This window comes from Diuraphis noxia, unplaced genomic scaffold, assembly GCF_037042655.1.
Source record: "Diuraphis noxia isolate RWA-SAM2 unplaced genomic scaffold, SU_Dnox_SAM2 contig0001, whole genome shotgun sequence".
Taxonomy (NCBI): Eukaryota; Metazoa; Arthropoda; class Insecta; order Hemiptera; family Aphididae; genus Diuraphis; species Diuraphis noxia.
Window position 1 is genome coordinate 43,668,485 of NW_028301711.1, and position 66,647 is coordinate 43,735,131.

At 34.0% G+C, this 66,647-nt stretch overlaps 5 protein-coding genes and 2 pseudogenes across 8 annotated transcripts; 4 read left to right on the forward strand and 3 right to left on the reverse strand.

The window, feature by feature from the left end:
• Positions 1-1,094: 1,094 nt before the first annotated feature.
• On the reverse strand, positions 1,095-24,731 carry LOC107165103 (uncharacterized; annotated as a pseudogene). The gene is made up of 5 exons (XR_016189919.1): positions 24,609-24,731; positions 23,316-23,653; positions 21,908-22,018; positions 11,941-12,251; positions 1,095-3,473 (listed from the first exon to the last, which is right to left on the reverse strand). The product of XR_016189919.1 is annotated as an uncharacterized LOC107165103 (transcript).
• LOC149060730 (uncharacterized) lies at positions 14,421-15,053 on the forward strand. The gene has a single exon (XM_089230458.1). The coding sequence runs from the start codon at positions 14,421-14,423 to the stop codon at positions 15,051-15,053; it is 633 nt and encodes a 210-aa protein (XP_089086584.1).
• LOC149060731 (uncharacterized) lies at positions 15,541-16,242 on the forward strand (annotated as a pseudogene). The gene is made up of 2 exons (XR_016189947.1): positions 15,541-15,906; positions 16,076-16,242. The product of XR_016189947.1 is annotated as an uncharacterized LOC149060731 (transcript).
• Positions 24,732-25,438: 707 nt separating the features above from the next.
• On the reverse strand, positions 25,439-32,671 carry LOC107165107 (uncharacterized). Its single transcript, XM_015513189.2, has 3 exons — positions 31,731-32,671; positions 29,663-29,977; positions 25,439-29,043 (listed from the first exon to the last, which is right to left on the reverse strand). The coding sequence occupies exons 2-3, from the start codon at positions 29,925-29,927 to the stop codon at positions 27,239-27,241; spliced, it is 2,070 nt and encodes a 689-aa protein (XP_015368675.1). The 5' UTR covers positions 29,928-29,977; positions 31,731-32,671; the 3' UTR covers positions 25,439-27,238.
• LOC107165108 (solute carrier family 30 member 7) lies at positions 31,326-38,489 on the forward strand. 2 transcript variants are annotated; one of them, XM_089217951.1, is made up of 2 exons: positions 31,326-31,346; positions 36,226-38,489. In XM_089217951.1, exon 2 carries the CDS (start codon positions 36,463-36,465, stop codon positions 37,984-37,986), a length of 1,524 nt encoding a protein of 507 aa, XP_089074077.1. In that variant the 5' UTR covers positions 31,326-31,346; positions 36,226-36,462; the 3' UTR covers positions 37,987-38,489. The 2 variants fall into 2 exon arrangements, with proteins under 2 accessions (XP_089074077.1, XP_015368676.1); XM_015513190.2 differs by lacking the exon at positions 31,326-31,346 and adding an exon at positions 33,151-33,618.
• Positions 38,490-43,374: 4,885 nt separating this feature from the next.
• Positions 43,375-50,465, reverse strand: LOC107165105 (uncharacterized). Its single transcript, XM_015513187.2, has 5 exons — positions 49,936-50,465; positions 48,911-49,705; positions 44,669-46,441; positions 44,401-44,508; positions 43,375-43,787 (listed from the first exon to the last, which is right to left on the reverse strand). Exons 1-5 carry the CDS (start codon positions 49,936-49,938, stop codon positions 43,572-43,574), a joined length of 2,895 nt encoding a protein of 964 aa, XP_015368673.1. The 5' UTR covers positions 49,939-50,465; the 3' UTR covers positions 43,375-43,571.
• A 259-nt stretch (positions 50,466-50,724) lies between these two features.
• On the forward strand, positions 50,725-60,165 carry LOC107165106 (uncharacterized). The gene is made up of 8 exons (XM_015513188.2): positions 50,725-51,078; positions 51,155-51,476; positions 55,668-56,062; positions 57,340-58,127; positions 58,327-58,651; positions 58,889-59,106; positions 59,176-59,584; positions 59,742-60,165. Exons 2-8 carry the CDS (start codon positions 51,374-51,376, stop codon positions 59,892-59,894), a joined length of 2,391 nt encoding a protein of 796 aa, XP_015368674.2. The 5' UTR covers positions 50,725-51,078; positions 51,155-51,373; the 3' UTR covers positions 59,895-60,165.
• Positions 60,166-66,647: the final 6,482 nt, after the last annotated feature.

Genomic DNA, 66,647 nt, shown 5'->3' on the forward strand with positions numbered 1-66,647 from the left:
TGGCTAAGTTTAATTCCAGCTTTCGAAAGATTAATAAACAATTTTGAACCAGTTAAATCGTTATTTTTATCTCAAGAAAATACTTCAAAAATATTGTCTGATTTTTTTAATCATGAACTAGCAGAAGCTTATTTGGGATTTTTAGCGAATATCAGTCATTTATTAAAATCTATTATAATGAAACTTGAATCCAGTGAATCATTAATTGTTGATCTATATAATATAATGGAAAAGTTAAGAAATGATTTAATTAAAAGTTTTATTATGGTGCTACATTTCGTTCTGCAATAATATAGGAGCTAAAAAAAAATAAACACCTTTTAGATGAGGCTGATATGTTTTATGATCAATGTATTTCTTATTTGGATAAGTGGTTTCCTATCGAAAATAATTAATTACAATTATTCAGTTGCTTATCACTAAGTACAAAAAAATTACGAAAATATAAATATACACGAAATTACAAAGGTAGAAGGCACATTTTTAATTAAAATAGAAGACAATTTTTTGTTTGAAGAAATAAGAGAATTGAAGTTATTTTTGGTAAAATATGCATCATATAATACTTTTGAAGCTACCTCGTCTGATAAACATGGGTTCAATTAAAAAAAAAAAACAATGCTCCTAACCTTGAAAAAATTATTAACTATGTATTATCAAAACCACCTTCGAAGCGATGTCGGAACGTATTTTCAGCTTAATGAAAACTGCATAGAATTTTATAATTCACTATATTTTACTTGTTATAACCGATAACTCATAATAACCATACTTATTGTTGTAAACGTATATTTAATATATAAATTATATGAGCTTATGTCAAGACCTAACGTTTTGCTTAATGTAAACAGTATTTTGCTCTAAGCGATGCTGGTTATAAGGATTTCTACTGCATATTATATGTATAAAAAAAAATTAACACGTAATAGTAAACTTATTGCTGGTAGTGGGATTTAATTTGTTCATAACAAGAAACAGTGGGCAAGTAAAACAAAACGTATGTGTAGATATATAAAAAAATATATATAACATAATAGTAACTCATTTTTTATATAAATTATTTTACAACATGACATAAGTCTTAAATTTAAAAAATATTCAATAGTAAGGGGACCAAGAAGGATAGTACTTAATGATAACAATGAAAAATATAATATATTATATTATTATATCTTATATATTAATGATTAAGATACAACAATAATACTTTAATACGCAGAACTGAGAATACAATGGTATAGTTTTAAATCAGTAAACATATCTGGTATAATAATAATATAATACATACAATTATAATTATAATCAGGAATCAGAATGACTGTCTAAACCAAATAATCAAATATGAATAAAAGTTTAAAACATTCAGTTCAGTGCTCATATGTGAATACACACATAAAAAAACAAAAATAACACATAATTTATAAAAATATTACCTAATGTTTTAGGTTTAATTACTTTATGTAGATATAAATATTTTTTACCAATGAAGTAAAAAAAATTATGGATGTGATAATGTTAAAATCATTGATAAAAAAATAAATATTAAGAAAATTGCTAGCTGATGAAAAGTATAAAAAAAATAATCTAGGCAACTATTATATACACAGAAAAGCTGAGAAGGTGGTTGCAATGCAATAAAAAAATGCACAAATTCTTAAAAGATTAGTTTTATGACTTACACTTAGTCCTACCGTCCATTAGCCTGTTCCATAAATCAAACTGCTCGTAATACTTGACCATGTGCAAAGAAATTACTCCTTGATCTTTTTTATTTTTTTCTAAGTTTTTGTCCAGAGCTGTATCACCCCAATACCATTGGAACCAACTAAAACCATTGTTCCCATTAGTACCGACATTATCGCTGGGATTAAGACCATTGCATACAGCTCGATCCAATGCTTGGCCAGTGATTTTAGTGTTTGCAAATTGTTCATCATGGATGCGTCGCACCTTCACAATTATATCTGTTGTTTTCAGCTTTGTATTTTTACCACTATCAAGACGACTATGGTCTCCAACACCTTTAGCATTACTTGATTTTTGATTATGATCACCAGCACTTGAAGAGATTTTTTCTTTTTCCTTGAGCTCTCGGCGTGCCTGTCGCTCTGTTGCTCGGCGCGTTAGCCGCTCAGCCACAACTCCAGTTAAATATACATCCTCCAGTTTCAAGTACGGCATAGTATTTTTGCTTACATATACACTTGATGTTGCTTTATCATTACCAGCATCTAACGTCTGATTACCATCACCACAGTCTTTTCCTAAATATGGTTTTACATCCAAATCTTCTTCATTGTTATTCTTTTTGTTTTCCTGATTACCATCTTCGTCTTCATCATCGACAATGTCAAAATCTTTATCTAGTGCCGCCTCATACAAAGGAATAACTGCTGACCTAGTCATAAGGTAAGCTGGTCCCGTGCAAAAATCTGGAAAAACTTGACCAGCATATTGTGTTTGGGAAACATAATATTTACTATTAAGTTGTCGAATTGGACGCCAACCGTGTGCTAGTCATCCCCATATAGTAGGCGGCAGTTCAATTTCATAACTAGGGGTAGCTGCAGACTCAAACATATCTGTGCCTACGGTGAATAATTTATTTGAGTTATTTATGGGTTCAAGGGGGCGAGAATGATGTCCGCTAGCACTAGAATCTGTAACATTTTCGGTTTCCACTTTGTTGATGAATCGCAGTAGTCTACGTACATCAATGAACATGTCATCATCTGTTTTTAATAGGTACCGAGCCCATGGGCAATATTGACGGGTCCATTCAAGAGCAGCGATAGATTTCAGAGTCAAGTTTGTGTAAGTGTCTCGAGACTGGCACTGTATCAAATCACCATATCGACCATATTCTCGTCCTAATACTCGTTGCACAGCCTGTTCTGCTTCGTTCAGTCCATGCATAGCATGCGCGTCTAAGCCTTCTCCAGGATTTGGTTTTTGGTCTAGCGAAAATTGGTACAACCTAGGATCACCATTCAGAGGTTCTTCTAATTTTTCTTTCTCTTTCGGTTTGATATTATTATCAATATTGTGCTGATTTAGACGGATCTTTAGTGCTTGTTCTTCGTCCTGCAGTACTCGAGCCACTGGGTCTGCCTCAGACATTTGAGGTGTTCCTACTAGGAATGCCATGCTCACACTTGGACCATATCGGTTCATCCATGTCATACGAATAGCTTGTCGGTTTTGAGAATGTGTTGGATCTGCTGCTGAAGTGATCAGCACTAAAAACCTAGTGCTATTGGAACAAAGGCCTGCATTACGTATCCGGAAACCAGGTTCATACATATCAGCGGCTGTCACCACACCTCTAGGTGGTTTTATCTTTAGCTGTTTTCTTTGTGGCTTTTTACCATTGTTACCACCACATTCCTGGTTTGAGTGTGTGTTTCCGGCAGTTATTGTTGCTATGTCCACAGTTGCATTTGACTTCACTCCGATCATCAAATTACTGTTTTCTGAAAACAATGAATTATGAAAAAATAATTGTGAAATTAATAAATAATTAAGAAATAACATAACAATATAAGCAATAAATTGCTTGCGAGAAGTACAGAAGAGACTAACAATACTCTGATTAGATGCAAGCGTAAACTGATATATATTATTGATTATATTGTAATGATACTATTAAATATAATTAGATAATGAATAGCACGCAGTGAATAATTTAATTTTTTGTTATAATGGTAATTACGTATAAAAATGACGTATACGATTCATCCGATCACGTCGAGGTCACCAATATGTTTTGGCCGAGAACGAAACAATAATAGTTCGTGTGCCCGGTACCGAAATACTTCGTACGCAAGAACACTCACACACCGACCGATATGTATTGTGTATGATATGTGTATAGCAGCTCAAGAATAGTGGACGGGATCTGAGTAAGGTTATTGCAGATTTGCATCATAAATAATACTTATGAGTTAACTGTCTCCAAAAGTAAGTTGCGTATGTGTAACATTGGGGGTTTCACTCGATCACTCTATCTTTAAGTTAAATAACTTTCAAATTCATATTTCATGTTAATAGAAGCCTAACCCAAATTCATTGGTTTATGTCAATAAAGTATAATTTAATTTAATACAAATAGATAGAAATAAAACAAATCAAGTACAAAACCGTATCAAGAATGATGTTAGCGCCCGCACTCGCAATCGCCAGCTTCCGACCGATACATACACACGCACACAACATATTATTTGTTTTTACCAGTATTAGGTATATCATTATTAATTATTTTTACTTTGTATAATTGTCAGCGGCGAATTATTATATAATATATAAAAATAATGTAGATTAAAGCTGGTTATCGCGCGCCGCCGGATCGGTTGCGTGAAATTAATTAACACGGCCGCCGTGAAACTATTGTCTTCCTCCGTCCGTAGTCGCGAGAAGGCCGTCGCGTATTTTGCGTAAAGGCAAATATTATATTGTAAGGCACAAATTGTCACATTTTTGTATTATTACAGCTCAAATAGCTAATTATTATCGTATTATCTGGCCATATTAATACAATTCTTAGCGGCTCAAATAGTTTGTTATAAAGTATCATTATATTATTTGCCTATTGGCCATATTATTATTTATTGTGTGTCATTTTATACATATTATTATATCGTATTGTTATCATTAAATTTGTGTTCACATTATTTTAATATTTAACACACCTTCACATACACACCCACTCACCGCACACTAACTAGCACTCAGAGTATTTGCTCGGCGATCCCGTCCACTATTCTTGAGCTGCTATACACATATCATACACAATACATATCGGTCGGTGTGTGAGTGTTCTTGCGTACGAAGTATTTCGGTACCGGGCACACGAACTATTATTGTTTCGTTCTCGGCCAAAACATATTGGTGACCTCGACGTGATCGGATGAATCGTATACGTCATTTTTATACGTAATTACCATTATAACAAAAAATTAAATTATTCACTGCGTGCTATTCATTATCTAATTATATTTAATAGTATCATTACAATATAATCAATAATATATATCAGTTTACGCTTGCATCTAATTCCAATAGGTATTGCTATTTTATTGTCATTTTTATTGTGTATACATATTACATATATTATTCGTGTTATTACGTTGCACTAATCTCGTATAAGAGGGAGTTTTTGAGTTCCGTTTAAATATCAAACAAAATAAAACAAGTCAAAATGACGTTGGAAGATAATCAAAGAGATAAGGTCTCAGAAGGAGGAGAGGAGTAATCAAAGGATCTCTCACTCGAATCAAAACCTTTGTTAAGGACTTTAACACAAACAATCAACCAATGTCATTGCTAGAATTCCGTCAGGATGAACTACCTCAAATCAACAGAAAATTTGATGATGTTCAGTCTCAAATTGAACTATTATCTGATGATACAGCGCAAGAAACGGATGAACGTAATGCCTTTGAAATGGAATACTACAGTATTAGATCCCAAATACAAGAAATTGTCAACACTCAAAAATCCCAAAACACGTCACTAATTAGCAATCAATCTGTCGGAGCAGCGCAAAATTTCAATCGTGCTCGGCTGCCACCCATTACACTTCCAACATTTGATGGCAACATACAAGAGTGGGCTTCGTTTTTCGACTGCTTCAAGGCCATGGTACACAATGAGGATACATACCCTGCTGCTCAGAAGTTTTCATATTTACGTTCTACGTTAACAGGTGCAGCATTGGACGTCGTAAGAGCGATCCCGATGACTGAAGCCAATTATGAAGTAGCTTTGAAAAGATTAAGACAACGTTATGAAAACAAGAGTATGATTATTCAGTCCCATATACGTGCGATATTAGATTGTCCGCAAATGGAAACTGCCACTGCAGGTGAACTTCAATCGTTGCATTCAAGGGTTGTATCTCACACGGCGGCATTAGAGGCAATAGGCCAACCCGTAGAGCAGTGGGACGCGTGGCTTGTTACCGTTATACTCAGAAAGCTCGATCATGCAACAGCCCAGGATTGGCAGCTTCGACGCGAGGATACAGAGCTGCCTACATATAAGCAGCTAGAAGAGTATCTGGCTAGCCGGTGTGTGGCTCTTGAAAGCACAGAAACATTCGCTAACAAGGGCGATCTCAAGAAGAAGTCTACCACTAACTATTCTCTCGGAAAAAGAGTAACTTTGGCTGCAATAGAAACCAAATCCGAGAAATGCGCGTGTTGCTCTCATATGCATAAGATTTATGCATGTAAGAAGTTCAAGGACCTCTCTCAAGGGGAACGTTTTAACGTAGTACGCTCTGCTCGGATGTGTTTCAATTGTTTGAGCCCAAATCATATGGCTACCAAGTGTCAGTCTAATTCCAAATGTCAGCTATGCGGAGGCAAGCACGATACGTTACTGCATTTTGAAAAACCAATGCAAGGTGAACCATCGGAGACAGTAGACAGAAGCACAACACATGAGGTCGAGTCAGCTAGCAGCGAGCATTCTGGTAATGAAGTAACACAAGCTCATTCGTATTTAGCAGCCAGACCTAAGAGTAGCTATGTATTTCTATCAACCGCGGAAGTGTTGGTGACGGATAGTAAAGGATACAAGCGTAAATGCAGAGCTGTCTTGGACAGTGGGTCGATGATAAATTTCGTCTCAAGGAGCTTTTCAAACGCACTACAACTTCAAACAAGAAAAACTGAACTGCCAATCAGAGGCGTAGGATCAAGTCAAGTCCAATCTGTAGCTGTAGTGGACATTCAAGTGGATTCAAGGGTAAGGAAATTCCAAGCAAGACTACCCTTCCATGTTTTACCAACAGTAGTGAGTGAACTTCCCTCATGCCCAATGCCAAGGGGAGGCTGGAATATTCCGCAAAATCTAATATCTGAGCTGGCAGATACTAAGTTTTATGAGGCCGGAGAAGTAGATCTACTTATAGGAGCAGAGTTATTCTACTGGATTTTGGAAAAGGAACGCATTCCATTAAATAACAATAGTCTAATCCTACAAGATAGCAAATTCGGTTGGATTGTGACTGGGAGAGTTGATCAAATATGTCTCATTAATATGGATACAACGCCAGATAGCTATGCTTCATACGGAAAGGCATCAAAGGCAAACCAACGCGCAGTGGAAGAGAACCAAGCTCTGCAACATTTCCTCAACACAGCAACAAGGAACAGTGAAGGGCGGTTTGTGCTACAGTTGCCAGTGAAATCAAAAATTCATAATCTGGGGCAAAGTATCCACATGGCTACTACTCGATTCATGAATATTGAAGCACGATTACAACGGGATTCAAATTTACGAAAGGAATACACAGAATTTATGAAGGAATATTTAGCAATGGGTCACATGCGTTTGGTTCCGGTTGAAACAAGTATTCCGGAACGTTCCTTTTATCTGCCACATCATGCTGTATTTAAGAGTTCGAGCTTGACCACGAAGACAAGAATAGTTTTTGACGCTTCAGCTAAGACAAGTACTGGGCTTTCCCTCAATGACGTTTTAATGAGAGGGCCCACGACACAAGATGACATCTTCTCTATCCTTACTAGATTTCGGAAACATCAGTATGTCATCACAGCGGATATTGAGAAAATATTTCGTCAAATCTCTGTAGCCGAGAAGGATTGGAATTTACAAAGGATTCTTTGGCGCAACGATCCAAGCGAAGCCCTATGCACCTATCAGCTGGTAACTGTAACTTATGGTACTACCCCAGCATCATTCATGAGCACTCAGTGCCTAGTATCGCTAGCACAATGTATGGAAAAACAATTCCCACGTGCTTCTGGAATCATAACGGAGACTTCTACATGGATGACCTCATGACCGGGTGTGAGACGCAGGAGGAATGCGTACAACTTCATAAAGAAATTATTTCAATCTTAGATTCTGCGAAGCTACCACTTCGGAAATGGTGCTCTAATTCTTCTCAGGTTTTGAAACAAATTGGAAGAGACATTACAGAGCCCTTGTTTACACTAGACATAGGAGATGATGAAACAATAAAATCTTTAGGATTAAGTTGGAAGCCATGTGCAGATGAATTCAGTTTCTATGTTACCAAGGTGATGGATTCTGACAAGTTAACCAAGAGAACATTGCTTTCAGATCTCAATAAAGTCTTTGATCCTCTTGGATTTCTGGCCCCAGTATTAATAAAAGGGAAGATATTTCTTCAGCAGCTGTGGCAGCTCAAAATAGATTGGGATACGCCACTGCAAGATGACATAAAACAAAGGTGGAAGCTTTATTACACTCAGATCGAAGATTTAAAGGATTTATCGATACCAAGGAAGGCTAAGCCTGGCACGGCTGATTCGTTTGAACTACATGGATTCTGCGATGCTTCAATTGAGGCTTACGGCGCCTGTGTCTACGCGCGATACATGGATCAAGAAGGTAAATGGCAAGCTAGACTTCTCTGTTCAAAAACAAGAGTAGCGCCGTTAAAAAGTGCCACCATCCCACGTCTAGAGTTAAGTGGGGCATTATTACTTGTTCAATTGTCCGTTAAAATAGCACAGTCTTGGGGAACGGATGCAAGGCATTTTAAACTTTGGTCTGATTCTATGGTGGTACTTAGTTGGTTGAATAGTGAATCAAGTAGGCTCAAAACATATGTGGCCAACAGAGTGGAGCAAATATTGGAATCAACAGATGCACATCAGTGGCAATACATAAACACTAACGATAACCCAGCAGACATAATATCTCGCGGAATAGACGCACGGGAACTGGCAGACAGCGTGATGTGGTGGAATGGTCCATCCTTTCTTGGTGTGCCTGAAAGTCAATGGTCACATCCGACAGCCAAGTTAGCACCGTGCAATGAACTCCCAGAACAACGTACAATCAAGCTGGTATTAGTTGCGATCGAAGAGTCGAGAGACATTATCAATGCATATTCGAACTGGCGATCACTTGTTCGGGCCGTTGCCTGGTTGTCACGGTTCGCAAGCTACGTCAGAGGTAAGAAGTCAACGCAGGTACGAGGATTCCTAACACTGAGTGAGATCAAGGCGGCTGAAGTTATAATTTTAAAAAGAACGCAAAATGATGCATTCCACGATGAATTGAAACAATTGAAGCTCGGAAGAGATATTGCACGAAACAGCACGCTGAAGACACTTCATCCATTCTTAAAGGATGGTTTAATCTTAGTTGGAGGGCGCTTACAATATTCAAATCTGAAAATTGAACAAAAACATCCAGTGGTGCTCCCTTACAATCATAAGGTCACTAGGTTAATGTTCCAATCTTACCATCAGAAAATGCTCCACTGTGGACCACAACTTCTTCTTTCCGAGATCCGCAATCTGTATTGGCCGCTTAAGGGTAGATTAGTAGCCCGTTCAACAATACTACATTGTGTCCAATGCACCAAGGCCAACCCAAGGTTTCAAATTCCCTTAATGGCCCCACTCCCGCAGCAAAGAGTACAGTGCTCTCGTCCATTTACCATAACTGGAGTAGATTTTGCCGGACCACTAACAATAAGAAGTGGTGTTCGCGGAAGGGCGAACATGAAGGCTTGGATAGCAATTTTCATATGTTTCGTCACCAAGGCTATACATATTGAAGTAGTAGAGGATCTAACGAGCAACTCATTCATCGCAACATTAAGAAGGTTCATGGCTCGTAGAGGAAAACCAGCTGAAATATGGAGTGATAACGGGACAAATTTCGTCAGTGCTCAAAGAGAGCTAGCAGCTTATCTCAAAAATATTGAAGGCAGTGCAGTTGATGAAGGACTTACATGGCGCTTCAACCCACCTTCGGCGCCCCATTTTGGAGGCCTTTGGGAAAGCGCTGTAAAGAGTGCCAAATATCATTTAACACGGGTACTGAAGGAAACCAAACTAACACTCATTGAGCTACAGACTTTATTATGCCAAATTGAGGCATGCCTCAATTCACGGCCACTTACACCTATGAGCAATGATCCGAATGACCTGCAGCCACTCACACCTGCACACTTTCTCATAGGCGGGCCCATGCTCAGATATCCGGAACCAGATTTATCTCAAGAGCATCCAAATGGACTACGACGATGGAGGTTCGTGCAATTGCTTATGCAAGATTTTTGGCGAAGATGGCATAATGAATATCTTCCACAGTTACAGACTAGAGGGAAGTGGACATCAGGCACTAAGCCATTAAAGGTAAACGATATCGTCATCGTCAAGGAAGAAAATACTCCACCAATGAAATGGAAGTTAGCTCGCATAGTACAGGTGCATCCGGGAAGAGACGGAAGAACTAGGGTAGCAACCATACGCACGGCAAATGGTGTAGATACGCGACGCCCTGTTGCAAAACTTTGCAGACTTCCTGTAGATTCAGAAGAGTTTGTTGAAAAATAGGTTTTCAACGAGGGGGAGAATGTTAGCGCCCGCACTCGCAATCGCCAGCTTCCGACCGATACATACACACGCACACAACATATTATTTGTTTTTACCAGTATTAGGTATATCATTATTAATTATTTTTACTTTGTATAATTGTCAGCGGCGAATTATTATATAATATATAAAAATAATGTAGATTAAAGCTGGTTATCGCGCGCCGCCGGATCGGTTGCGTGAAATTAATTAACACGGCCGCCGTGAAACTATTGTCTTCCTCGGTCCGTAGTCGCGAGAAGGCCGTCGCGTATTTTGCGTAAAGGCAAATATTATATTGTAAGACACAAATTGTCACATTTTTATTATTATTGTAAGGCACAAATTGCCCACGTTTTTTATTATTATTGTAAGGCACAAATTGTCACATTTTTATTATTATTGTAAGGCACAAATTGCCCACATTTTTTATTATTATTGCAAGGCACAAATTGCCCACGTTCTTATTATAATACGTATCAATATAGTGTGTGTAGTGTGTTATTATTATTATCCATACCTATATAGGACAGGTAGCAGCTGGCCAGCCGAGCACCGTCATAACTGTGAGTTGTTTTTTATACTATTATTTATTTATTATTATTATATTTTGTTATGCCATAAGGACTGTATAGTTATTATTTATTCTGTTTGGTCATAAGGACCACATACTATTTTTATATTTACAGTTAATTATTGCAACTTGCACAATATTATATTTTTCTTATATTTGGCGGTCATAAGCGCCAAGCTGGCAAGTTAATTAATTATATATTTAGTTGTCAGGCCAAAAGGGTCGTATACTTATTATTTATAATTTGTTGAGCCAAAGGGTCCTTGATTTATTAATACCACTGTTGCTGTGATTTTTTATATACTTGTGCCATTATTATTATTTTTGTATTATTACAGCTCAAATAGCTAATTATTATCGTATTATCTGGCCATATTAATACAATTCTTAGCGGCTCAAATAGTTTGTTATAAAGTATCATTATATTATTTGCCTATTGGCCATATTATTATTTATTGTGTGTCATTTTATACATATTATTATATCGTATTATTATCATTAAATTTGTGTTCACATTATTTTAATATTTAACACACCTTCACATACACACCCACTCACCGCACACTAACTAGCACTCAGAGTATTTGCTCGGCGATCCCGTCCACTATTCTTGAGCTGCTATACACATATCATACACAATACATATCGGTCGGTGTGTGAGTGTTCTTGCGTACGAAGTATTTCGGTACCGGGCACACGAACTATTATTGTTTCGTTCTCGGCCAAAACAAATGGCATATTAAAATTGTTATAATATTGAGAAAAATATGTATGTTTTATGTAATACAGTTCATATTAATCATTAATTTTTAAAACTAATAATTATTATATATTTTTTATTTTATTATAGATTAAAATATCATTATTTTAACTCTCAGAATTTATATTAATTTTAGAAAAACTATTTTAATTGACCTTCAAAGTTCAAACTGAATTCATAAAATGTTAAAAATTTCATCTTGCATACTAATTTATTATAGAATATTTATTGTAATTACCTAATGACTGTTGGCTGTATGCAACAGGTGTCACGATGCCACCTGTACTTCCACTAGTACCATATAGACAGTATAGAGCACCCATGATGAATAGAAGAGCTGTAGTGACAACAGCTTTAAAGCAACCACCGCTACCATTGGCCGTATGAGTTAGCTTCCTAATACAACAACCAGTAACTATATTGGGGTTGTATCTATTACAACCACAAAGTGACACACCATCAGACAGGGCGTTAGAGACGCTACGCCGTTCCGCCGTAAACATAACAATGTTGATGATTAATTTTGTTCACAACCAAAATTTTTTATCACTGAAACAAATAGATTTAATAAAATTTATTCTAAATTTTTAATTGTATTTTATTGATCACAATTAAAAAAAAAAAAAAAATAGTTATATTACCAACATTTAATTGAATGTATAGATATTAATTAAAATATTGATTAACAATGAAAAAAGTAAACAAATGAAATATTTGAATATAAGCGCCAAACTAAATATTTATTGGTAGTTTTATCAATGTTTAAATATTATCAAAGTCCATATATTATTATTTGGGCCAGATCAATTTATAATAACTAGTGTTCGGGACTTTTTACACTTAAAATTATCGAAATTTGCAGTAAAAATCATCAAAATGTGCTTTAAAATATGCAGCTAATTTTAATTTTTTTTTTTTAAACATTTAAAGTATATTATTATTTATTTATTACTATTATAAAAATAAAAATCTAAAAATTAGGTAGGTACTTAATGTAATAAAAAATAATTTTTACACGGGTTACTCATCTGTTTCGTCTTCATGTTCATATCATCAAAAATAATGCAAGCGTGATGATGATATAATTAACGAACGAACACGTCATACTACTTTTCATTTCATCGTACAATTCATATCCAGCTAATAACAGATTACTTGGGAGAGTTTGAATTTATATTTGTTTCATGATAAATCTGTAGGTAAGAGTGTAGGATTACCACAACTATACAATAGTTGTCAATATTGTTGATAAACAGGTTGATTATTAGGCGATTAAGAGACCATCATCGTAAACAGACGTACGTGTTAGATATTACAGACTACGTCCATCCAATTATGATTTTTCCCGACAATACGTTTATAAAAAAATAAAAATGTTAAATATGCCCAAATATACTAAAAATTGCTGAAATATGCGCTTTTCTTAAAATATGACGAAATATGCAAAAATATGCGAATTCAAACTTAGTATTTAATTTCATCATTTCATAAAATAAATTTATAACTCACTTAGAATAGACTATTATGATCAGTATGATCACTACAAAAAGACATGCAAATGCAAGAAGTCCCGAACGCTAAGAATAACAAGTCTATACCTCATTTTGAAATAATATTCAACTAATATTTAGTACATTTTATCACAATGTTTATTATATAAACATAGAATTTAATCAACTGCTGATTCAATATTGAATTATGCTCACATTTAGTGTCTATTGAACCTCTAATATAGTTCATCACTATATTTAGGCCAGGGTGTCAGTGATTCCTATCCTAACCATTTTTATTTAACAGCGCACTTGATCATTTGAAAATATTTCATGGCACACTTAAATCAATAATAATGAATATAGATAATGCTATATTATATGATATATTGTTATAATTATATAAATTTAATGTGATGTTCGAGACTCCATCTGCGTACACACTGCAGCAATAATTCCACGACAATCAAAATTTTTCAACTAAATTATTAACTAATTCAAATATTGTACAGGCTGGGTACGATAACAATAATAGTACGCGACGCCCGGTCAACGAAATACTTCGCGCGTTACAGGTACACGATACACCGCTGCTCACTAACCGACCTATGTGTGTGTGATGTATAGCGACTCAAAAGGAAGTGGATGGGGTCGCCGAGCAAGACCAGAGAGTACTAGTGTGTAGTGAATGTTTGAGGGTGTATAATATGTAAGGGTGTGTCGTGTGTATGTGTGTGCTTACAAATAAATAATAATAAAATGGTAACACGTTTCTGGTAAATAATTAATTGCTGTATAATACACCATATCAATAATAAATTAACAAATATATAAAAATCACAGCAACACACTAAGTATCGCTGTCCAGAAATCGGAAGCTCTGATGCTGACTTCCCGGAAGAGCTACACGCGCCCATTGTTAAAGCTAGGGGACCAGGTTAGGTTAGGTCCCATTGAGATGCAGCGATTCATTAAGTACCTCGGTGTGCTAATGGACTCGTTCCTAACTTTTATCGACCATGCAAAGTTAGCGGGTTCAAAGTCAATGAAAACAACTAATGCATTGTCGAGAATACTTCCTGCAACATCGGTGGCCTTTCGCCCAAGAAAAGAAAACTACTGGCCGGAATAGTACGTAGCGCCAACATGGGCCTCGACAGTAGTCAAACGCGCGCATTACCTAAAACACTTTAGGGCAACCTACAAGAGTGCTGCTCTTAGAGTGACGATGGCATATCGCACAACGTCGTACGAGGCAGCTATCGTGTTAAGCTTCATGACCCCCATCGAACTTTTGGACACGAAAAGGGAGAAAATTAGAAACTGCACCAGCCCAGAGGAACGAGCAGAGGTCAGACAACAAACCATCAGTGACTGGCTATCAATATGGGACTCTTTTCCGAACGGGAGATGGATATACCGGTTACTGCTCGACATCAGAAGTTGGAAATTTAGGAAACACGGGAATCTGAGTCACTATATTCCACAAGCGCTATCAGGCCATGGTTGCTTCGGCGACTACTTACATAAATATAAGATCGTGGGCACGCCGAAATGCATCATATGTGATCACCCAGATGACAACCCGGAGCACACCATTGTCTACCGCGATGCCTGGTCTGCTAAGAGAATAAGGCCCTATCCCAAGTTGGGTGAGAGTTTAACATCTGAGAGGATTAGCAGTAAGATGATGAAGGATAAGAAGTCGTGGGATCTAATCGCGAACTTCCTGGAGTACAATACGGTCACCAAACTCAATGAGGAGAGGACTCAGCAGCAACGCCAGCAACAGCTACTAATAAGTAATAACACAGTAGTTAAGTTCAAATCTGTAGGCCGAAGTCCAAATCAGGAGGGTTAGAGGCCCTCTATCAAATGTAAACCGCAAGTCGGTTAGTTAAGAAGTCTCTGTAAATTGGTTATACTTATTCTTGAATAAACGATGCTCTGCGGAGAAACAGTAATGTGAGACCGTTGTACTTGCAGTAAAAATAAAGGTAGATACTAGGTAAATGATTATGAGTGGATAATCATGAAATTAAATTCCCAATAAAACTTAATCACAAGAATTTTGTAAGCAACGATTTTATCGATTGACTATTTTTCAATATTATTTCTACTTTTTAGTATATTATTGACTAGTGCGATAGTCCTAATGATATTTTAATGACGTAGCAAAATTATTATAGTGTATTGTAATAATATTATACTGTTGTAAAAACGTGTGTAAAGGTGGTTTCACACTATGCGTTTTGGACGCAAGCGAACGCGCGATTTAAAAACGTTCCGTTTTGAACGCATGCGTTTATTAGTTGCACACTAGACGCACGCGACCGGATGATCAGCGTGTATTTACGCGCCAAATTACAAAAATTGTATTGTAAAATATGTGATGTGATTACAGCTGAGATAAAATATTCTCACTTTTAAGTTTTGACTAGGTACGCAGTACGCATCGTGTTACAATTTATTACAGTTAGAATGGATTCTAATATATTATCAACATTAAAAGATGCTGAAATTGTTGCCATTTTGTATCAATTAAACAAAAAAAAACAAAAAAAAGCTATAACATCAAGGCGTTATTGGGTACATCCTCTTAATATGAAAAGACCTCAAGAAGGTCAGTTTCAGGTTAATTTTTTGACTCTGAGGGCATACCAGAAGAATTTTTTAAATACTACCGCATGAGAATTACAACATTTGATGAACTGGTAAGCTACTTTTAATTAAATATATGTATGTACAAAACACATTTTTTTTGTGAGTTGATCTAAACAACTATTTACTCTATTTTGATCTAGTAGTATCTATACATTTATCTATAATTATATGAGGTAGGAATAATTATTTTATGTTAAAAAACTGTAATTTTTCAATTAGCTAACACTTATCGGACCATACTTAAAGAAAGAAGACACTATTTTGCGTTCAGCCATTCAACCTGAAGAGAGGCTATCTGTTACACTAAGGTATACACTTTTATTCTAACATATTCTAGTTACAAATATTAATTTTATAAAAATAACAAAAACAAGTCACTTTAATTATTATATATGTCATATTTTATCATTATATTAAAATAAATACATATAAATGTTGATTACACTAATACACTCATAGGCTTACAATGCTCCCGGGGGTCGTCATCAAACGACCACAGGACTACAGGGGTGGACAGCCAGGCCCCTGTCAGTCTCAAGGCTACTAGTGCTGGTGCCGCAGGGCAACAAGTGATGCCCCCGGACAAACAGACGAACGAGTCGGCAGCTTCACAATCCACGCGAAAGGTCAACAGTCCGAAGCTCCAAGACAAGCTGACGGCGTCGAGCACCCGACATGAGGAGCCAAACCTCCAGGCGGTAATGACAAACCTAAAGAACGTTATAAAAAAGCAGTTTAAAGCCCTCAACAGCTTACTTACACACATTGAGCATCTGGAATTGACAAGAGAAAAAACCAAGTCCCCGACGGTCGCGAACGCTATCGACGAGGTGTTGAACTCGACCGAAGCCTTGAAGTCGACCACAAATAGCGTCCACAGCGCCTTCTACGAGGCTGAGAAGGCAGCAGCAAGAGCACAAAAACAACCTGAAAACCAAGCGGACCTAGCTAACCACGAGGCCATCCTCAAAGTCTGCGAGGACATCAAGGCACGCGTAAACAAACAGCAAGAGGACATCAACGAAATTAAAAGCACAAAGGCATCTGCGACTACCTACGCCTCAAAGACAGCAGGACCTCAAGACAGAGAGAACTTCCCTCAGCTGAGAACGGACACCCCAGATGGAGAAACCTGGGAGGGGCAACCTACACAGCCATGGAAGAAGGTAAACAGAAGAAAAACGAAAAACAATGCCACGAAGAAACTGCCCCCAGAGAAAACGAAGAAATTCAAACGACCTCTCCCGGATTCCATATCAGTTAAGCCTGAAAACGGTGAAACATACTCCGGAATCCTAAAGGCGATCAAAGAAAAAGTGGACATCACCGCCATCGGATCTCAAGTGTCGTCCATTACGGAGAGCCGTAATGGCGAAATTATTATCAAACTTAATCACGAAGACAAGAAAAAAGAGGATCTTATAAACGCGCTCAAAACGAATCTGGGCGATAGAGCAGTCATAAGAGGACGAGTTCACCAACACGATGTAGACATCCAAGACCTCGACAGTGTTACGTCTGAAGCAGAGGTAGAGGGTTACATCAGATCCGCATTAGGACTACCAGCAGATGATACGTCAATCACGGTTAAAAATATCCGGCCGGCCTACGCGAACACACAAAGAGCCACGGTCAGATTAAAGAGCGCAGACGCAATACGCCTTGCAAAGGTGGGCCGCATTAAAATCGGATGGATAAACGCGAGGGTGAAACTAAAAGCCACTGCCACCAGATGCTACAAATGCCTTGGTTACGGACACACCACCCACTCGTGCAGTGGCCCGGACCGCGCGAAGCTCTGCAGCCTATGCTGCAGTGAAAATCACAGGGCCTCAGCCTGCACCTCCCCTCCGAAATGTGCAGCCTGCATGGACATGAACGAGCAAACAAACCACTATCCTGGCAGCAGCAAGTGTAATGCACACCGCATTGCACTGTCCAGAAAGAAAACGCCAAACACAGAGCAAAGGGAGTCAGACACAGAGCCTGACATCCAAAGCACAATCCAAAATGCCTAGATATCTGCAGATAAACCTGAACTGCTGTAAAGCAGCTCAGGCTCTGTTGCATCAAGTAGCAGCAGAATACGCCGTGGACATAGTACTGGCAAGTGAGTTTCACAGGGAAGAAGGACCCAACTGGCACGCCGACACAACGGGAAAGGCAGCCATAGTAAACGCAAACAAAACGAGATTGAACAACGAGGGTACAGGAGAGTCAGGCTTCAGGTGGGTGTCCGTCCATGGGCTGAGACTGTTCTCGTGCTACTGGTCACCCAACTCCACGTACCAGGAATTTACAGACTTCATAAGCAGACTCGAAAACATGATAAGGAGCGAGCCAGGCGAGGTCCTCCTTGCGGGCGACTTTAACGCCAAACATGTTGACTGGGGATGTCCGAAAAACGACAAGAGAGGCGAAGCCCTCATGGACATGATCAACGCCACGGGAATAGTCATATGCAACAAGGGTAAATCTAGCACGCATAACAAAGGATCCATCATCGACCTGACCCTAGCGACTCCCAAAACGGCTAGCAAAATGACAAGGTGGGAAGTCCTTGACAAGGAATCCCTAAGTGACCACTACTACATACTGTTCGAGATCGATCTCGGACCCCCAAGCAGCCAAACACAGAGAAGGTTGAAAATGGACTACAAAAAACTAGAAACACTCCTCGCATCCGACCGACTGATAGCAACGCTCAGCGGCCTAGATGCAAATCAAAGCGCACTCACCCTGACGGACTCTATCAAAGCATGCTGCACGACCCCTCGAAGCGGACAAAAGGCCAGAAAGTCGGTGCACTGGTGGAGTGCAGAAATAAGCACACTACGACAGACAGCAAACCATCTACGGAGAGTATTCCAGAGGAAAAGGAAGAGACACGGCTCCGCTGCAAGCACAGACGAAGAATCAAGATGTAAGACGGCAAAAAGAGACTTAGCGCAAGCGATAAAAAGAGCGAAGGAGTCGGCGTGGAGGAAACTGTGCGACCTTGTACAGAATGATACGTGGGGACTCCCGTACAAGCTGGTGACGGACAAACTGATCAGGCCACCCCCAATACCGGAACTGGACACTCCGGGCAGGCTACGGCACATAGTAGACGGGCTCTTCCCACAACACCCCAAAAGAGAAATAATCGATTGGCCCCTGGACCCGGCGGACCGCCTTGACTGGACAATTCAAGAGTCCGAACTCAAGACTGCTGCCAGAGGACTTAAAACAAAAATCGCCCCTGGGCCAGATGGGATCACGAACGAAGTCGTCAAGACCATAGTGGCACTGAATCCAGGCGCGCTCACCAAGGTCTATAACACCTGCCTAGCGAGTGGAGTCTTCCCCAAGACCTGGAAGAACGCCAGATTAGTCCTCATCCGAAAAGGCGACAAGCCGCTAGACCAGCCGTCATCCTATAGACCACTATGCCTCCTAGACTGCCTCGGCAAGCTCTTGGAAAAGGTTTTGGATAACAGATTAAGGAGCTTTCTGGACAATAGCGATGGCCTGCATGACCGACAATTTGGTTTTAGGAAGGGGCGCTCCACTATTGATGCCCTGAACACCCTGCGAGAAACGATCACGCCGAACAAAAAGATAGGCATACTCACACTAGATATCAGTAACGCCTTTAATTCCGCCCCATGGTCAGCGATCTCGAAAGCCCTGCACGAGAAGGACGTACCGGTATACCTAAGGCACATCATAGACAGCTACCTTGACGATCGCACCTTGAGCATCGACCAAGAAACACCGGGCTTGAGCATTGATGTCACGTGTGGAGTGCCACAAGGGTCAGTGATTGGACCGACACTGTGGAACATATTATACGACGGTCTCCTGCAAACGCGCCTGCCACCCGGAGTCGAATACCTGGCCTTCGCCGACGACGTCGCCATAGTCGCCAGAGCAAGGGACTCCATAGAACTTGAACAACTCCTCTCCACGTCAGCGCAGATAGTGAACGGCTGGCTGGCGAAAACAGGTCTAGCGTTAGCCGAGCAAAAATGCGAGGCAATGGTAATCACGAAAACCAGATCAAACAACGACATCAGCATCAGGATAAATGAGCACGTGGTAACCTCCACCAAGTGCATCAAATACCTGGGCGTGCTTATCGATAGCGGATGGAGGTTTACGGAGCACGCCAAGACGGTTGCAGCAAAAGCTGGCAGAGTAGTTCAAAGGCTCTCACGCATAATGCCGAACATAAGTGCAGCAAGGCCAACCAAACGAAAACTGCTGAGTAATGTGGCCCACTCAATATTATTATATGGCTCGCCGGTATGGGCGGACGACATGAGTGCGGCAGGGTGGGAAGCTCTACACAAGGTGCAGAGGCGCATCTGCCTGAGGGTAGCGTCAGCATACTGCACAACCTCAAGAGACGCAATCGGGGTCATCACTGGGATTGCCCCCCTGGATCTTCTCGCCAGAGAGAGGAAAATGATGTATGACTGGAGAAGAAACCCGGACCTCGCGCTACCAGCCGAAAATCTCCTGGAAACCTGGCAGAAGAGATGGGACATCAGCGAGAAAGGCAGATGGACGCATGTCCTCATCCCGGAAATCAGCCCCTGGATAAGTCGTCGACACGGAGAGACCAACTTCCACCTGACCCAAGTCCTGAGCGGCCATGGATGTTTTGCCGCGGACCTAAAGAGGTTCAGAAAGCTGGATAGCTCAGAGTGCTGGTTCTGCGGGGACCCTGTAGACGACGCAGCACACACAGTATTTTACTGTGACGCATGGCACACCAGAAGGAGGTACGCAGAGATCACGATGGGAATCGAACTGAATCCTAGAAACCTGATCCCTACGATGCTCATTTCAAGAGAAAATTGGAATACGGTGTCTACCCTGATCCAGGAAATTATGAAGAAAAAGGAAACAGAAGAAAGAAGAAGGCAAGGCCAGTAAGGAAATTAAGCTACTAACTAAGTCTTATATTGTGCGCCGAAGGCGGAATTTGAGAGGATAGAGCCTCTCCCCAGCTGTAACATTACTGTAAGACCACAAGCAAGGGGACTGTCCTTGTACGTGGCCAATGTTTTTGCCGATGTAATTATTTGATAAATAAACGATGGCACATGGGGGTGAAATAACCGGTTGGTACCACCCCATGCGTCGATTAACATGTAAAAAAAAAAAAAAAAAAAGGCTTACAATGGTGGGGGTGACCCCTTTTTGAAAAAACTCAATTTCCAAACACAGTTGCTGCAGTCGATGGTAAACACATACGGTTGCAATGTCCTAAAAAAACTGGAAGTCTTTATTATAACTACAAACACTTCTTTTCATTAATTCTGCTTGGATTGTGTGATGCAAACTATTGCTTCAGAATTATTGATGTGGGATCGTATGGCAAAGAGAGTGACTGTAATATATTCAAACAGTCACGGTTCGGGAAAAATCTTTATGCTGACAAAGTTAACTTCCCCCCCGATGCTCCTTTGCCTGGTGATGAAGATGTGAAGATGGTGTGCCTCAACCATTTATTGTGGTCGGTGACGAAGCTTTTGCTTTAAATAAACATTTGTTGAGACCATTTTCAGGGAAAAGCTTGACCAATGAGAGGAGGATTTTTAATTACCGACTGTCCAGGGCTAGACGTTACATTGAATGTACATTTGGGATTCTTTCAAACAAATGGAGAGTATTCCATACACCAATTTTGACTTCTCCAGATTTTGCAGTTCAAATTACTAAAGCAGCATGTATATTACATAACTTTGTTCGGCGCAGAGATGGATACGACAAACAAGATTTAGAAAACTGCAACATTGGAGAAATAGAAGAGAGAAGAGGCGTTGGAAATGCTCCTTCAAATGCTAAGGATGTTAGGGAATATTTTGTTAAATATGTGAATAGCCCACAAAATGCACTAAGCTGGCAAAATAAAGTGATTCCTTAATTCAAACTATTTATTACTATTACCTACTTATTATGTAGTACCTATAGTTGAAATAAATATAACATTTTTAATTTAAGAGTAGCTTGTAAAGTAATAAGTGAACAAATATAAATTATGAAATATTATTTCCATACTTTTAATGCTTTTGGTTTTGTCATCCATTTCATTGAATTGATCAACGCAGGCTATAGCAACTTTACACCAGCTGACGTGTAAGCTGTCTTTGTTGTGGTGTTGTGGTATTTCTATAAAAATATATAATACAACTTATAAAATATAGGTGATAGGTACTTACATGTTACCTACTATGAACCTAATACCAATCAGAAAGGTACCTAATCCTAAATTATATTACATTATATAGATAAATATTTATTTAATTGTTCAATCATGAACATCCGATTACAATTTTTGGCCACATGTTAAAAAAAATGTATTTACTAAGAAGTATTTAGGTATAGATAAGTACTTAAATATACCTAATTATTTATTAATGAGTACCAAGTTCAATTCCTATTCACTCATATAATTTCCAAAATCATAAGTTTAGAATTAAGTATACCTTCAAAATATTGTTGCCTAGTAATATATTTAATGTACATATATTTATTTATAATTATTAAAATTTATATTACAATTATTATTGGCTATTTTGGCATGGGGTAGATTTTAATCTTCATTAATGGGGTAAGTATATAGGGTGTAATATAGGTTCCTGCTTCTTGAAATGTCTATCATATGGCTGAAATAGATTGTTTACTGGATTTATGTCACAACATTATGTAAATTTATCTATAAAAAAACACAAAAAATCTAGCTTTCACAAAAAAAAAAAAGTTGACAAGAAACATCAAAACTTAATTGTAAAAAATTGTTATTATATTATATTGAGTTAATTATTTATTACTAAAATAAAGAAAAAGTTGAATTTAATTTAATATTTATTTATGTTCAGCATTCAAATGTGGCCCTTTAACTGTATAAGACACATATTCAAATCTACCCCCTGCGCGTTCAAAGTTAACCTAACCTAACCCCAAGTATGGGCCATGGGGTACTTTTGAGTAAAAATATACTTAACCTTATAGTTATAAATTAAATTGGTTATTTAATATATAAGGTTGTTATGAGTCAAATAATATTCACAACCATCTAGATTCTAGACTACAGATTGTAATTATCGAATATAAAATTTGTCAAAAAATTTAAAAAATTTAATGTAAATTTCATTCAAATCTGCCCCACTCTTCCCTACCTACTTTCGATGAAACATTTTTTTGATATAAACGTTATAATATGTTATTCTAAGAATGTATTACAATACAAAATACGCTTGATACTTACCATACTTGTGTAATCATAGCAATATCATGGGCAGAGTTTGAACGCAGGGGGGGAGTACCATATAAAAAGAGCCCATTTTAACTAACTTCTAAGTAGGTAATATAGGATTTATCGAGTTTCATATTATTATATTTGTCATGATATAGTACTTAACCAGATACGTATACAAGTAATTATATTAAAAATAACATTACTTACCTTTATTCCAGATCGCCTCTTCTGCTTGAACTTCAAAAATGAATTTCTCCATGTCAAACATGGTCAAAATTTAAATATTTAAATATATATGACTAGAGAAACGCATGCATTTAATCGCATAGTGTGAATGATGTCGGTTTAAAGTATTATTCAATTTTAGATTGCGGGTGCGTTCGAACGCACAAAATTAAACCAGTCCGATCGTATGCGATCGACCGCACGTTTTTCCCCGTAGTGTGAAAGCATTAATTCATTCGCAGCAATCTATTTTTGTGCTGCGTTCATGCGATTTAAAAACGCGCGTTCGCTTGCGTCCAAAACGCATAGTGTGAAACCACCTTAAGACATAAGTGTCTGAATATAATATTTTTAATATTATTGGTTTTTTCTTATGAAAATCTGAATAGGCCCGGGCCTACCAGGCCTACCTACTGGCTATGCCTCTAAGAGTGACTTAGCATTCACATAAAATATGAAAATTCTTTGAAGAAAAAGTTAAAAGGAATAAAGTTACGAATGCCTTGCTAAAAAAAGATAGGAAAATACTTAAAGATACCGATCAGAAAGTAAAACGTTGGAAAGAATGTTTGGAAGAATTATACAATGGAAATCTAAATGAATACTTACTATAACAGAAAGAAATGTTTAAAAAAAAAACAAAGGTGAATGTATTCTTCAGTCAGAATTCGACGCAGCGTTGGAAAATGCTAAGCACATTAAAGCAAGCGGAATTGATGAATTACCAGTAGAGTTAATCAAAAATGGAGGGCAGGCTACTATAACCACAGAATAGAATAATGATAACTAAGTTATATGAGATATTATTTAATGATATTATATATCAAAGAAGAGTGATGATAAATAACTTTAAACACGGATTAGTCATAAGATTTTATGTAGAATCATAAAGACATGAATAGCGAATATAATAGGCTCAAACTTAGAATAAGATAATTTTGGACCTAGGTCCAAACTCTATTTCATTGATATCAATTATAATATCCAATATGTAACATTCAAAACACAAAACGATTAAATTATTTAAATTTACCTGTGAACTGCTTATTTTGAATTTGTTTTTCATATAATTATTAATACAGGTTATAAATAACTCGTTATAATTTAAAGTATCAAGAACTATCATTGGGAATTTATATACTTTTTGCCTTTTGTCTATTTAAATTACTGTTGTATCATAGGTTATTTTTTTAGTATGTAACAGAAACATTTTATATTGTTAGTGGCAAATTGATTAAAGTACATAATTAAATCAAATAATAAAATTATATTTACCTATTTTATAACTCAGTAGTTAAGTAATTAAAAAGAAAAAGCTCCAGTTCTATATATTTGACAAAAATTATTACAAAGATGTCAAAAAAAAGGCTTAAGTGATACCAGTGTATAGGTAATAACTGAAGCTGAAATATTTTTGAGTCTATAAAATTATAACCAAAATATAAAATATACATAAATCATGATGTATTATTATGAATGTTATGTATTTAGTTTTCAAAAAATAAAATAAAAATATCTTTTTCCTACAAATATTACAACCTAATTCGTTAGAAGCACAAAATACAAAATACATAAATATATAATTTACACATTAGTATAGATTCAACAAATTAATATAACATAAATATAAATTTGTATTTTTTTTTTTTTTAAATCTTAAATATTTATCATAGTTATATAAAATATAGTTTGATTATCGCGACCATTTTTATATTATTTATTATATTTTCAAATTATACATTTCAGTAATTAATGTCATGTGTATAATATCCATATTTACTCTATAAAATAAATATTGTTACAATTGTTACCTATGTAAATATAAATATGTAATACAGTAGAAATCAGTTATGATGAGTTTCAACAGCCAGCTAGTTTTTTTTCATTTTAATTGGTTGTTTGTTACATATAAACATGGTTAGAAAAAGCGTTCATTGTTACCAGTTAGAAGCAGGAAATACATACAACAAAAAACTAGACAATTTATATACTATTTAATAATAATGTACTGTAAAGTCTTATTAATCCAAACTCATGATAATCTGCAGGATGCATAAATCCGGATGGGCTTGGAAATTGTCAAATGATATACATATGTGTATGTGTATCATAATATAATACAATTTTCCGATTTTCTGTTTCAGAAACTACAAAAGCATTGAAAACAGCTATTCAATAAGCTGAATAAACTACGATAATTGCAAAGAACTGATGTAGCTTAGAAGGTTGTGAGACAAGACATTTAATCAGCTATAGGAACTACTGTACAAAAAGATATTAATACAGTATGTACCTATAGATAAAAATTTCAAAATTGAAATTGCAAGAAAATTGATTTTTTTAAGTCAAAGGTAATATGAAAAAATCAGTTATCCGAACAATCTTTTTATCCAATCTCATTTGCTTTAACGAAACCCTACTGTACATACTAAAATTAATAATTAGATAATTAAATACTTAGTGTAGAAATGCAGTATAGCGATCAGGTTGATAAACCTAAATAATGGGATAAGTACATAATAGGAAAAAGATAACGACCGACTCGTTAAAACCGAATATTTATTTTATAATTCAATGTATTTACTTGTTATAACCGATAACTCATAATAACCATACTTATTGTTGTAAATGTATATTTAATATAGAAATCATATAAGCTTATGTCGAGACCTAACGTTTTGCTTAATGTAAACAGTATTTTGCTCTAAGCGATGCTGGTTATAATGATTTCTACTGTATATTATATATATAAAAAAAAAATTAACACGTAATAGTCATCATATTGCTGGTAATGGGATTTAATTTGTTCATAACAAGAAACAGTGGGCAAGTACAACAAATAGTATGTGTAGATATATAAAAAAAATATGTAACATAATAGTAACTCATTTTTTATATAAATTATTTTACAACATGGCATAAGTCTTAAATTAAAAAAATATTTATTAGTAAGGGGACCATGAAAGATAGTACTTAATGATAACAATGAAAGATATAATATATTATATTATTATATCTTATATATTAATGATTAAGATACAACAATAATACTTTAAGTGCCGGATCACACTATGCGTTTTGTCGGTTGCCGATAAAATGTATCCCGATTAACCGCAAGCGAGAAGACCGACCACACTACGCGTTTTATCGGTTGCCGATTTTAATTAAACTTTAAAAAAATTATAATTTATATTAAAAAACCGCAACCGATGATCCGCATGTGTGGTCGGCTCAATATTAACTAGTGTTTTGGGGTATTTTCCGAAACGCATCGGCAAAGTCAACCGCAACATGTTGCGGCCGGTTCCTGACGATTTTAAATCAGTTCGCCGAATCGGTCAGTCTGGTCCTGATAATGCGGTTTAATGTTAATTATGGATGTCGCAGTCGTTTACCGATCGGTTGCATTTTATCGGCAACCGACAAAACGCATAGTGTGATCCGGCATTAATACGCAGAACTGAGAATACAATGGTATAGTTTTAAATCAGTAAACATATCTGGTATGATAATAATATAATACATACAATTATAATTATAATCAGGAATCAGAATGACTGTCTAAACCAAATAATCAAATATGAATAAAAGTTTAAAACATTCAGTTCAGTGCTCATATGTGAATACACACATAAAAAAACAAAAATAACTAATTTATAAAAATATTACCTAATGGTTTAGGTTTAATTACTTTATGTAGATATAAATATTTTTTACCAATGAAGTAAAAAAATTTATGGATGTGATTATGTTAAAATCATTGATAAAAAAATAAATATTAAGAAAATTGCTAGCTGATAAAAAGTATAAAAATAATGATCTAGGCAACTATAATATACACAGAAAAGCTGAGTAGGTGGTTGCAATGCAATAAAAAAATTTCACAAATTCTTAAAAGATGAGTTTTATGACTTACACTTAGTCCTACCGTCCATTAGCCTGTTCCATAAATCAAACTGCTCGTAATACTTGACCATGTGCAAAGAAATTACTCCTTGATCTTTTTTCTTTTTTTTTAAGTTTTTGTCCAGAGCTGTATCACCCCAATACCATCGGAACCAACTAAAACCATTGTTCCCCTTAGTACCGACATTATCGCTGGGACTAAGACCATTGCATACAGCTCGATCCAATGCTCGGCCAGTGATTTTCTTGTTTGCAAATTGTTCATCATGGATGCGTCGCACCTTCACAATTATATCTGTTGTTTTCAGCCTTGTATTTTTACCACTATCAAGACGACCATGGTCTCCCACACCTTTAGCATTACTTGATTTTTGATTATGATCACCAGCACTTGAAGAGATTTTTTCTTTTTCCTTGAGCTCCCGGCGTGCCTGTCGTTCTGTTGCTCGGCGTGTTAGCCGCTCAGCCACAACTCCAGTTAAATATACATCCTCCAGTTTCAAGTACGGCACAGTATTTTTGCTTACATATACATTTGATGTTGCTTTATCATCACCAGCATCTAACGTCTGATTACCATCACCACAGTCTTTTCCTAAATATGGTTTTACATCCAAATCTTCTTCATTGTTATTCTTTTTGTTTTCCTGATTACTATCTTCGTCTTCATCATCGACAACGTCAAAATCTTTACCCAGTGCCGCCTCATACAGAGGACTAACTGCTGACCGAGTCATAAGGTAAGCTGGTCCTGTGCAGAAATCAGGATAAACTCGACTAGCATATTGTGTTCGGGAAACATAATATTTACTATTAAGTTGTCGAATTGGACGCCAACCGTGTGCTAGTCGTCCCCATATAGTAGGCGGCAGTTCAATTTCAAAACTAGGGGTGTTTTCAGACTCAAACATATCTGTGCCTACGGTGAATAATTCATTTGAGTTATTTATGGGTTCAAGGGGGCGAGTATGACGTCCGTTAACACTAGAATCTGTAACATTTTCTGTTTCCACTTTGTTGATGAATCGCAGTAGTCTACGTACATCAATGAACATGTCATCATCTGTTTTTAATAGGTACCGAGCCCATGGGCAATATTGACGGGTCCATTCAAGAGCAGCGATAGATTTCAGAGTCAAGTTGGTGTAAGTGTCTCGAGACTGGCACTGTATCAAATCACCATATCGACCATATTCTCGTCCTAATACTCGTTGCACAGCCTGTTCTGCTTCGTTCAGTCCATGCATAGCATGCGCGTCTAAGCCTTCTCCAGGATTTGGTTTTTGGTCTAGCGAAAATTGGTACAACCTAGGATCACCATTCAAAGGTTCTACTAATTTCTCTTTCTCTTTTGGTTTGATATTATTATCAATATTGTGCTGATTTAGACGGATCTTTAATGCTTGTTCTTCGTCCTGCAGTACTCGAGCCACTGGGTCTGTCTTAGACATTTGAGGTGTTCCTACTAGGAATGCCATGCTCACACTTGGACCATATCGGTTCATCCATGTCATACGAATAGCTTGTCGGTTTTGAGAATGTGTTGGAGCTGCTGCTGAAGTGATCAGCACTAATAACCTAGTGCTAGTGGAACAAAGGCCTGCATTTTGGATCCGGAATCCAGGTTCATACATATCAGCGGCTGTCACCACACCTCTAGGTGGTTTTATCTTAAGCTGTTTTCTTTGTGGCTTCTTACCATTGTTACCACCACATTCCAGGTTTGAGTGTGTGTTTCCGGCAGTTATTGTTGCTATGTCCACAGTTGCATTTGACTTCACTCCGATCATCAAATTACTGTTTTCTGAAAACAATGAATTATGAAATAATAATTGTGAAATTAATGAATAATTAAGAAATAACATAACAATATGAGCAATAAATTGCTTGCGAGAAGTACAGAAGAGACTAACAATACTCTGAGTAAGGTTATTGCAGATTTGCATCATAAATAATGGTTATGAGTTAACTGTCTCCAAAAGTAAGTTGCATATGTGTAACATTGGAGGTTTCACTCGATCACTCTATCTTTAAGTTAAATAAGTTTCAAATTCATATTTCATGTTAATAGAAGCCTAACCCAAATTCATTGGATTATGTCAATAAAGTATAATTCAATTTAATACAAATAGATAGAAATAAAACAAATCAAGTACAAAAACGTATCAAGAATGACATATTAAATTTGTTATAATATTGAGAAAAATATGTATGTTTTATGTAATACAGTTCATATTAATCATTAATTTTTATAACTAATAAGTATTATAAATTTTTCATTTTATTATAGATTAAAATATCATTATTTTAACTCTCAAGTAAAAACTATTTCAATTGACCTTTCAAATTTCAAACTGAATTCATAAAATGTTTAAAAATTCATCTTGCATACTAATTTATTATAGAATATTTATTGTAGTTACCTAATGACTGTTGGCTGTATGCAACAGGTGTCACTATGCCACCTGTACTTCCACTAGTACCATATAGACAGTATAGAGCACCCATGATGAATAGAAGAGCTGTAGTGACAATAGCTTTAAAGCCACCACCACCGCTACCATTGGCCGTTCGAGTTAGCTTCCTAATGTAACAACCAGCAACTATATTGGGGTTATATCTATTACAACCACAAAGTGACACACCAGACAGGGCGTTAGAGACGCTACGTCGCACCGCCGTAAACATAACAATGTTGATGATTAATTTGGTTCACAACCAAATGTAGTTTTTTATCACTGAAACAAATAGATTTTATAAAATTTATTCTAAATTTTTAATTGTATTATATTGATCACAATTTAAAAAAAAAAAAAATAGTTATATTACCTATATTTAATTGAATGTTAGATATTTATTAACAAAAAAAAAAATAAACACCATTTAATGGAATATTTGAATTTAAGCACTAAATTAAATATATATTGGTAGTTTTATCAATGTTATCAAAGACAATCTATTATTAATTGGGCCAGTTCAATTTTTAATAACAAGTCAATACCTCATTTTGAAATAATATTAAACTAATATTTAGTACACTTTATGTTATCACAATGTTTATTATATAAACAGAGAATTTAATCAACTGCAGATTCAATATTGAATTTAGAATTACACTCACATTTAGTGTCTTTTAAACCTCTTATATAGTTCATCACTATATTTAGACCAGGGTGTCAGTGATTCCTAACCATTTTTATTTAACAGCGCACTTGATCATTTTAAAAGATTTCATGGTACACTTAAATAAATAATAATGAATATAGATAATGCTCTATTATATGATATATTGTTATAATTATATAAATTTAATGTGATATTCGAGACTCCATCTGTGTACACACTGCAGCAATAATTCCACGACAATCGACATTTTCCTTGGGGATAGACGTTTCAGTTAATAATATTACTGATTGTGTAAGTTGATTGGTATGGATAAGTATTGATATGTGATGAGTCAGTATAATTAGAAATTTGAAGTACCCAAATGTATGTTTTAGATTATTATGAATATCTTTTTTGTATTTCCTACTCTAAAAAATTAGTCATAAGTAGGTAATATTATATAAATAAATATAACTTAGGATATTGATTAGGTAGCAGTTGTTAGTAAGAATTTAGATTCCAATTAATGTATGTAATTAAATTAACAGTATAATATTAAGATATTAAATATATTTAATTGGTTTTGAGAGTACTGAACAAGCATCCATGTAATTTTAAACAATAATTTTAGTTTTTCAATGATAAGGCCAAGTTATTGACTTTTAATTAATTGCTTAAGGAGTTAAATATTAAAACTAAAGCTTGAATTTATGTATAAGTAAATACATATTTTTATCTAATTAAAGATCCATTTATGACTGTGTGTAGTGACTGATTATTAGAGTGCATGAGTTCCCTGAATGCTTAATGTAATATAAACATTATAAACTACAGATATGATTCTTAGAAATCTGTTAAGTAGGTACATAGTCGCAAGTACCAAATTAATTTTTTTTTATTTCAAAATTCATTTTTACTTAAATTTTGTTTAAAAATAAAATCATTTCCGACAAACACAGACAAGAAATATACAAATTCAAAATTCAAAATGGACTTCTAGAAGTAAATATGTTTTTCAATTATTATCTTATCTAAATACACTAACATCGACCCGCTTTCATCAGCCTTAAGGTTCTATAAATCAGATTGCAAACATTAGACTAGGTAATAAGATATACATTATATTCATTCCGAATGAATACGAAAAGATTCAACTCAATTAAAGATGATTATCATAATGAACATACATCATAAAAAAAAACATTATTTAGGTAGGTTCTTACTTGATGATGATGATTACAAAATAGTTAGGACAAGAGTATTAGTAGTGAAAAAACTATTAAAGGAAACAGGTTAATGTTAATTAAATAATCACTATAACAAATTTTAATAAACTGTTATGTAGGTGCACAGACCTTATTTAATACACCTGGACAATAATGTTACCTTCTCAAGTGTAGTAATATTCAGAGTATAATTGACTGTTCATCTACGGTCGACGTTCAACAGATGGAATTGCACGGCATTAAACACTACAGGTGTTCAGGGCAGTAAAACTAGAGGGAAAAATGGTTGGTCCGCGTAATATCACGAAGCCGATGTCGACGTCAAAGCCGACACCGCCGCCGCGCAGCACAACTCTTGGGTCTATTAGTCGTTATGGTCGCGTCTTGGTCCACTCTAGCCAGTCACCACCGAATGAGATGTTCTACGACCACCAACTCAAGCAATCGCGACCATCGTCTATATGACAGTAGCGGAATACGCAGAGAACGAGCGTGTCACTTCAAACGACTTATTGGCCATCTAAAAATCTACATGAAGAATTGAAGACTAGACCTGTTCGCCTTGAACCAGCGATGACGACGACGACGACGACGACGACGTGCGACTGTGACCTCTTCCGCCGCCGTTATTTCATTCGACACTCGATAACGGAACGACCGTGCCATGAACGCGCGCGGTGACGGTTGTAACGAAAACTAACGAAAGATCCTCAAAAAATATCACAGCGATAATAATATAATTATTGTCGTCGAGGGCTGCTGTTTTTGTTGTACTCTTTGCATAATATTGTTACTAACGATGCACTCAGCACAGTATTTCCGTCTACCGATTAGCTTCCACTGACGACTCTCCGTTATCATTAGACATCGTTGATGAACGCACTAATGCAGCACTGCCAGCACTAAGTATCATCTACTAACGAACAACGATACGTTGGGCTGACGGCCCGATTGTGTGGCAATGCAATGGTGTGTTGTCGTTGTATGTGTGACCGTGAAGTCCGGAAAGCGAACTGCGCGTGCGCTCGTCGCTTCAACTTGAACGTGATAATATTATGGTAGTACGAGTGTCGGAGACCGGACTACCGGAGTATACTTTATAGTTGTATAATACAGTATAGTATATATGTATAATATATACATTATATATAGTTTATAGTATATAGTATTGTTTTATGGTTGTAGTAGGGCTCTTGTAGTACTACAATAATTCAATTATTACAATAATAGTAACGGGCCAACTGGCAACTACTAGTTGGCAACTAGTGAATAGTGATGATAACGGCCGTCGGTGGCGGCGGTGTCGTTCTCAATCACGAACTGTATAACCGGATTGAAGCCCAAAACAAGATAATATTATATTGTAGTCCATTGATCTATCTCTGCGACTCTGTGGTCGACACTCAAGCTATGCCCAAAGCACGGTTTAAGATTTTAAACCGTGGCCCAAAGCGATGTTTCCCGGCTCACTTGGCCGCCGCGAAATTCCTACCACCTACAAGTTACAACCAATCGCGCCCCTCATCGCTCAGTTATCACTACACTTGCCGCTGATAACAGACGTGGTGATAAGCGAACAATCACACCGCTTATCGCTAATGCTCGACTGCCGCTTGCGCCGAGTCCACGTATACACACGGCGCGCGTGGGGCTACAATATTCGCGACGTTCTTGTCTTCTATTCACAACAACGCAAGATAAGTAAGCCGCCATCACTTGAAGTGGTGACGTTTAGTTTCTCGTGTTTTGTTTTTTATTGGATCGGGTGCGGGGAGTACTAACTCGCCGGCCGGCTGTCACTGTTTATACGCCCTCGTTTTCGTCGACCGCCTTCTCTCCGTCTTATTCTCTTCTCTAATGCACATTTTCGTTTTACATTTTGCACTCCTGACCGCCCTGCCAAAGTCTGAGCACCAGCAGCAGTGATGAGTACCTTGAAGGTCTTCGCTGGAACCACAATGATCACACCAATCGTCACTACAGCGACAACCGTCAAATAGTCGCAACTGTACTTCATATTCTACCACATTACCTCTACTTATGTGCAGGTCTGTAGTTCTATCGTGAATTTACCTAAATATCACTGTATATTATGCAGTAGCGGCTCGTGAGATTCACATAAGGTGGAGCACAAAAAATGTATTAGATACTTGGTGTAAGATGGTAAAAAATATTAATTTGAAATTTTGGAACAATATGATTGTAATACGTTTTTATATTATATTAGTTATTAGTTGATTTGAGAGGATACTAGCATCGATTATTGGTTAATGTACATTTGTACTGTGGAGCGTTATTATTTTGACGAATGACACAATATCGAGGCACAATAAAAATGGGTTCAGTGCACACATTAAATGTGCTCCAAACTACCATATATTATTAACTGACATGCAAGACACGTAGCTAATATTTACTCGGCCACCCAGAGCACAAATAATTTATGCTCCACGAAATATTTAATCGTTTATTTGATGGTGTTAAAACAGTTTAGAAAATGTAAACCGTTTTAAAAGTTATAACAGTGGTTTAAACCCTCGCACTATGTAGTTTAAGAATTTAAAATGGATTTAATTTCAAACCATTTTAATGTCATCATTTAAACATAGAATAGAAATACTTCTCAATATAAAAAGCTACAAACCCTTTTTTTTTATTAATCTATATACTTTTTTATCACAGACTTTATGCATAACAATCAATTATGTGTTACTATAGGAATCCAATAATTTTTATGCAATTCTTTTAGATGATTAATGTGCTCCTGTAGACCATACAACGAGCCACCACTGATATTATGAATAACTATATATTAATTGTGCATATCCATTTATATAGTTGTATGTAAGTAGATACCTACTTATTTTTAAGATCGAGTATACAAAAACTAAATAAGTAATTATAACTTCCTTTGTATAGTAATATGTAGAATAGTAATTATTAAGTTAAATTAAATTAAATTCTGAAATAGTATCTTAAAAATATTAATTACTATTATTACTACTTGAATTTTTCTCTACTAGTCTTATATAATACATCAAGTAAAAGCTTATATGAAAAAAAAATGTTGAATTTAAACTGTATTGTAGTTTTCTGTGTTCATTCAGATATTGCAACCTATCAGAAGACAGACACTAGTACACTACACAGAGAGATATTTTGAGTGTCCTAGTATCCCATAAAAAAACATAATCATGTTTATTTATAAAAAAAATATAATTTTCAATGAGTAAGTTGGTATCTAACTGATTTTCAAAAACACCTCCCAAAGCTTTTTTTTCATACGTCACTGAAACCAAGCATGCACTGCTTTAATAAATTGTATAATTCATTGGCTGTAACAGATTTTATTGCAACCGAATTCTGTAATACATTTCACTAGTTTGTGAGCCCATAATTTTAACATATACCTACTTGATACTTGATAGAAAATTAAAAAAAAAATCATCGATTACTTCCAAAATATATACTAGTAGCACTTACTTCCAAACAATTTTAATAGCTTAGTAAAACAGTAACTTTTAATTATTGTCAGAGCCTTAGCTAGAAATATTGAATAGGGGACATACACGATAAAATGCATACCTAGATACATTTAAAATATATTAACATTTTATTTTGTCCTTGGATATGCCATTATTTATTATTTCATTTTCATTTATAAAATACTCTTCATTAATTTTACGAAATTTTCTTGTCATAAAAAATATGCAATTAATTACTATTATAATTTTATTTGCTTTTACAGTTTACCTAGATGAAACTAAATTAATTATATTAAAACTAACAAAAAAAAAATGTTTAATAAATTATCATAGGTAATACTATGATAATCAGATAGGTAAAATAAGTAGAAAGAAATGATTGATCAACAAAAATGTATGTGTAGATCAGTTTTTACTAGGGATCATAAATAGGTTACTAAACAAAAAAAAATCGAAAACAAAAAATAACTGTAAAAAGATATCGGAAATCTAATAAAAATAAGATTAAAATAAAACAACTGTATGAAAAATTTGTAATCCTGATAATTAATTGTCAAGTGAATGCATTAGAATAACTTTTGATTCCTAGATGTATTTTATAACATTTTATGTTAAACTTTCGAATTCAGGATTATTTATCTTTTATTCTAGAACTAGTGCTTCACTTCATTAAAATACACTTAAACATTTTAAGGCATTTTTGCAACAAAATTATTAAAAGTTTTTTGTGTGATAAATTATGTTATTAAAAACTTTAGAAAACGTAAAACAAAAAAAAATTTTTTAAATCGATAATCTAAAAATTTAAAACATTTTCTCTCTTTGGACATTTTATTATTTTAATTTAATAACGTGTGTTGTCTTTTTATTTTTGATATAAATATTACCTATATTATTACCTTAATATAAATATTTTGTATATATAATTAACGATATACTACATTTTTATAGTGATGTTCAAATAAAACAAAATAAATGAAAATCTATTATTAAAGGATAACAAAAGAAAAAACGATTTTTTTAGTAGGCATAGCTTTATTTATTTATTTTAAAAATTATATCGGTTTAGCTTCAGTCAATAAATAAATTAATAATTACATTTTTTAATTGTTCTATAATGTAGATACAATATATTCTAAAATAATCGTACTCTTGTTCTTTTGTTTTTAGATTGTAAAGAAATTTGGAAACTTCACTTCATTTATCGTGGATAACTTCTTTTGGAACAACAATACTCCATAGTTGGGATTTTAACACTACATCACTGCTTCTTCTATTGTTAAAATCTCAATCCAATATTATTATTGCACACTGTCAATAGTCAATACAAAAGCATCAAAAGACATAACTCGACCACCAATATCGTGACTACCTACATCAAAATATAAAGATTATAGCTTGTATATAATGATTCCACTATCATCTTCCACATCGCAGAGGAAATCAAGCGTGGCAGCTAAAATGACAAGTGGCAGCTCCGCGGGTATGCCTTCACCAACCAACCTCTTGACGAAGCTCAAAGGAGCTGTGCGTTCAGTTGTATCGGACTCGAATGCCCGAAACTTGATGGGCTTCCTGGTTCTAAACTTTGTGTTTGCTTTCGTGGAACTCGCATATGGCATGTGGACAAATAGTTTGGGCCTGATATCAGACTCGTTTCACATGTTCTTTGATTGTACCGGCCTAATAGCCGGGCTGGCTGCTCAAGTTGTCAGTCGGTGGCCAGCTGATGATTCGTTCGCCTATGGTTATAAACGCGCTGAAGTCCTGGCCGGATTCGTCAACGCACTGTTCTTGTTGTTCATAGCATTTTTCATACTGACGGAAGCTGTGGAACGGGCCATTGAACCACCCGAGGTGCACCACGACCGCCTTTTCGTTGTCAGCGTTCTAGGACTGCTCGTCAACCTGGTCGGTATATATGTGTTCCAGCACGGTGGTAGCCACGGGCACAGCCATGGTGGTCACGGTCATAGTCATGGTGGTGGTCATGGGCACAGTCATGAAGACGGCCACGGACACAGCCACGATGGCGGTAATCACACGCACGAAGACGACCTCTACAACCAGCACAACCAAGTGTCCATATCGATGGGTGGCAGTGGCGGTCACCAACAGAACAATGTGTCAGTGCCAACAGTCAGTACCGGTCAGAACCATCTAATGAAAGGTGTGCTACTACATATCTTGGCTGACACGCTGGGCAGCGTAGGGGTGGTGATCTCAGCGCTATTAATGCGAGCTTTCGGGTGGATGCGCGCAGACCCCGTTTGCTCAATATTTATAGCCGTGCTCGTGGCAGCTTCTGTGTGGGGCCTACTTCGCGACTCAGCCCGCGTCCTTATGATGCGCACGCCCGTCGAGCTAGATGATGAGCGACGCGTGCTGGATGCATGCTACTCCCGACTTCATCGGTACCATCCTGCCGTCATGGGCATCCAGGAACCGCGGTTTTGGACGTTGTGCGCAGACACCTATGCAGGCAGCATCAAGATCGAAGTGCGGTCTGGACTCACCGGGGTCGGAGGTGGTAATTCTGGCAACAATGATTACGCCGCGTCCTTGTCGCCAATACAATTGGCTAGCCAATCTAGCCTCCAGCCCGCGGACGCTGCCCGACTATTGCACGACCGCGACCAATTCGCCAACAGTCTGGTTCGATATGCGCAACAGGTGTTTGGCGCTGTCGGTGTCCGAAACTTGTATGTGCAGATCGACTACGCGGGTGATGATTCGATGCACAATCATCCACATCACCACGTCAACGATGTGCAGCGGCAAAACAACTATGCAGCAGTCGGCAGCTTGCTTGATCAACCGCAACAGCAATTCCAGACATACAATCAAACTGTCTATCAACAACAACAGCCACAGCAGCAGCAGCAGCAACAGCAACAGCAACAGTACACCAATCCACTACTAATGATGTAATATGATAAACGGTAGCACCTCATATTGCCACCATCCGCACGAATCCAAAAGATTATGGCTACCTCCAATCTCCGAAAACTATGCTGGTAGTTTCAATGGCAACGTTAACAAATAAAAATCCTTTCCATTTTAATTATACTACTATTTTTACTTTATTTATGATTCCCATTTTATATCATTCATATAAACGTGTGACATAAATTATTGTATCAAAAATAAACAAGTTATTTTATTTGTACATTATACATAAGAATTTGTATTTGTATATTGATTATTATTGCATTGTTACATATTTTGTTGTTTCTACACAATTATGAAGTAAACAATTAGGAAAACTGTCAACTTTGCAATGAAACAAGAAAACAGTTTAACAGTGCGAAGACTACTATTTTAAATAATACATATTATATTAATATATTTAAAAATGTTTGATATTGTCATTATATTCTCGTTTTTATTGGTATAAATGTTGTTAATGTCAATTAAAAATTGTATCAATTGAATGATTTTTTTTGTGTGCTAGGAAATAAGTCTAAATTTGGTTTGTTAATAACAGTACCTATTACCTTTTACCTATATAAAATATTTATTTGAAAAACTATTATTTATAAATTATAATTGTGGATTGGAACTTAATCCTTTAAAAAGTACCAATTACTTAATATGCATGCTTAAAAAAATACATATACCTTTGCATTTTTTAAATAGTTAAGAATTAAAGCTTTAAGTTAATATTATTAGGCCAATTAAATTAATTTGGTGGACTTATATACTTATGTCATATAAGTGGCGTATTTAGGGGAGTTAGGAGTTCAAACCCTCCCTCCCTCCGAAACGTATGGTTGTTTGGGGCATAAGTTATGCCGCATAACTATTGATTAGAATTTAAGAGGGAGTGTTGAAATGTTTATTTTTTTGTATCCCCCCCTCCCAAAACAAAAAAAAAAAAATTCTAAATTCACTATTGGGTACAATAAGTGCATAAATGAAAAAAAATTGATGCCAAAAGTTGTAAATTTTTAAACCTTAATCAACATTTCCTAAAATGACTAGTTAATAATAAATGAATAACTTTTTGCATTTTCATTGAATATTATTCTTTTTAAATTGATATCAATTTTTTTTCATTCAGCAGCATATCTGCAAGCAAATAAAAGATAGACGAATTTAAATTTAATAAAACTGCTATGTATCTAATCAAAAATAATTTTAATTACCTATTTTGTGAAATACTGAAATGTATTGTGTAAATACGACCAAATTTTGCTGCGACTGCACCTGTTTAGTAAAAAACGATAATGTTTTGAAAAATCATAAAATAATCAATGTAATTAACTGACAAAATTTATTTTAAAACCATTCTCTTAGCTTGGTGACAATATTAATGACAAATTTTATTCGTTGTTTTCTGTTCTCTAACGACAATTTTTATTATTACCGTTTTCTAATTGATAATTTTATTTATTACTCATTTCGATTTGTTATATTGAGTTAGTTTTTTTATACAAAAGTAGATATATTATAGAATGCTGACTATTATATTATGTCCGATATTACCTGGACATAAAATTTGTATTTGTATTAATAAATATATATTTTGTAAAAAAATGTTTTTGTCATATTTTTTCTATTTTCAAATTTTAATACTAATATGACCTATGGCAAAACTAATCCTGTATCGTTACTGTTAATAATAGAGTGAATTCAAGTAATTCACCTATTATCGAACATTAAACTAAAATCATTACCTGTATCCACTTTTGTTGGCTTTTTTAGATTTAGATGTTTTAATTTCTTCACAATTTATAAGTAGTGGATTTGTAGGTAAAAACTTCCATACAGTTTAAAATATTTTTAAAATAGCCAACGTAGGGACACAGATAATATTCTAACTTACAGTTTGATAACAGGTGAATTCACACTTTGGTATGTTAAAAATAATAATACATGGTTGGTTCTGTACTTCTGTTAAACATAAATTAAATTACACTTGGATCAGAGAGAGAAAAAAAAATAGGTAGTTCACTGATATCTTCTAGTTTTTGAGTATTTATGCTATAAACATACATTGAACTCTCCTATTTGTTTTAAGATATCATTTCTTTCTTCTTTTTCTTTCAAACAACTTATGGCAAAAAATGGAAATTTCTCCTATTATTACTATTATAATCTGTAAGCTGTACCCAAAAGCTACAATTTACAAACAAAAATCTCCATCATAAATTTAAAAAAATTTTCTTACATTAATTGGAAATCAAAAATTATTGAGATACCTAACAACTCTATCCTATCTTTTAAGTTGGACCAAGCAAAAGACACTTATATGAGCATATGCTCATATGTCAGTGTAATTATTTGTTTTCTCTCTCTCAGATCCACTCACAACATAAATTATATGATTAATAAAATACTCTTTTACCAAATATTCAAAGTATTAGTTATGCCCCTTAGTCTTTACATTCTAAAAATATGAAATTTTACTAACAAGTACTTGCAATTGATGATTATGAAAAATAGTGTTTATTGGTATTGGCATTAAATATCCAAGTAAAAAAAATTTAAAAATAGAACAATAACAAAAATTATATTATTTTTTAATGAGATATTTTTAGAATTATATTAATAAATGGGAAAATACAATTTCAGTAGCAAAGATGATTCATTATTATCTAATGACTAATAGGTAGTACTTTATTTGAACTCTTTTCAAACAGTGTGTCCTATACAATCACTCATGTTTTGAAGAAAAATAATTATTAATAACAAATATTATATAATATAACCAATACATGTCACTACAATTTAGTGTAACACTAACTAATGATACTCTGTATGCAACATAATATGATTATTAGTATTATTTAATTGTTATATTATCAAATGAGATTTAAAAATGAACATTGTATCTGATTTAAAAAATAATATTATAATCTTTATTTCTTTCAAACAGGCTTTTAAATTATTATTTTTACTTGCATGGTTTGTATATACTATATAGGTTATTTTGTTACCTATGTGCTATGATAATTTAGTACAGAATATTGTTTCCTAGTTCCTAGATTCATAATAGTATTATAATATGAAATATTGTTTTTATTCAACTCATAAAAAGTATCCTTATCATAAATAATGAATATAATTTTGCACAATATTGAATAAAGATGATAATTTTTTTACATTTAATAAAATAATAACATAAAGAGTTTTACATAATATGCATAACTTTTATGGATTGAATAGAAACATTTAAAAAAAATGTATTTACATAATAATTAATTAATAGAATCATTTTGCATTTCTTCTCTAAATATATAACAATATTTCAGTTACTTAACAACAATCCTAATATTGATCACTGGTGCATCATGGTTTGTAACTTTTATTAGGTTAATTATTTTTTAATCAATTCATATTATGAATTTCAAAAAAAAAACATTACTCAGAGATATTAGCTAATATTATAACTTAACAATTCAAAATTTAACTATATAATTAGTAAATAATAATACCAATGATTTTATAATAGACAAAATAGCATGTGCTAGGAGTATAATTTGACTGATTTAAGCCATAAGGAGCTAAGTAACAGTATGCATGATTGGATAGTAGGAATGAGTCCTATTTAGTGGAGAAAGTTTTATTATTTATGATATTTATGATACTATATGTGAAAAAATATGGATTTGCTTCTCCTGAACACTTAAAAAAAGTCACTTAGCCTCTTTTGCCTTAAGCCTGTTGAATTATTATAATATCTAATATCTATGGCAATACTATTATGAATGTGTTAAAGTTAAAAAATACAATCTATATTCAACGATGTATAAGTATATATTTTTTATTATAAAATATTATCAAATGACAATTATTAACGAATATAATTATAATTAATACAATTAAAAAAGTAATATTCTTACAACACATTAAGTTTAATGTATTCCAAATAATACTGAAGAGTGAATAAAGTATAAACAGTATATTACACTGCTAGGATAATTCAATATTTTTATTTATATTCATCAATACCACTTATATGATTTATTTATATTTAAAAATGTATTATATTGCTTATTAATAAATGCAGATATACATTTTAATTAAATACTTTTGATGAATTTACCAAAAGATAAAATGTATGTGATTTTCAAATATTTATTTTAATCTCATTTTATAACATTGAGTAGCATTATTAAACTTAACATAAACAATTATCTAGTATAGTGCATTGTTTTTACAGTTATTTTAAACACTATATTAAATAATTTAATATGTTTAAAGTTGGATTATTAAAGAATGTCATATGCTCATTCAGTTTAGACAACATTAAACAATATGATAAAATTGAAATCAACATACGGTATGAAAATAACATATCAATTTTAGTAAAATATAAACATAATATCATATTCCATATAAAAATTTATATATTTCTGATGAATATTAAAAATAATATATTATTAATATTTTAATGAGTAATGTCAAAAATAATACACATTACTGCGAGTATATCAGTTAATATATTAAATTTAACAATGTTACATTTATTTGTATTGTGATTGATGACATAAATCAATAAATCATCACATGAAATTTGTATTTCTTTGATATCATTATTTAATAAATATTACAATAATGATTTTGTACATGAAGAATAATTGGAGGAAATAAAAAACAATTCTTAAACTACACTATGACAACATAAAAAAAATTAAGTGCATTGCGCGTTTTTCAATAAAAATAGATATTTTACCCATAGTAGAAATATATTAAACAATAATAGTATAATAAATAATAATTAATAAAAAAAAAGTAATTGAAAAATTGCAAATACCAAAGGTAATGGTATACATATAAATAATACAAATAAAAACTAATAAGTAAACAAAAATACATATTGTTTTCAGAAATAAATAATACTAATAAGTAATAAGTTAATAATTAAGTATGTGAATGATACATGGATATAAAATTACCGCACAATGTAAGTAATTTATAAGACGATAATGATTAACATATTGTTACTACTTGTACATAATAATGGTATAGCAGTTAATTTAATAATATAAACAGGTACACGCACGAATATAACCAAATCAGTGGCCGTAAAACACAACAGTTGACTTGGGAGTTGTAACTTGTACCTAATACAATTATATAATAATAATAAAAAATAAGTTAAAACAAATTAATTTATAGATAATAGGCAATAACTACTACCACTAGTGCACGGAGGATAAATACGTTAACTCACAAAGTGGTAGTGGTTAGCAATTTAAGAAAAAAAAAAAATTATGTACAATATTGAACTAGCAAATTATTGCACATAATATTATGGATGGTAAATAATATTATTGTATAATAAATTATTTTTATTAAATAATAACTATATTATTATCATTTACAATTTTTTTTTTAAATTATGATATATGCGACCTACGCATGAGCGTGGTTTATTGTCTTTTTACAATTATTATTATTAAATTGTCCCAGTCTGAAGTTCAGTTGCGGGCGATAAAATCAAAAATAATTATACATAAAAGTTAATAATATTTAATCGCTATCGCAGCTGCAATTAGAATATATAATCATTTTGGTGTCGCTACCACAACTCCACTTTCTTCCTTGGAGTCAACGTCTTCACCTCCACTGATGTTTTGACTCTTTTGTCTACTCCTTTGTAGATGGCTTACATTTAACTGATCTAGCGCTTCGTCCAACTGTTGCTGCAGGTCTTCTGCATAAGACGACCACCTTGCCTCTTCACTTTCCACGTGACTATGCAACCGGTTCAGCATTTGTTCCTATACAATTTTAAGAAATGTTTTAATGAGTATAAATTTTGAAATTAAACTATGTGAATATCTTCTATTAATCAGAAGAAATTCATTTATAAATTGTATTGTATTGAAATTTGTTTGTAATTAAGAGGATGCGATACCCGAAAATGTTGTCTCTGTCTTACAACTGCGTAACATACAAAATTTTACGCTCAGCAGATCACGTTTAGCTCCGTTAGTCTAAAAATTAGAGTAAATTGACCTCTTATAAAATTTAAAGGTACGAATATTATTTAGACGACCACATGAAAATTGCACTATATATTAATTTTGAAGCGAGTAATAAGTATTTTAAGATGTGAAAAAAATATTCAATTTTAAAATACTCATAACTCATTTCAAAATATAGTAAAAATCCCATGAGGTCGTCTAAATAATATTCGTACTTTTAAATTTTATAAGAGGTCAATTTACTCTAATTTTTAGACTAACAGAGCTAAATGTGATCTGCTGAGCGTAAAATTTGGTATGTTACGCAGTTGTAAGACAAAGACAACATTTGCGGGTATCACTCCTCTTAGTAAGGCCTAATATTACTAATATTTCTCGAAGTATAATGTATACTGTTCAAACATACCGTATCAGTAATGATCTGCTTGTAATGAATTACTTTGCTTCCTAGAATAGTGTTTTGTGACTTTAAGTTTTCTATTACATTGTCGTGACTGTTGGTTGTCTGCGGCCGCTGAAAAAAAACGGGAAAATTCAAAATTTTTTATTTGAAATATTACAAATATAAGAGGTAAATATTACAAATATAAGAGGTAAATATTACATATTATATTTAAACCTCCTAGTACCGAGTACAAAATCTATATTCAAATATTATAATATCAGGTATTTACCGCTGCTTTGGTAATACGCTGTTTCTCCTCCTCAGATAACTGAAGCTTGAGTCTCTCAATTTCAGTTCGATGTTGTTTACGCAATTCCTCAACCACTGCGTCATGTTGAGTGAGACGATTTGATATATTCGCCGCAGCCTCACACTCATCCCGTAACACTTTTATCGCGATTTCGTGTTCATCTCTTAAGCTTTTCATTGCGGTCTCGTGTTCAGCTCGCAAACTTTTCGTCATGGTCTCAAGCTCCATGCGTAGATCTTCATTTTGCTTACACAAATCCTTTTTTTTCTCTTGCAGTTCTCGAATCATTGTCTCGTGTTTGGTATGTAAATGTTCTATTTCCTTATTTAGACCTAGGATTGTGTTTTCATGTTCTTTTACAATATTTTCATATTTTACACGCATACCACGGACTTCATTTTGGTGCTCAGTACGCATATGATCTTTAAGCTCACGCATGCTTTGCATTGTAGTTTCTTGACGTTTACGTAGTGCATCATTTTCATTGCGTAATTTTTGGACCAAAGTTTCGTGCTCAGTTTGTAAAGCTCCAATCCTCGCCTCGTGATCTGCTCGTAAGCTTTGCATAGCAGATCGCTGAACAGTTTCATTTTCTGCACGTACACCTTCGATTACAGTCTCATGCTCAGTCCAGAGATTCTTCATTGAAATCTCGTGTTTCGTGCGCAGGTTTTCGTTTTCTTCGCGAAGACCTCGAACTATAACCTCGTGGTCCTTGCGAAGATTTTCATTTTCTTCACGTAGGACCCGAATCACCGCCTCCTGCTCCTTTTGAAGTTTGTCGTTTTTCTCACGAATATCCTGAAATGCGATGGCCTCGTTTTCTGAACGCTTTAGATTTTCGTTGTCCTTGACAGAATTTTGGATTGCCGACAAATCCTCAATGTGGGTCTCTTCCACAACAGTCTTGTGAGCCACTTGCGAACTCTGAGACGTAGACTGCTTCAGGTTCTCAAGTTCCATGCGCAATGCATTCATCATTGTATCATGCTTGGCTTGCAATGCTGCCAGCTGGACTTCACGTTCCGCGTTCAATGCTTTCACTGCTGCATCATGCTCCACTCGCAATCGCTTCGTTGCCGCTGTTTCGCGTTCTGCGGTACGCAAACGTTCGGCTACAGAGATATTTTTGGCTCGTAAATTCTCGTTTTCCACACGCAGGCGTTTGGTCGTCGTTTCATGTTCTGCACGCAAAACCTTAGACTCTTTATCATGTTCAGCTCGCAACGATTTCACTGAAGCGTCATACTCGGCACGCAACCGTTTTTCTGTTCCGTCGATCTCAGCTTTGTAATCGATATCTCGGCGGCTTTGCTGCCATGGTGGTTGTTTATCTGTCACAATCGCGGCTTTTGACGATGCAGTTGACGAAGCGCCAATGTCATTGATAGCAGGTGAAGCGACTTGGAGCTGCGATGACTTATCACGTCGCCGTTGTTGCGATTGTTGTTGTGGCACCTGCTTATCATGCCGCTGTTGTTGTTTTTCTTTTTGCGGTTGCTTCTCTAGTTGATGCTTCTTTTCATGATTTTGTTGCTTCTCTTGTCGTTGTTGTTTTTCTTGTCGCTGAATTTCTTCTTGTTGTTTTTCATGTCGCAATTCTTTATCATGTTGAAGCCGTCGACGTTCAAGTTTAGTTGAAACGGATATGACTACGTTATCTTCCCGCCGTTGATTCTGTTTTTTCTTATTTAAATCACTGCTACTATTGTTAATGACATTGACAGAATTGGCACCACTACTTCCGCTCGTCTACAATAAACAACAATACATTTTACTATATTATTAGTGTTGATATTTATATATTTAATTTAAATAAAATTTAAATTTTTTTGACATTTCATGCTACAATCTCGCTTTAACCCTTTAATCGCTGAACTTGCTTCCAACTCGCTTCCTAGCAATCCCCTACGACATCTAAAGAGAAAATGGTGTCGTGACTTATTAAACGATTGGCGGTTATTAAATCATTTAATTTAATTTGATTTAATTTAAATTAATAATTAATAATAAAAAAAATTAACGTTGGGGGGTTCTATCACTGGATGACCTCCCCGTACATGTGTTCAGGTTGTAAAATTGTATTAATTGTTAAGTTCAAATTTACTTATTATGCCTGTAACATATATTGCAAATATTCTTTTTAAATAAAAAAATAAAAAATTGTTTTTACATACATTTTTCAATTAATAATTAATGAATAATCTACTTGTATACAAATCAATCAATTTTACACTATACATTACATACATAAATTTTGAAAAAAAGTAATTTATAAATTTAATTGCACTAGTATTACCTAAAAAAGATTCATTTATTCTGTTTTTGAATAATTGATAAAAATTAAAAAGTTATTTAAAAAAAGAGAAACTTGAATTTCTTGATATTATTATTTGTGTTAGACCTACTATTCAATTTTATTTAATATTTTTTTATTGTACTTTGAGATTTCGAATCCATACTTATTTTTGGACAGAGTAGTCAAAATAACAATGAACAATGGTTTATAGAAAATTAATTCCAAAAACCCAATTTTTACAAACAATATAACAAAATATCCACCAGTCATAAAAAATAAATATCAATTCGAATATTATTTCTCTAATAAAAAATTTAACTGTATTAATTAAGAATTTTTTCATCAGAAATGTGCTTAAATGAGTTATTTTAATGTATTATTAATACTCGTATTATCCGTATAATAAAATGTATTCTCTCAAAAATAATGAAGATAAAAAAACCGTGAAATTAAATCGATTAATTAAATATTTATTTAGTCGGTTGGAAGAAATGAATAAAGATTTGGTCGAAAATTAAATCATATTTAACCTACCAACAAATTACGCAACAAACAATTCATATGTTATAAAATATTGTTCAACCTTTTAAAATATCTGCAATCTAAAAACACAATGCCGTAAGCAACATATTAGTGTCTACCAAAATTATGAAAATAAATAGTTCTTTGAATAAAAAAAACTCGTAGGTAGATATTTTTAAAAATTATGGAGCGACTGAAACTAAGTACTGAAAACATTTAACTCTAAATATAAACATACCTATAAAAAACGTCGAGGATGTATCAATTACTTAAACATTAACCTAATTGGGAGAAACAATGTATAAAATATTTGGCTGAAATTATAATCAAATTAATAACAGCTTAATAAAAACTTAGGAATTTGGATTTACGAAAATATTTTAGAACCTTTTTGTAATTACTAGGTGTCAGTAAAATTTATATAGTGTCTACCAAATATCGATAAATTCCTTGAATCAAATAAATAATTAAAATCTATTAAAATACATTATTTAAATTAAAAAAAAAAACGTAAGTACTATCAAAATGATCACTATCATGTTTTTATTTTTATTTTTAGTTTCTATATATTTTTTTTTCATGTTGTTTAAAAAGGCTTGAGCCCGCTGATTATTATAAATAAATAAATGATTGTGTGGTTGGAAACTCCTGATTACTGATTGTTTAAAAAGGATCATAAAGGTATTGTAATACCCCTATCGGCTATCACCCGTATGATTTAATGACGTACCGCGAGCAAAATTAAAAATGTCAAAACAGGTAACAACTATAAAAATATAAGTTTAATTATCAAGTAAAACAAGTGACCTTACTAGAAAATAACTAAAGGTTATTATTTTCTGACAAAAATGGGAAAAGTATAATTTATTAATAATATGTATTATCATTTTATTTAATAATAAAATCGAAATTTATTCATTATCTATTAGTCATTACCCATTACGGACAGATCGTATTAATTTATATCCGCGTAGTCACTATATTTTATACAAAATTTTAAATAAGACGTATTTGTTTAAAACCACACCGGACACGTCATACCATAATAATAATATCGTAAAACATTTATGTACCCATACATATACAATAAATTAAGTATTAGGTACTCATTACTCATTAGTTACTAGGAATAGTAATTCTAATAAGTCACGTATTACCATATTATACAAAATATATACGATATTAATTGTAAGTAGACGACTGACTTATCGACTGTGCCACATGTCATATAATATAAATGTGAGTAACACGTTAACACCATCGTAAAAACTGATTTCACGAACTATTGGAAACGTATTTAAATTCTATAACTATACAGTCCCAAATGTACATAATAAAATTGTATTGTTTGCATGTACATATTATGAAATTAAATTAATGCACATACGAATATACGTTACCATTGTGATCCATTCGCCCTGATCCTCGTCGTCATCGTACGTGGCTGCAGGGTCGTCCAAGACCAAGTGATCCTCGTCGGCGTGCAGGCTGTGCGATGACCAAGATGATGAGCGGCGACGATGGTCGTCGCTTTCAGCGGCGTCTGCTGTCCCTGGCGCCAAGTTGTAATCGCCACTATTGGTAGAACTCTCGCCGCCACTAGGAGACTGCTCCTGTTGCTGCCGTTGGCGACGAGCCCGGCGGTTCCGCTCGCTGGAACGATCTGCAACGGTCGCGTGACCGTTGCCAGCGACCACCGCCGCAGTTTCTGACGCCTTGTTTGCTCCACGATGACCGGTATACGTTGTCGACGCGTTTTCAGTGGCGTCACCGTCATCCTTTTTCTTCTTCTTGTCGCCGTTTTTACTGTTCGTGGGATGGCCGGAACCGTTCCAACCAGTAGAGCTGGTAGCACCCACGACCGCGGTGTTGGTGCTGGCAGACGCCTGCTGACGAACAGCGACATTTCTGCTGCCGTTGTTTTTCTTCTTTGGTTGGACCGTGGCCGACGTTGACTTCTTTTGCCTGGATGCCGGCGTAAAACCATCGCCATCATTTCCGCGTTGGTGACGGGTCGGCCTCCGTTGCCGGTCGGTAGACGACGAAGACGCAGCCCAACGCATCATGCAAAAAAATGCGCAGCTGAACGCCACCGTGACGAGCAGCGCCAGGACTATTGCCCGCAGGCCAGCTGCTTCAGTGGCAGCAGCCGCAGTCTCGACGAAATTGTTCATATTGTATCTAAACGTGCCTAACTAGTAGGATGAAAAAATAAAAAACAAAATTATTATAAGTCGTACAACATGGTAATATTGTGGTGGCGGATCTTCGCCGTAGTCGCCAGTTCGCAACCGTCGGTACCCCTGCCGAAGTGCCGAACCACAAAATGCACGGCACGAGTGGTAACAGCAGCAGTGGCGTCGACCGTCACGACCATGAAGACGACGACGATTGTAAATTGTTGAAATATTGGTAGGTAGGTTACCATAAATGTAACAATGGACGCGGTCCCGACGACGATAATCTAACGATTTATGCCCCGTCTGCTGCAGTGTCCGCCGTGACGATATTGTTGTACAGGTAGGCGCAGGTGGGTAACTGCTGCTGCCGCCCCAAAACTCGACGCAATAAATTCCTGACGTGCTCTCTGGTAAAAGGTGCAGTAGAGTACCGGTCGACGTCCCGGCCGTGGAATACTGAAACGACGACGACGATCAACAACGCGTCGCGACACTACCGCTCGGTCGAACCATACGACGATACATCATTGTCATCAGGCCTACCTATGAGCAGTAAGCGCGTACCGAACACGACGACGACGATACGGCTCCAGAGTGCGTATGGTATGTGCGACGTCCGTCGTACCGGTAGTGGCGGCCGGTCGCTGTAAGTACGCCACAGGATTCTTACCGTCGACACCGTCGGTGCGCTGCCGCGATGGTGACGTGGACACTGCCGTCTGCCGGTACTCGGTAGTGGTGGTCTCGGTCGACGAAATCGTGGTGGTGTCGGCGGCGGCGCTGTTGTCGTCGGCCTATCTGATATCTTGTATTCTTGTGAGATAGTGGCGGACGTCCACTCCGTGCTCCACCGCGCATGCGCGCGCGTGGTTGCGCGTCGTCGCACCGACCGAAACATGGTCACGGACGGACACTGGTTCGCAGCAGCATTGTGGTTGTGCGGGTGAGGGACGTGGCGATAACTCCGATCATCCACTACGTCCACCGCGCAGCCTCCGCCGCCGCCGCATTCCTCGACGGCGCCCGCCACAAACCACCCCACTATTGTCGTAGTGTGCCGTACTGCCGACGCGTTGTTAGTTGTGACCATAGAACAAACAATAGTTTTTGTCGCTCGTGACAATATTAACTTTTCTTGCGTGCAAATATTACGACGGCGGCATAATAATAATAATAATTGCAATTATTATACAGTATTATTTTATATCACTCGCACACGCGCATGTACAGTATTCAATATTCAGTACAGGCAGTACACTAATCGGCGCTAAACGTTGAATACTTTAGCACCCGCTTCAAGTATCGTGACAAAAACATCGACTTTACGGGTGAGCAGATAGTATTGCTGGATGGTTTGGACCGTATTCGTATCTCATCCGACACTAAAAGTGCGTATTCGATCGTTGTGTTAAGTGCATAATTGTAACATCGTTTTATTTCATTATGTTTATGTTGATAAAACAGTTAATGGAGATGGCTCTCGCATTGAGCGTCCTATTTCGTGGACAACTGCTTACAAAGTGGCAATGACTGATGATGCTGACAACTAAATGCTACTGTGATGTTACTTTAGCTACTGAATGCTAAATCTACATCGACGACCGCAAGGTCTTTTACAACCAATATGACGATACAAACTGCATTAAGAGCTGTTAACCATAATTGCGAGGGATACATGCAATAATGATTGCTTCATTAAAGTTTATCCGCACAGAAATTGTTGCAATGGCCGTTATGTTAGTGCTGATGCTGCTAGTCACCACTGCAGCTGCATCTGTATTACCAAGTAATAAAATATATAAACATATTTTTTTGTTTTTTGGAAATTGGCGCACAGATGTTAATTGTTTTATTTTTTTATCTTTTAAGCAGAAGATACCAGTCTTGTAAAGTATTCGTATAACTGTATTCAAATATTTCAAATAAAAGTATTCTAATACATAGGTATTCCGAATAACTTTTTTAGTCATTAAAAAGTACTTTTTTAACTAAAAAAAAAAGGAAAATCGTTGTATGCTATCTACATAAAAAATGTATCTACCATAATTGCTTGTTAGCATTGTATGTTATCTACAATTTTATACCTGAAATTTGTAGATTGTAGCTTAGGTGTTGTTTGGGCATCTAGGCATTATTACATTAAAGACATTTTTTTCATATCTTCAAAAAACTGGTCAAAAAGGTTCTCTTGGTTGCATTGTGTCAACGCCACCACGGTAGAGTACCATCAACTGCCGTTTCTAAGTTGGTGGCACCTTGTGTTTTTATGCTAATTTTAATTTGACACGTCTCCACGTAGACTCTATAGATTGGGTATTGGCCCTTGTTTCTGGATCAATGAATTGTAGCTGGTGGCTTACAGTTTTATGCATATAGCCGTGGTCACTTAAATTACTGTAAGCCCTCCATTTGTACGAGTAAACTGTTGATTCAACTTCTACTTCACGTTGAATAATTGGAAATAATGTAACTCTATCTCTCTTTTCAACTATAAAAAATATACAGTCAGTAACATCATCATCTCATTTACAGTACAGTCCGAAAACCCATGAACCCTATACTTGTGACCCATAATTTTTGTAAACAGGTTCACAATCATCAAAACCATCAGATGAGACGTGTGAAGTATGAGTTCTTATGGTAGCCGGCGTACAATCGCCTATATACAGACGTCCTAGGCGATACTTACGCTTCCCTTGGAATAACAACTCGTCAATTTGAAATATTACACCGGTTTCTCCCATTTTTGAACAAAGTTCAAATTGATCAACACAAACGTCTCACCATAACTTAAATTAATCAGTAACAGGTGTCTTGCTCTGCCGGTCCATTTTGCAGTATTTGTTACGTTCACTTCATTTCACCAATACCAAACTAACCCACTATGTGACACAAACTTGGACCACTGTTGTTTTTTTCATTTACGTCAACATAAATAAAGAATTTATTTTGTTTTCTGATGGACTGAAATGTTTGGCATCCTTTCTTCTGACAACATAAATACTTTTCTTTAATAACTTTACCTTCTCCATCACGTTGTCGAGTATTCTTCATATATATTCCTTAAGGGCCCCTCCACATACTTCATTATTTAAATTAACTTTTTTGCATACTTTAGCAGTGGGAAAAACACCACATTCTTTTTAAAAAAAATGGTGCAAGTTTCGTCATTGTAAATAACATGTTTATAAAAGTCAATAAAATGTTCCATTTTGATTTAACAAAAAAATAAATAAAAATAATTCACTTATAAAAAAATTATTTAAGCATACACCACTTTTACGAGTCTTAACCAAACCAAAACTCATAAGACATATTATGTCTACTAGCTATGATATGTGAAAAGTGTAGGCTGTAGAGTGTATTATACGGTTATACCTGCAATATCAGTTTCCGTATAAAGTAGATATCACCCGAAAGGTAGACAACATATAACGCGATCAAAGTACAGGTAGATAACATACGACGCAAGTTCCATAAAAAGTTATTTGTGACAAAACAAATTTTTCTAATAAAAATAAGACATATTTTAAGTTATGAACAATGGTTTTTCTCTTTGAATGAAATATGATTGACTAACGTTAATCTCCAACCATTCCTCAAAACTAACAAATTTTTTGCAGAAATAAAATATTATAATTTAAATACTTTTTCTAACATTTGAATATGTATTCAGAATATAATTGCTTAAATCTATTTAAAATACTTTGTGCTCCTTTATTTTAATACAAAATAAAAGTACTCTTTACAAGATTGGAAGGTATTTTCTATTTTTTACATTCAAATCATTGATTATTTTTATATTTCCCCTGAGTTATTAAACCAACTTGATGGAATAAAATAAGTTATACCTAATTATATTTAGATCGCAGAAGAATGCAAAAGCAGTGCCCGCGGTGTTGTCGGTTTAAAACAGAAAAAAAATGTATCTGTTTGTTGACATGAGTATAGCCTATTTTGAACAAATTCCATTAACATCATATTATAATAAGATACTTGCTTATGAATATTTTTTCAAATTTAGATATCAGTCCTTAATAACATTAAAAACTGAGTAAAATATAGAGGATTTATTTTTCTTCTGAGATAACATAAATTATATATTTTTTTATTCTAATTTGTAATATAGTGTGTGATGGGTCTAAGAAACAGTCATAGATATTAATCTTATCATAATATTATATGGACTTACTTTGATCACACACAATGATTTCAAAATATTTAATCCTGTACTAAATTAATGTTAGTTTATCTGAGAAATTAGAATTATTTAATTAAGCATAAGTCAGTAATGTACCTAATACATAATCAGTTAATTCACTTGAAAGGCATTCATGATAATATTTCTATGTGTTTTAAATTCTGATTTATATAGATACTTCCTACTTCAGTTAGCATATATTTAATACCTAAACTACCTTGTACTTATAGTTGATATTATCTCTGCTACAGTTATTAAAAGTATTGTCATTGAAATCTTAAATACCTAATTAATTATTTACTAACTTTAATGGCCTAAATATATTTTAATATTGGCATTTATTTCTATAAATATTTATATCTTGAACTTAAAAATCTGGACCAACAAGAGAAAAAACTTTACCTTTTCTTTTATATGTAATTAACTTAATTGCTTACTTGTTATGTCAGAGGCATTATTAAAGTATTTGGCATATTGTCATTCATTGCATTTATATGACGGAGCCAAAGGTTAGGTACTTGTAAACTTAATAACTGAAATTATCAAAAAGAAATAAGTATCCTTAGATTTCCAACCCTTTTAGCCCATCATATAAATGTACCAATTGTTTGTGCCTAAATTATGTATTCGTTACAATAGTGAGTATAATATTCAATTTAAACTCATATATATTATGAATTTATGAATATATTAAAAAATATATTTTGTCAAATGTTATTCTATGCATTAGTCTATTAACGGCAGGGTAGTCATACATAACACACATATGTATATAATACATATATTCTTATTTGCCACTAAGTTTTAATAATAAATTTGTCTAATTTATTATGAACCTATACCTACTAAGATTTTTGCTTAGATATTATGATGATATTGAATATTTAGGGGGAAACTCCACAGTGTAGTCAAGCGACTAACCTGACTCCCCATGTGGACACATGATTCTATGTCTATTAAAATTAAGCACTCACCAGTCTTCTACAAATTATTTTTATGATTACTATAGTACACAGTTAAACTCTTTTTAACACTAGTTTTGAGTTAGACATGAGGTTTGGTAAAACATTTTTTAGTACTTACCTAAAGAAGCAAATAATCTATTAATTGTTTTTTTTTTTTTAATTTTTAAGTTACCATTAAATGGTAAAAACCATAGAAATGAATAAGTGTTAAACTAACATAAAGTTTGAGGTTTACTTATTGTTTAGACTATAGACAACAAAAATTAATGATTAGAATTTTGATATAACATTATTATTTTATTTTTGTTGTTATAATATTTCTATATTTAAAAAAAAATAATATTTATAATTCATTATTATTGTTTCAGAAATATTTTAATACAAAATTGTTGTACCTACTCAGTATAAGTCATAATTCATATTATGTCAAAACTACATGTAGTTCCATTCTTACAACCATTCTAACTATGACGTTTGGTATGGAATTATTTTGTAAAAGCTGTTTATGTATGTTACAACATTTTACAAATTGAAATTAGCTTAGAATAGGTTTTAAAAATGTATGATCTATTCTAAATAATTAAATAACGAGATTTTGAAATATTTATAATAATTTAATATTATACACCATCTTGAGATAAGTTCTCTAATACGGACTGAACAATGACTTAAAAACTATTAAAAATGATAATTGTTGGTATACCTGCATTAATGAAAAACTGATGATGACCATGCTTGCATTTATTATGTGTTGATTTCTATTTTTGGATGCCTTGGTGATGTTTATCTGACATTCTGTCTTGTTACACAGTTGAACCAGTGGCCACCGCAGAAAAAGGGCCTGACGGACAGCAGAAAAAACCAGGAGGGAATGGCATATCGTCTATAGATCTATACCACTCGATGGAGATGGGCGAACAGGAAAAGCTTGAAAGCCTCGGTAGCAATGACGACGAGGACGATAGCGATAAAGAAAACGGTGACTCGCTGCTGTCCATGACGAGCGGTGGTGACGACGACAGTGACATTGATCAGGAAAATCTGGCGGAGTTGCTGACTTGCATGTCGTGTTCCGGCAAGTTGCCTGCGCAGTGGGATGCTGACATAGACGAGCAGTCATACTGTTTGTATGACGGTGGCCAGCCACTGACTCAAAACAACGGTAACGTGGATGAAGAATTATATGTGTGTTCGGGGGCTGTGCGCGTGAGTATTTAATTTATTGCGATATTAATAATATAATATGTAGAAAGCTGTCCTCCAATTCATTTGTTCTCTCAGGCTGACATAACCCAGCCTAGCCGTATGTTATTGTGGCTTAGTGATTTAATGGACATCTTATTATGTCGGCTATTCAGGTACAATTACCCAGCCTCTCCACCATAGGTCCACTGTTTTTTTGTTCTCAATAGAATCTTTGTTTTGACCTATTTATTACTAAATTTGAAATATGTGTTTAATCGTATTGGATTCTATTTGTGATATAAAATATAATTGTATTATAACATATTATGTATCACATATAAATAAATCATTTAAATTTTTTTTCATACCTAGGGACGAAGTCAGTGGTTTGATAATAACTTAAACACCTTTTTATTACAGAAATAGTGTCATATCCTATACATCAATAAGAATATAAACACTATTAGTACTTTAAAAAGGCTGTTTTTATTATCTCCGTACTAAGTATGACAGTAATGCTATTTTATTCACACTTGATATTTATATTGAAAAATATCAAAAAAACATAATCATAAATTATTATTCTTAAAATCGAGTTTTAGACAGTGTTGGGTAAGTTACTTTTTAAAAGTAACTAAGTTATGTTACAAGTTACAAAATAAAATAGGTAACTAGATTACTTGTTAGTTACTAAGTACAAAAGTAATGTGTAACATTACACTTTTTTTTTCAAAAGTAACTAGTTACAATGACGTTACTTTTATGTTATGTAAGTTTTAAATTTAAAAATGTCTATTTTAAATCAATCTATTTTTATATTTATTTTATACAAATAATGCTAATTTATAATCAGTTAAATTGAAAATAATATTTACTCAAAATCGTTTATTTATATAATTATATTAGATTATTATACTGGGAAAATGTTGTAATTATATAAATATCTACTTAAATAGTTTAAATAAAATTACAATATCCGATCCGGATACGAGGGCAAGAACTGCTCCGTGAAGTTGAATCACGACCCCCCCCCCCCCCCAAAAAAAAAAAAAAATAAAATAAAATTTAATTTATAATCTAATGCGTTCTTGTGACAAGTTACTTCTAAATAATTAACGTAGTTACACTTGCGTTACAGTAAGGAGTAACGCACGTTACATTACTACCCAACACTGGTTTTAGAATAGCATGTAAATTAAAATTACCAAGATTTTGTCTTCATTTTTGATAATTTAGTTGTTACGTTTATTGTTATTATAATTTTATCACACTTATTTTCCCATTAACATTTTATATAGTGTTGGAAAACAAAAGTGCGTGAAGAGGATGGCTTTGTGCGTATCAGTCGTGGCTGTATGGGCGGTGGACATGGTGGTGGCCACCGACATTCAAGCCAAACCAACGCGGAACTGCATCCTTGTATGGGTGCTATTAGTAATGATTTGACAACAAAAAATAATGATAGCTCAAAGCAACCTCGGATCTGGACGTCTTCGCATACTTTTTCATCCGCGTCCGCCGGCCAGCAACTGCCACCTACCTATGCGATCGAATGTTGCAATGGCCGTGATCGCTGCAACGATGGTCCGTTTCCATCATTACCGGGTGGTGATTTATCAGCGATCGACGACAACGGTTCTCTGCTAGCAGCTGTGACCGGGTGGTGGTGGTTATCCATCTTCGTGGCAGCGTTACTATTCGCCGTTGTTATTGTGGCTACATTCACTTTGAAAAATAGGAAACGGCGAAAAAGAAGTAAAAGTAGCAACAGTAGAAGGAGCAAACGGCGTAATCGAAGTTCTACGGTTGATGATGATTTTTTGCCCCCACCTTACCAACGATGGAATGACAACCATCAAAAAGATCACCAAGAAAATGACTGGACCAGTGGCAGTGGGTATGGCATGCCCCTACTGATTCAACGTACTTTGGCCAAGCAGATACAACTCCGGCAACTCGTTGGCAAGGGTCGTTATGGTGAGGTGTGGCGAGCCACTTACTGGAACGGCGGTCACGAGCAAGTGGCGGTCAAAATATTCTTATCAAAGGACGAACCGTCATGGAAACGAGAGACGGAAATCTACAGGTATATTTGATCTGTTCATTTTCATATGAATTAGAAATTCGATCGCTCAAACTGGTGTGTAAATTACTATGGTCATTGATATGGTTCATTATCCCGATGCTGGATAATTTTACACCGCTGTTGACCGACGAATTTCTAACTGATGTACAGTACTGACTATAATATTAATATTGATTGTTTGATTCTTACTGAATTACAGCACAGTTCTGATGAGACACGACAATATATTAGGCTTTATTGGTTCCGACATCATGACTTCACGCAACTCGTATACTACGCAGTTACTGCTCATTACTCACTATCATCAGCATGGATCATTGTATGATTTTCTGCAGACTCCTGCTGCCTTGGCCGCTGGTACTATGTGCAATGGATATGGTGTCGACGCTATTGATACTGCGGGAGGTCGAATTCAGCAAATCGACCGAGACAGACCGCCGCTCACTGTGCGCCAAATGTTAAATGTGCTGTACACTGTGGCCAGCGGGCTGTGTCACCTGCACACTGAAATCAACGGCACGCAGGTAATATTTATGGTAGTTTTCTCATTAATATAAATTAGAAAATTATCTGTGTTATACTCATGTATTATAACCTACTCATTATACATCACGGCACCCCATTTATACCGTGTTTATTGACATATGACTACCCCTAAACTCTTTAACTGACAATGGGGACATGTTATCTTATCTGGGTATCAATGTAATATAATTTGTATAAATATATATATGTATATATATATATTACTTTATGAATAGGGTAACGTAAAACCAGTTATCGCACACCGGGACATTAAGAGTAAAAATGTGCTGGTAAAATGCGCAAAAACGGGTGCGTGTTGTGTAGCAGATTTTGGAATGGCCGTGACTAGCCGGGATACGACGCTCCCAATTCAAACAACAACAGCCGCGGGTGCTAACCAAAATACGAGAGTGGGTACAAAGCGGTACATGGCACCAGAAGTTTTAGATGACAGGTGAGATAGTGTTATATTCTGTTTTATTGTGACTAAATCACTTATCTGCATGTATTTTGTTTGTTTTAGTATTACCACTGCGGCCGCATTGGCATTAGCTTCTGCGTCCACTACAGCGACTACAGTGGCATCCTCTTCAAACTTCTCCACCGACACCAACGATACACCAAAGTGTAGGTGCTGCAAAAAGTATTGCCATGCTGACATGTACTCTTACGCACTCGTCATGTGGGAAGTCTTGTCCAGGACTCTCATCACACCTGACATTGACGACGTTGGACAAACTATACAACGACCAAATGACAATCAACAACAATTCGGCACAGATAACAGATACAACCCTTACGTGTACCGAGCACCATACCAAGACCGTGGTGTTGGCTGGGACCCAGGGTTTGATGACATGCGCCGTGTTGTATGCTCTTCTGATCCTGAACAGAATCGTCCTGGTGTGGCGGCTGAGTGGTGTGCAAACCCGGTAGGTTTTGTTTTGTTTTCTTAACAATTGCAATATCTATTATTTTTGATTAAAATGTATTCCCAGCTGAGACTTGCCTATAAATGAATAAATAATTAAATTTATAAATGACTTAGTATAAAGATTGACTTTTTTTACTGTTTTTTGTTTTATATAGATAACAAATGCTGTAGTGATGGTAATGCAACAATGCTGGTTTGGCAGACCTAGCTCCCGTCTGGATTCGATGCGTGTTAAAAAGACTCTAGCTAAGCTCATAGAAAAATATTCCACCATAGAGACTGAACAGCAGGGCCATATTAGCCAATAGGCACTATATATATATATATATATATATACTAGCACAGCTTATATACTTATATGTGAACTATGATTACTATTGACTTGAAGTAATAAATAACAGTGGCTGTGGTGAAAACTTAACTATAATAAAGAAAATGTATTACATTTCTCTACTCCCTCCTCCACTTGTTCATTCTTACAATGTTAGTCATCTAAATTTTTTAACTACTACATGATGTTATATATATATATTATGTACAATACTATTTTTTAACAATAATAATTTTAAGACTACTTAAGTATTTTTTTTTTTTTTTTTATAAACAACTTCATCCTCCAATGACAAGTTATTTGATTTTAAGGAAATTAAACACTTTTTCATAAATAATATGTATTAACAATTATTTAAAACATTTATTTAGGTACAAATTAATAATAAAAAAAAACCTAAACTATTTATATACCTACATGCAATAATACAAAAAGTTAGGTTAATTAATATTTATAAATGAAAATATTAACAAAATCAAAATTGAAAACTTCATGTATATATATTAATATACATAATTACACATTTTAATGAGTACAAATTATAGTCAAGTACAATATTTTTATTTTTTAATATATTGTTACATATAACTTAATATCTTAATACTTAAAATAAATTACTTGATGTTTTTTTTCAATTTAAAAAAGCGTATATAATATACTCGTCATGTTCAACTATACGTCTATACCTATACAGTTAAAAAAAACATAATTAATAAAATAACTTATAATATTTGGTTACTTAAACTAACTATATATTTTTAGGTACATTGTTAAATTTATTTATTATCAAATATAAATAATAAGTTTTAATAATAATCCATAATCCAATAATTTTTAATAATTAAATGAAAAAAAAACTTGTTCTCAATCTGATAACTAGGGTTAGGGTTAGGTTTATGATTTTGCATATTTTTTTTATGTTGTCCAACAGCATCCATTCTTATACAGAAATATTTTATCCACATATTCAAAATACCAAAATTTTATTTTGCATAATTATAATCACATAGTTATTGTGTAATCTACCATTTTTATCTATAAATAGGGGGTGTAGTGGCCGGGCTGATTAAGGCGTCAGTTGCGACGCGCACCACAGCCGGTTCAAATCCTGGTCACAGGCAGCATCACTTTCCGGGCAGTTCACGCTGTCTGGAAAGAGAAGCCACCGCTTCCCTCCCGGGCATGGCAGAAACCTACGGGTGCCCACTAGAAATTCTGCCTAATAGGCGTCCAAACTAGATCTTCGTGCCTAATCCCGGACATAGCGCCATACGAAAAAAAAATCTATAAGTACAAAAGTTTTTTCTACTTTGAAGAGAAAATTCGATGGGTTTTGAAGTTTCGATACAAAAATCTGAAAAATATATTTAATCTTATATTTATTAGCAATTAATACGAATCTGATAATTTTAATTATCTGTATTTTACAAAGTATTTAACAAATCATCACTTATTTATGGTTGAGAATTCAATATGGTTAGACGGAACTGATTATAATGTTATATTAACCAAAAATAATTTGCTTAAATTAAATCTATTATTTAAATATGTGATATATTCAATATATATGTGTTTTAAGGATAGCTTAATATTTTCTAATAGTAAAAACATTCATTTAAAAAAAAATCATAAATCAATAATTTAATTGAAATGATTACTAAACCTTAGGGGTATGCAATTTAACAATGTCTGAGGTCTTATAGTGTTAACTACTAGATGATATTTAAATAATAAGTCTAATTTTCCAGTATAAATTATAACAAAAAATAGAAAATCTATTAACACATTATTGGGAAACATTTTTTGTTGAAAATAAATAGTTTGTATGAATCTAAACATAAACTTTCATGGTAAGACTTAAAATCTTGAAACCATAAAAATATGTATAATAACTATCTAAACTATCTTATAATATAAGTGTGTAAAAATGCTAAAAATTAAAAATTAGCTTACGGTTATTATACCTACCAACTGTGAAAAGTAGCATAAAAACATTTTTATTGTTAGTTTTACTTTTCATAAGTACCTACAACCTACGCATATTTTCTAATAAAAATATAAATAGTTATTTATAATTTTTATGATTGAAAAATGCACAAGATATAATGCATAATTGCCAATACAAATTATACTTCTAAAACATTCTATAATAAATTAAACAAACATTGTGTACAATATAAATATATAATATAGTAAAATTATTGTATTACGATCAAAATAATATCAATGAGCAAATAGTTTTAATTAAGATCAAATTGAATGAGAAAAGTTTATGGAAACTAGTAAATACTATAAGCTTTTCAAGGGCACTAAATAGCTTATCCTACAAACTTCTATGTTAATGTAAAATCGTTACAAACTAACCAATTGTGTTAGATTACATTGGGAAATGATGTAGGTCATAGGTAAGTATACTAATTTAAAAAATAATATATTAAAATCAGATGGTCAGAACAGTACCGTAATTAGGAATTTGGTTTAGGGGGGGGGGGGGGGGAGGATTATATGTTTTTAGTAAAATTTGTAAACTTTATACAGCGGTAATCTACTCCACCAAATATAAAAGGTTAAAAATAAAATAAGTTTTGGTAGGGAATCTATCCTCCTTTATCACACCCTTGGGTCGGAAGACACGTCTACTAATAAGCTATGTATTGGTCAATAGAATAGAAAAATACCATGCTGTAGATTCAAAATGATATTTCACAAAACTAGCTGTTTTTTCCCGCAAATTAAGATTAAATTGTCTTGAAATTGATGTAAAATCACCAAAATGATCACAGTTTATAGAGGAAAATCCATAGATATCTGTATAATTTATGAAAGTTGACCATTATTTTATGGTTCTTATTATTATCAGAAATTATGGTAAAACTTAAAAAACGTATCAGGTTGCTATAAATTTATATTATTACTATCTCTTCTAAATGGATCATTTCATATAGGAATAAAAAAGATAAAAAGATATCACAAAAATTATATATTTTATTATAATTTATAATAAAGTATAGGTATAATAAATAGTATAATATGATAAATTTATAAATAATAAAATTGAACATTGTCACATAGAACAATAGCGCAAAATACAAAATACTGATAATATAATATTTAACAGATAAGTAATTAATTATTTTTCATTTTTATTTATATAATAAAGATTAAAGATATATACCTAAGCCTATAAATATTTATTTTGTATTCAATATCCGTCATAATTATAATGCATATTTCCTATACTGATTGTGTGTTTAATTTGGGTCTGTATTTATTTAATACGGTTAAAATTTTTCTAAATTATATCTACTTTAAATAATAATGATAATAGAAAGAAAATAGTCTATTAAAAAAATATTATTTACTTTTGTTTTGAAAATTGTCTGTAAACTGTAGTATTATCTCATGCCTGAGTAAACTTGACTAAATAATAATAAAATTATTCACAAATACTTTTATATTGCTCCTTAGTTATAATTAACGAGCTTGTATATGCTTACAAGTATAGTTACTATACTATAGTATGTAATAAAGTATTATACTTAGTACCTATTTAAAGTATAGAATAACTCTTCAATAATTAACTTTTTCGTTCAAATTTCGATTATATTACGTCAATATTTCTGACTTAATCAATGAAAACATTTTATCGAATTGAAACTAAATAAAAAACGAAAAACACGACGTTAGTTTTAGATATTTTAACTTTTCGTTTCATTAGAATAGACTAACAGATAATATTATACTGTTTTTTTTTTTTTTTATTAATTTTATTGTAAGCTTACAACAAGTGTTTTCTGAGAAAAATAAATAATTAATGCCTTTAGATAAAATAATATTATTATTGGAATTCAAATTCAAATATGTTGATAATGTTTATTGTTGATATATGTATTTAACTAATTTGTTGACTAAAACACTGGTACGTTTTCTTCTTGTTTTATTATATTTCTACAAAAAACGTAAGAAATCAAAATAAAAAATCAATTTCGTTTATAAAGTCGTACAAAATTAGTACAATTCAATTAAAACTGTCACCTTTGGTAATTAAAGTTTTGAATAAAATACAATTGTATAGGTCATATTCATATTAAATTTCTAAAATCGTAATACAAATTGAGTAATATAACTATGTAGCTTATTATATTATATTATACAAATTATTTGATATGTAGCTAATTTATCTATTTATGTTAATATTTTAAAATTTACCGAATTCCATTATTATAAGGCACAAGGAAGTATTCTAATGTGTATAATTTTTAACAGAAAGAAAGATAGTAGATTGGTCATTGGTAGCTATTACCTGAAGATGTGGATATATATAATAAATACCTACCACCTATTATATATTACTATGACGATAAGGCACCTATATAAATATAATATATATTTATATATTTATGTTTCTATTCAAAAAAATATTTATAATCTGTTAACTAAAAATGGGCAAATTAGATAAGTACAATAAGTACATGGTAAATAATAAAAGTTTCACATGAATAATTTGTCGAGATAGCTGTACCTATGTAGAATAATTCAAATGAAAATTATTTGGTCGGTTATTTTTCTCTTAAAATAACTAAGATAATAACTAGGGAACGGATTTAAATGCTCTAAAAAACAAGAAAAATGCCTTAAAAAAATACGATTTTATGCCTTAAAAAAATGCTTTAACATCAAAAAATGCATTAAAAAAATGCCCTAAAAAACTTTAAAAATGGGTATATATTCAATAAAAACAAAATTTTGTATTTAAAACTTATAAAAAAACATATTATTATGAAAAATCTAATAAAAAATATTTAAATACAATACAACCTTAATTAATTAACTTTAGATAAATAGTTTATCGTTTCTTATCTTTAACTTAATGTGGGTAATAATCTGTTGTAACTTGTATGTATATATTTTGTGTCTACACGTGTCAAAAATAATTTCGTAATTTCGTAACATAATACATATTTAGGTAGGTATTTTAATTTTTTTTTTAAATGAATGTGGAAAAAATTTTGAAAAAATGACTTAAAAACCACAAAATGCACTAAAAATTTCAAAAAATGCTCTAAAAATGCAAAATAAAAGTTACATTTTTTAATTCTTTGGTGTATGAAATTAACTTTTTGCTTGGAAACCAATGTTTTCGGACATTCAGAAAAAAATGCAATTTGCATTCAAATCCGTTCCCTAATAATAACCAATGGAACTTTATTTGTCATTGTAAATACAAAGAAAATAATTTCGTTATGTACAATATAATTTTAAATAATAAAGAATAAATGTTAGTTAGGTACCAAAGTCCCCGGAAATAAAACACGTGATAAGAGAAAAACAAATTTTTGATGACCAACATTATTGATCCTACTAATCAAATACTATAAAAATTCTAAGAACATATTGGTTTTATAAAGTGTTTTATGTCTGACGCTTAGATCGTATCCTATGAAAGGAGCCATTTGAAGTGCATTATACATTTGTACACATTACAGGCGAAGAGTATCTCGTTGAGACGGGCTATCAGCGCATGTCTGAATGCATAGACTTATAATCAGCGGCGTAGCCAGGGGGGGCTGGTCAATTTTTTACACAGCGGTGCATTAAATACCTATTAGCACGGCCGAAGCTATAGAAAACTAACAAAATAAAGATGACAATTTAAAATTAGTAAAATACAATTTAAGACTTTTTGAGTGAATATTGTAGACCATTGAAATAATTTTTAAATTTTATTAACATTTCGGGGGGGGGGGGGAGATGCAGCCCCCTCAGCCCTCCCCCTGGCTACGCCACTGCTTATAATATATATAATGTAATATATTATAAGTCTATGGAGTAATGTACTTATATGTATACACTTTACTTGTCACATATTTATTTTAATAACTGCATTCTCACTAAAAATTAATGAGTAATAGCATGTGATAATAAGTGATAAATATGGGACGAATATTATATTCAGCCATTCGCAGATAACGCATCTCAATGAAAGACTCGTCGTTAATATTCGTGCCTCGTGGTACTTAAAATTGTGTATAATGACGAGGTTGGCTATGACTCCATCAATAATAATATATATTGTGTAGGTCTGACGTCACTAAGGACCAGAAAAAAATACAAATTCTTAGATTTTCAATTTCATTATATTTTCCAGTTAAAAAGTGGAACTAGTTGGAAATTATAGATGGTTTAGGGATTAGGGCGCTTAGATAATATGTATTATCATTGATTATACATATTATAGATAGCTCACTGAGCGGTTTTTCGGCGGCGTACAATAAAACTCTCGGTAGATGGCGATAAGAGCCAAGAACATTAATAAATTCGTATTTCATTCCAGTCACCATAACTATGATCGAGTTCGGAACGGGGATAACAGGTTTTTATCGTCACCAGCTGGTAGCTATCATGATTTATGTATTGATTGTATTGCCCTTGTCCATAACCCGTCGCATTGTCGTGCACGTTTCCGATATAAGCTAATAATAATTAAATTGTTTATTTGAGCATTTTTGATCGACCCATATTATTATTCTGTTTAATAAATTATAACAATGTATTATTTTTTTTTTATTTTTTTTTTATTTATGTCAACTAATGCTTTTCTAAGTAAAAAATATTAAAAATTTAATACAAGGTCACCATAAATCGATGTTGCTGGAATAAAAAAAATGTTTAACAAACCGTAGGTATATCTATTTTAATTTTTTATGAATTATTGTAAAATAATCTGTAA

What these genes read in the sequence shown, in the direction of transcription:
- LOC149060730 (XM_089230458.1), top strand. Translation starts at nt 14,421, where the DNA reads ATGGCATATCGCACAACGTCGTACGAGGCAGCTATCGTGTTAAGCTTC.
- LOC107165107 (XM_015513189.2), bottom strand. Translation starts at nt 29,927, where the DNA reads ATGTTTACGGCGGTGCGACGTAGCGTCTCTAACGCCCTGTCTGGTGTG. An exon ending in ATACAGCCAACAGTCATTAG is followed by an intron (nt 29,044 to 29,662) that starts GTAACTACAATA and finishes CATTGTTTTCAG; the next exon opens with AAAACAGTAATTTGATGATC.
- LOC107165108 (XM_089217951.1), top strand. Translation starts at nt 36,463, where the DNA reads ATGATTCCACTATCATCTTCCACATCGCAGAGGAAATCAAGCGTGGCA.
- LOC107165105 (XM_015513187.2), bottom strand. An exon ending in AGGGCGAATGGATCACAATG is followed by an intron (nt 46,442 to 48,910) that starts GTAACGTATATT and finishes TGTTTATTGTAG; the next exon opens with ACGAGCGGAAGTAGTGGTGC. An exon ending in AGCAGATCATTACTGATACG is followed by an intron (nt 43,788 to 44,400) that starts GTATGTTTGAAC and finishes AAAATTGTATAG; the next exon opens with GAACAAATGCTGAACCGGTT.
- LOC107165106 (XM_015513188.2), top strand. Translation starts at nt 51,374, where the DNA reads ATGATTGCTTCATTAAAGTTTATCCGCACAGAAATTGTTGCAATGGCC. An exon ending in AGCTGCATCTGTATTACCAA is followed by an intron (nt 51,477 to 55,667) that starts GTAATAAAATAT and finishes CTTGTTACACAG; the next exon opens with TTGAACCAGTGGCCACCGCA. An exon ending in CGAGAGACGGAAATCTACAG is followed by an intron (nt 58,128 to 58,326) that starts GTATATTTGATC and finishes ACTGAATTACAG; the next exon opens with CACAGTTCTGATGAGACACG.